The sequence below is a fragment of the Cynocephalus volans genome, chromosome X (genome assembly GCF_027409185.1).
Source record: "Cynocephalus volans isolate mCynVol1 chromosome X, mCynVol1.pri, whole genome shotgun sequence".
Lineage (NCBI taxonomy): Eukaryota > Metazoa > Chordata > Mammalia > Dermoptera > Cynocephalidae > Cynocephalus > Cynocephalus volans.
This window is the reverse complement of record NC_084478.1, coordinates 126,495,445-126,567,533: the sequence shown is the minus strand read 5'-3', so window position 1 is coordinate 126,567,533 and position 72,089 is coordinate 126,495,445. Positions and strand designations below refer to the sequence as shown.

Below are 72,089 nucleotides of genomic sequence, written 5' to 3'. Positions count from 1 at the left end.
CTCTGGCTTCCTGAAGCCCATGCCTTCCTGCCTCCTCAGGCAAAAGGGATGGTCCTTCAGGGCACACAATACATAGAATGGATTGTCATCCCAATACCGGACCACAAACATTTGGGGGCTTATCTCTACCCTGGAGGCCAGGAGAAGAAGAGGGGACATGAGAGGTGGTGGCTGCCCAGAATAATGGGACACTACCAACATCATCCTAGCTCCACAGCAGGATGGACAAGCCATGAAGAGTAGAGGCTTCGGTGTCCATTCTTAGAACAAAACGTTATTTCATGGAAAGTGGCTCATTGTCCCTAGTCAGGTGCAGTGGCACAGGGGATTTTCCAAGAGAAAGATAGGCCATAAGGACTAAGAGCTCTGCTGCTAGGCCTGAAGGGATTAACTTTATTTAGAAGAGAGTGGAGAAATCTATGATCACTGGGGGTCTTGGAGGAGAACAGTACAGAAAAGGCTGGTAGCTCTAATACAGGCAAAATAGAATGTTAGCCATTTAAGAGAGAAAATCAGGTAAAGAAACAGCCAAGAAGAGCCCTCTGGATCACAGTCAACTCTGGGTTTGGGGAAGTCTGCACATAAGCATGGCTGTAACCAACCAGAAGTAAACATTAAGCAAGACATTGGGTAGATAAGCAAGCATTCTCCAAGCCACACACAGATCAACACAGGACACAAACTTCACTGGCACAAGGGGTTTAAACACAAACTCTGACAAAACATTGACTGAACAACAAAGCTGCTCTGACTCAGGGGTGACCCCTACGAAGCCAGAATCAGCAACAATATCATAGATACCAAAAGCACAAGCAAAAAAAGATAAAATAGATGTACTGGACAACATCAAAAGAAAACCGTCTATGCTTCAAAGGACACTGTCAAAAAAGTAAAAAGACAACTCATAATGGGAGTAAATTTTTGCAAATCATATACCTAATTAGGAACTTATAACTAAAATAGATAAACAATCACAACTCATAACTCACAATTAATGAAAAGACAAATATCTCAATTTAAAACGGGCAAAAAACGGGAGACACTTCAGGAAGTAGAATTGGTCGTAGACTTTATGAATTCGATCCCCAAAGCACAAGCAACCAAAGGAAAAATAAACAAATGGGATTATATCAAACTAAAAAGCTTCTGCACAGCAAAATAAACAGTTAACAGAGTGAAAAGACAACCAACAGAGTGGGAGAAAATATTTGCAAAATATACCTCTGACAAAGGACTAATATCCAGAATACACGAGCAACTCAAACAACTTAACAGCAAAAAAACCAAGTAACCCAATTAAAAAATGGGCAAAGGAGCTGAACAGGCATTTCTGAAAGGAAGATATATGAATGTCCAACAGACACATGAAAAATGCTCAACATCACTCTGCATTCAGGAAATGCAAATCAAAACCACTTTAAGATACCATCTCACTCCAGTTAGGATGGCTAATATCCAAAAGACTGAGAATGATAAACGGGGCCTTGGAGAGTACTAACATTAATAAAACAAATGTATTTCACAGCAACTCACTTTGTAAAATTACACACAGAAATGTTAAGCTTGCAAAAGACAAGAAACTTTCCCCGACTAAAGTCTCTGTTGTAAATAAAGAATTGTAACACAGCAAAATTACTGGCTCAAAGGGCAGATGCCCTTGGTGCAGGTTAACCTACTGATCACTATGTTGAGAAAGTTACTTGATTGTTACGTAAACATAATGAGGAAATTGCTGTAGGAAAAGAAAGTGTTTGCTAAGAATAAGCTTTTCTTGGTGGATTGACTTAACCTTTTGCTAATTGCGTTATAGAATGTCACTTTGTTTACTTCACTGATGTTGCTAGTTTCCATTGTTAAAACTATACTTAGCCAAAACTCTGTCCATGTCCTTGTGTTCTTTGTAATGATTAAATCAACTGAATTTTCTTGCAAAACTTCCTTGTCTTTACAATAAAAGGGAGAAGCTAACTTTGAATTGGGGCTGTAACATTCAGCTTTCTCCTCCTAATGGGGAAATTACTGAAGTGCAGTCATTCCAGGCTTCTCAATGCATTCATAGTGCCTTGAGTAATTGAGGCGATAAGGAAAATGTGCTGTATCTACACAAAGGAATACTACTCTGCTGTAAAAAAAGAATTAAATACTGCCATTCACAGCAACATAGATGGACTTGGAGAAAATTATATTAAGTGAAATAAGCCAGGCAAAGAAAGAGAAATACTGCATGTTCTCACTTATTTATGGGAGCTAATAGAAATAAACAAATAAACAAGTATACAAACAGATAAGTGGGGGTGGAGAAGAGACGACAATCACAACAATTCCTTGAACTTGTTAAGACAAGAGAACAGATATGATGTTGATGGGGGGAGGGAGAGAAGGAGGGGGTAAAGAGGAATTGGTAAAGGGACAGGAAAATCAACTGCATTGTATATCGATAAATAAAAATAAAAATAATAAATAAAAATAAAAGACACCATCTAATTAAAGTCTGAAAAAACATAAAAAAAACAAATAAAATTTTAAAAAATAAAATGGGCAAAAAATAATGAAATTCTGCCATTTGCAACAACATGGATGAGCTTGAAGAAAATTATGTTAAGTGAAATATGCCAGACACAGAAAGAGAAATACCATGTCCTCACTCATAAATGGATGCTAAAAAAGATAGAAAAACCATAATAATATGCTGAACTTCCAGAAGGAGCGAAAAAAACTATGGTTTCTAGAGGTGGAAACCATGGAAGAAGAGGGGTTTAGGGAGAAAATGGGTAAGAGGCATAAAGATTAATTACAATTTGTAATAATGAATATGCTAATAATATTGATTTGATCATTATATATTGTACACAAATAATGATAGTCAACATTGTACCCCCAAAATATGTATAATCAATTATGCTTCAACAAAATAAATAAAAAAATAAAATTAGCAAAACATTCGAATAGACATTCTACAAAGAGGATATACAATGGCTAATAAACACTTACAAATATGCTTGCCATCATTAGCCATCAGGCAATATAAATCAAAATCACAAAGAGATGCAACTTTAAACCCACTAGGATGATCATAATCAAAAATCAGATAAAAAAAGCTTTTGATGAGCATTTGGAGAAATCAGAACCCTCATACACTTCTGGTAGGAATGTAAAATGTTACAGCCACCTTGGAAATAAGTCTGGCAGATCTTCACACAGGTAAACATAGAATTACCATATGGGCCGACCCCGTGGCTCACTCGGGAGAGTGCAGCACTGGGAGTGCAGCAGCGCTGGGAAGCGCCAAGGCCGCGGGTTAGGATCCTATATAGGGATGGCCAGTGCGCTCAGTGGCTGAGCACAGTGTGGGCGACACCAAGCCAAGGGTCACGATCCCCTTACCGGTCAGAAAAAAAAAAAAAAATTGAATTATCATATAACCCAGCAATTCCTCTTTTATATCCAAATTCCCATATCCACATGCTCTGCGGAGCCGCCGTCACACGATCCAGCAGATAGGCTTCACCTCCACCACCTGGCTCCATTCCCAGCCCAGCACAGTGCCCACAGAGTGGGGAGACGTCCGGCAGTGGAGGGGGAGTCTCCGCAGAAACCACACACACTGTGGGGCCACCACTGCATGATCCAGCAGGTAGGCTTCACTGCAGGAACCTGGCTCCATTCCCAGCCTGGCCTAGTGCGCTAAGAGCAGAGAGACGTCCGGCAGGGGAGACGAGAACTCCACAGGGACCATACCACTGCCGTGTGATCCAGCAGACCGGCCCAATGCATAGGGAGCACAGAGACATCCAGCAGGGCAGATAGAAGCTGCATAGAGTCTACACACCCTGTGGGGGGCTGCCACCGCCGTGTGATCCAGCAGCAGCACCGCTGCCACCCAGCTCCATCCCAAGCCCGGCCTAGTGCACATAGAGCAGGGAGACATCAGGCAGGGGAAGGGGAAAGTCCCCAGAGACCACACACTCTGCAGTGCGTCCACACAACCCAGCATCCCAACCCAGAGCGCACGGAAGAGGGAGAAGTCCAGCACGGGAGGTGGAAGCTTGGCAGAGAACACACACCCTGCGGTACCACCCCGTGATCCAGTAGCCCAGCCAAGTCCAAACTGAAAAGAGAAGTGGCTCCCTGGAGAGGCCCAAGACCTGATGCAACCACACACACAAGGCACTAGTGGCCAACTGAGCAGTCACTGAGGTAGCCATACTAAATTGGCAACCACAGCAACATCTTAGTCAGTCAATAGTGTCAAACCTGTACACTGTGAAGCCCCCTGCCACAACGATTAAACATCAAAGAAAAGATACCAGAAATACGAAAAATCAAGTAAGTACACCACCAAAGGATAATAACTCTGAAGCCCTAGATCCTACAGAACAAGAAGCCCTTGAAATGACTGACAAGGAATTTTGAGTGATAATTCTAAGGAAAGTGAATGAGATACAAGAAAACTCAGGTACACATCATGATGAAAGGAGGAAAAGTATACAGGACCTGAAAGAAGAAATGTACAAGGAAATCAATGCCCTGAAAAAAAATGTAGCAGAACTTGCCGAACTGAAGAAGTTATTCGGCAAAATAAAAAAAAGAACAGAGAGTTTAACCAGCAGGCTTGTGGAAATTGAAGAGAGAACCTCTGGCCTTGAAGATGGGCTGTTTGAAATAACACAAGAAGACAAAAAAAAAGAGAAAAGAATCAAAGGCATTGAAGAAAATCTGAGAGAGATATCATACAACCGTAAGCGCTCAAATATCTGAGTCATGGGAATTCCAGAAGGGGATGGAAAAGGAGATTGCATTGAAAACTTATTCAACAAAATAGTGGCAGAAAACTTCCCAGGTATAGGAAAAATCACAGATCTTTAGATCCAGGAAGCTCAATGATCTCCAAACGTATTCACCCAAAAAGATCTTCTCCAAGACATATTATAGTCAAATTGGCAAAACTCAAAGACAAAGAGAGAATCTTAAAAGCTGCAAGAGAGAAGGGTCAAATCACCTATATGGGAGCCCCAATCAGGCTAACATCAGACTTTTCATCACAAACCCTAAAAGCCAGAAAGGAATGGGATGATATATTCAAAATACTAAAAGACAGAGATTGCCAGCCAAGAATACTCTACCTTGCAAGGCTGTCCTTCCAAAATGAAGGGCAAATAGTATATTTCTCAGACAAACAAAAACTGTGGGAGTTCACCACCACATGACCACCCTTACAAAAAATTCTCAAGGGACTACAGGGTTTGGTTCCTGAAAAATAACTACGACCACCATATAAACCAAAGAAAAATCATAACCCACTAGTATAATGAAAATGGCATTCATGAAGAGAAAACAAACAAACGAAAAGGCTATCTATAACCCAGGGAACCAACAAACACAGAAAACCAACCCTAAATCAGAAAGTAAGGAACAAAAGACACCAAAAGACAACCAAAGAATAATCAATAAAATGCTAGGAATAAATCAACACTTTTCAATAACAACTCTTAATGTAAAAGGCTTAAATTCCCCCAATCAAAAGACACAGACTGGCTGACTGGATTAAAAAGGAGGACCCAACTATATGCTGCCTTCAAGAGACCCACCTCACCCATAAAGACTCACATAGACTAAGAGTGAAAGGATGGAAAAACATTTACCATGCAAACAGAAAAGAAAAACGAGCTGGAGTAGCTATTCTTATATCTGATAAAATAGACTTTAAACTAAAAACCATAAAAAGAGACAATGAGGGACACTACATAATGATAAAAGGATTGATCCATCAAGAAGACATAACAATCATAAATATATACACACCCAATGTTGGAGCAGCCAGATTTATAAAACAAACTCTATTAGACCTAAAGAAGGAAATAGATATTAATACCACAATAGCACGGGACCTGAACACCCCACTGCCAATATTGGACAGATCATCTAGGCAAAGAATCAGCAGAGAAACAGAAGATCTAAACAATATTCTAGACCAATTGAACTTGGCAGATATCGACAGAACATTCCATCCAACGACCTCAGAATATTAATTCTTCTTATCAGCACATAGATAATTCTCCAGGATAGATCACATATTAGGTCACAAATCAACTCTCAACAAATTCAAAGTAATTGGAATTACACCATGTATTTTTTCAGAACACAATGGATTAAAATTAGAAATCAGTGACAAACAAAATTATGGAAAGTATACAAACACATGGAAATTAAACAGAATTCTACTTAATGACATGTGGGTCCAAGAAGAAATAAAACAGGAAATTCAAAAATTTATGGAAACTAATGAAAATAATGATACATCATACCAATACCTGTGGGATACTGCAAAAGCAGTACTAAGGGGGAAATTTATTGCATTAAATGCACACCTCAGAAGAATGGAAAGATGGCAAGTGAACAACCTAACACTTCACCTTAAAGAACTAGAAAACAAAAACAATCCAAACCTAACGTTAGCAGACAGAAAGAAATCATTAAGATCAGAGCAGAACTGAATGAAACTGAATGAAATTGAAAACCAAAAATCAATACAAAAGATCAATGAATCAAAAAGATTGTTTTTTGAAAAGATAAATAAAATTGACAAACCATTAGCATGGCTAACTAAAAAAAGAACAGAGAAGATTCAAGTAACAAAAATGAGAAATGAAAAAGGTGATATTACAACTGATTCATCTGAAATACAAGGAATCATTCGAGCCTACTATAAACAACTATATGCCAACAAATTTGAAAATCTGGAGGAAATGAATAAATTTCTGGACACACACAAGCTCCCAAAACTGAGCCATGAAGATGTAGAAAATCTGAACAGACCAATAACAATAAAGGAGATTGAAGCTATTATCAGAAGGCTCCCAACAATGAAAAGCCCAGGACTAGATGGATTCACAGCAGAATTTTACCAAACTTTCAAAGAGGAATTAACACCGATTCTTTACAAACTATTCCAAAACACTGAAACAGACGCAAATCTCCCAAACTCATTCTATGAAGCAAACATCATCCTGATACCAAAACCAGGTAAAGGTACAACCAAAAAAGAAAACTACACGCCAATATCCTTGATTAATACAGATGCAAAAATCCTCACTAAAATACGAGCAAACAGAATACAGAAACACATACATAAAATTATTCACCACGATCAAGTGGGATTCATCCCAGGGATGTAAGGTTGGTTCAACATATGCAAATCAATAAATGTGATACACCGTATTAATAAAATCATACACAAGGACCATATGATCATCTTTATAGATGCTGAAAAAGCATTTGATACACTGCCAATATCATCCTGAATGGGGAAAAGTTGAAAGCTTTTCCTTTAAGAACAGGAACTAGACAAGGATGCCCACTCTCATCACTCCTATTCAACATAGTATTGGGAGTACTAGCCAGAGCAATCAGAGAAGAGAATGAAATAAAGGGCATCCAGATTGTAAAAGATGAAGTCAAACTGTCCCTGTTTGCAGATGACATGATCCTATATATCGAACAGCCTAATGCCTCTACAAAAAAACTCTTGGAGTTGATAAATGATTTCAGCAAAGTAGCAGGATACAAAATCAACACACAAAAATCAGTAGCATTTCTATTCTCCAATAGTGAACATGAAGAAAGAGAAATCAAGAAAGCTTTCCCATTTACAATATATAGCCACCAAAAAAATAAAATACTTAGGAATTGAGTTAACTAAGGATGTGAAAAATCTCTGTAATGAGAACTACAAACCACTGCTGAGAGAAATTAGAGAGGATATAAGAAGATGGAAGATATCCCATGTTCTTGGATTGGAAGAATCAACATTGTGAAAATGTACATACAACCCAAAATGAAATACAAATTCAATGTAATCCCCATCAAAATTCCAATGACATTTTTCTCAGAAATGGAATTATCCAGACATTTATATCGAATATCAAAAGACCACACATAACCACAGCAATGCTGAGCTAAAAAAAATAAAGCTGGAGGCATAACACTACCTGACTTTTAACTATACTACAAAACTATAAAAACCAAAACATATGGTACTGGCATAAAAACAGACACACCGATCAATGGAATAGAATAGAGAATCCAGAAATCAACCCACACACCTACAGCCATCTGATCTTTGACAAAGGCACCAAGCTTATACACTGGGCAAGAGAATGCCTCTTCAGCAAATGGTGCTGGGTGAACTTGATATCAATATGCAGGAGAATGAAACTAGACTCATACCTTTCACCATACACTAAAATCAACTCAAAATGGATTAAAGAATTAAATATACACCCTGAAACAATAAAGCTTCTTAAAGAAAACATAGGAGAAAAGCTTCAGGAATTAGGGCTGGACACAGACTTCGTGAATACGACCCCAAAAGCACGGGCAACCAAAGGAAAAATAAAGAAATGGGATTATATCAAACTAAAAAGCTTCTCCACAGCAAAAAAAAAAACCCAATTAATATAGTAAGAAGAAAAGCAACAGTGTGGGAGAAAATATGTGCAAAATAAACATCTGACAAAGGGTTAATATCCAGAATATACAAGGAACTCAAACAACTTTACAAGAAAAAATCCAGCAACACAATTAAAAAATGGGCAAAATAGCTAAGTAGACATTTCTCTAAGGAAGATATACAAATGGCCAACCGAGATATGAAAAAATGCTCAACATCACTCAGCATTCAGGAAATGCAAATCAAAACCACACTGAGATACCATCTCACCCCAGTTAGGATGGCTAAAATCCAAATGACTGTGAATGATAAATGCTGGTGAGGTTGCAGAGAAAAAGGAACTCTCATACATTGTTGGTGGGACTGCAAAATGGTGCAGCCTCTATGGAAAATGGTATGGAGGTTTCTCAAACAATTTCAGATAGATCTACCATATGACCCAGCTATCGCACTGTTGGGCATATACCCAGAGGAATGGAAATCGTCAAGTCGAAGGTATACCCGTTCTGCAATATTCATCACAGCACTCTTTACAATAGCTTAAAGTTGGAACCAGCCCAAATGTCCATTATCAGATGAGTGAATGTGTAAAATGTGGTATATCTACACAATGGAATATTACTCAGCTATAAAAAAGAATGAAATACTGCCATTTGCAACAACATGGATGGACCTTGAGAGAATTATATTAAGTGAAACAAGTCAGGCACCGAAAGAGAAATACCACATGTTCTCACTTATTGGTGTGAGATAAAAATAAATAAATAAATTCACACACACACACACACACACACACACAAAAGTGGGGACCCAAACTGATACCAGCACATCAATGTTCACAGCACCATTACTCACAATAGACAAAAGGTGAAAGCAACAGATGTGTCAAATCAACAAATTCATGGATAAACGAAATGTGATCTATACCTACAAGGCAATATTATTCAGCCATAACAGGAATGAGACTCTCAGCGCTGGCGCAGGTCACTGTGAGATCGGGAGGCTGGTGCAAAGCCCCTGACCAGCAGGCAGCACATGAACAGACTGCAGGGAGCTGGCCTGGAAGCCCGAGGGGCGGGGCCTCCTCTCTGGCCCCGGCCTTGTGCTCCGAGACCCAGGGAGGACTTCCGGGAGCCTTGGAGACGCCCCACTGTGCGTCCCCATATGTTGCGCCATAGGTAAAGCTTCCTCCTACCTGACTTCCGGCCGCCACCACCGCCATTTTGCTCACGCTGAAGACCCACAGCCGGGAGGGCATCCTGGAGCTGAGCGGAGCTGACAGAGCTGCTGTCGCCATGCAGTCGTCACCAGTGAGGGTGGCTGTGGTGTGCTCAAGCAACCAGAATCGGAGCATGGAGGCACACAACGTCCTCAGCAAACGAGGATTCAATGTCCGGTCCTTTGGAACAGCAACTCGCGTGAAGCTTCCAGGATCAACACCCCACAAGCCGAATGTTTATGATTTCAGTACCACATATGATCAGATGTACAATGATCTTAGGAAAGACAAAGAATTCTATACAAGCAATGGCATTTTGTATATGTTGGACAGAAATAGGAGAATCAAGCCCCGGCCAGAAAGGTTCCAGAGCTGCAACGATGTGTTTGATCTGATCCTCACGTGTGAAGAGAGAGTCTACGACAAGGTGGTAGAACATCTGACTTCCAGAGAACAGGAGACCTGCCAGCCAGTGCACGTGGTCAACGTGGACATCCAGGACAACCAAGAAGAGGCCACCCTTGGAGCGTTCCTCATCTGTGAGATCTGCCAGTGTCTTCAGCTCCTGGAGGACATGGACAACAAGATGGAGGAGATGCTGAAGGAGTTGGAGAAGAAGAGGGGCAAGACCTTTCTGCACACCGTGTGCTTCTACTGATGCTGCTGGCCACTCGTGGCTCAGCCTCCTGAAGGTATCTTCTTGAACTTCCAATTGTTAGGACTTTTCCTTCCTAGTATTTCTTTTGGCTTTTAGGTATTGCCTCGGTAGACAGCACTGTTACTTGAATAACCTGTACATGTGAAATGGGAAGACACATATAAATACCAGATTAAAAACAAGTTTTTTCTATCCCCCTTTTACTTATGAATAAGACATAGAAAACGAGGTTTTTTTCTGTAACTAAAAAAAGAAGAAAAAATGGTTTATAGTACATTTCCCCCAACATATGTGTGTCTGTGGTTGTACGTGCCTTTCTGTTTTCTTCTCCCCTAACTGGCTGGACTGTAGAAATACCTGAATAAAGCCACGAGCTGCCTCTTTTTAGGAAAGAGCCTGGAATTGTCCAGTAAGTGGATGCTACTGGTCAAAAAGGGGGGGGGGAGGAGATTCTGATATATGCTACATATTTATGGGGTACCATCTGATGTTTTGACACATATATAATGTATAATAAACAGACTATGGTACTTAATGTATCAATCACCTCGTGCATTTATCATTTCTTTGTGGCAAAAATATTCAAAAGCCTCCCTAGCTATTATGCAATATGCTATCAAGTACAGAGTTTTGTGTTTGAGAATGATTTTTTAAAGTTGTGGGTATAGATAGTGTTACAGTCCAAATGTTTGTGTTCCTCTAAAATTCATGTTTAACACCAAGGTCTGGGGTTCCATCCCCGTACTGGCCAGAAAAAATAAAAAAATGTAAAGTTTATGTGTTGAAACCTGACTTACAAGGTGACGATATTAAGAGGTGAAACATTTGGGAGGTGATGATGTCATGAGGGCTCATCCCTCATGAATGGGATTTGTACCTTTATAAAAGGGCTTGAGGGAGCCGGTTTGCGCCTCCCACCATGTGAGAATACACTGTTTGTCCCTTCTGTCACGTGAAAATACATAGAAGGTGCCATCAGGAGGAACAGCCCTTACCAGACACCAAATCTGCTGGCACCTTCATCTGGGACTTCCAGCTTCCAGAACTGTGAGCAATAAATTTCTGTTGCTATAAATGACCTGGGCTAAAGTATTTTGTTACAGCAATCCAAACAGACTAAAATGGTGATGAGGTTTACACAATAATATGAAGGTATTTAATGCCACTGAATTGCACACTTGTATATGGTTAAAATGCTAAAGATTCTATGTATATTTTACCACAGTTCAAAAAAAAACTGAGATATCAGACTCTTTCCCGTCAGACTGGGTGTGTACACACACACACACACACACACACACACACACACACACACACACAAGCAAATCTGATAATACCCAATGTGAGTAAGGTCTGTATTTATGAATAGTCCCATAATCTTCTAAGAAATGCCAAGATATTTTGGATGTAGGAGGCAAAGGAGCTGAAGTGAAAAGAAGGAAATGTCAAAGGAGGGTGAAATGGGACCCAGTGTGTAATGTTAGTAGGTCAGCACTTGAATTGTAGACGGAACCAGTGAACACTTCCCAGTGGCAGGTCTAGGAACAAACATGACTAACGTTCAACTTTTAAATTAAGGTGTTTTTTTTTTTTTTTTTTTTTTTTGCTGTTCATCTCTGAGTTATATGGAAAAACCGATTTTTTCCTTTTATTAGTGAAGAAAAACAGCATCTGTAAACAGCATTTATTTTATTTAAACAACACACAAGAAGAAAAATAACTCAGATTATAAGTCTATACATTTTTCTAACTGGCAAGAAAATTTATGTTGAGGCAAATGGTAATAAGGCCAGTGAGGTAATAAAAAATGGGTTTGTTATCACGACGTCGTTTAGCAAATGTAATTTTCAGTGACAAATTTGAAGTTCTATCATTTTTAACTTTAGAAATACAAACACATTTCTATAATACACATTTAAAATGTAATTCCTGTAGTAAATTTAAACACTATCTTACAGACTACAGCCTTTGTAGTTAAAAATGTCATATTACAGGCTCTCTCAACCATTGAAGACCAAACATACAATGGAAACTGTCGTTATATTTACAAGAGACAGATCATGTATTCATTCAAAGTTAAAGGAAAGTCTTTATTCCCCTTGGCTTAAGGTTCTTCTTCCACTGTGTTCTCCAACACTACCAAACGTAGCCACTCCATTTAGTCTTCCTTATCCCTTTGAAAAATAAATAAACGAGGACTTTAAAGAAATTGTGACCTACGCTTTAGTTTTAATTTTAAAGAAGGTGGAACAAAATTATTCTTTAATTTATGGATATACATACATATAACTTACACAACACGTCCTTTAATGCCTTTTTGAAAACATTTAAGTTTTTAATGTATTTTAGGATGTTTTTTATTTGTTTTGATAGGTATAGTTAGTCGCTTTTAATCATCATTTTTTAGATGTAAAGCGAAAATCGTTTTTAGTATAATTTTGTTACCTGGAACAATTTTAGTTCTTAGCCTTTTAACATATTGCCCCAGACTAATTATACCAATACTAGGCTCATACAATATGAAGGCTTCTATATTACTATGAGTGGTTATACAAGAGTACTTCAAAAAGTTCATTGAAAAATGCAATTAAATGATAATACAAACTTTCCCATGATCTTTTTGAAGACCACTTGTATTATGGATAACTTCTGAATTATTTTTAATGTATATGTGCCATGATTCATTAATAATGTCACATACTCCTTTTTGCTGGATAAAATAATATTGAGATCCATATGACTTTACATTTTTTTCTTGTCATTTGGTCTGAGGAGTTGTCTGTGTTTTTAGTCATCTGTAGTATACATAAGCCCTGTCTTTCCTCACTCAGAAAACTTTGTTAGCTCCCAAGCTTACTACAGTTAAGGTAGCTTTTATTCAAAATTTTTCAAATGACATATTATCACACCAAGTGAAAGTTACTGCATCATGGGAATATTTCTTTAGAACTATGGGGAATATTGGCACAGACACACATTTAGATATTTAAATCTCTCACATACTGATCCGCCATAAAGATGGTAGCACTGCTTTTAAGTCCTTGAACTTGTGAAACAAAAAGACATTAGCAGGAAGCAGATGAAAGCTGATCAATTTCATGAAGATTAACCTATTCACTCAGTTGTAGCGAGCCCCTTTCTCTCTGCATTGCCAAAGTCTCTTATCCTTCCCTTTGGAATGGCATTTTTTAATTCTGAGATTCACTGACACAAACCAGCAACCTCTAGGGTGATTGTTATACACAGGTAAATTCATAGTGGTTGTGCCCTAGAACATTGTTTTTACCTGTCATGAGAGCAATTACGAGTACATTCTTTTCTAAAAATGCTAGTTTTATTTGATTATGAGGAGAATGAAAGTGAAGTTGGGGCTGAAGAAGGTTTTAGTTGCGTCCTGTGCTAACAGTTGCTCTGTCAGAAATACTCACAAATCTCTCCCTGAGGTGTTATGCTGTACAATGCACTATGATATGAGAACTTGGGATCTTACTTCCAGTAAAGCACGTTCTTTATTTCAGTTTAGGTTCTGTACAGGACTAGGTATGGCCTTAGGCAGGGATATATGACACCATTTTTGATGTGGCTCTCATCTTCACACTGTAGAACATGGCACGGTTCATATAGGTCAATTGGTTAGTTTTTCATACCTGTATACGGAATGCCTCAACAAACTGTGATATCAGTCTGTCATCTTCTCCTCATAAAATCACCTGAGTATAGTACTAGTCATTTGAAAAGGAAGAAATAATAATTTTCCCCTTTGAGTACATTATAGACTCTTGGCATTTCATAGACTTGTCTGGTTTTAATTAAATGTAATAATTCTCTCTTCGATGATCATATGTCACAGTTTGGCAGTTGGTCTCGTACTCCTAGACTATTTAAAAACAACAAGACATATAGGTCCAGCTTGCACATTCCCGTTTGCATCACAAAAATCAACTACTCCCCAAGGGACCCTAGTTTACTAGAGGATAGCACTAGAACAATTCAATAGATCTACACAATTTTATAATAGTTTTTGAAAGTAATTTAATATTATTTAGATTTAAATGCATCCCAGTTGTGAACCTTTATTTGCTTGGACATTACAATCAACTTAAGTAACGTTACTTGAGATTTATAAAGAAAGGTAAGTGTAATAGTTGTAACAGAACAATTTTAGCTTTGATTCAGACATCTGAATTTTTGCATCAACATGTATTTGAAACCTCTATCCCAATTTTTGGATAAATGGGTTATCATCACAAAGACAAAAGACAATTATATTTAAAGTAAAAACACAAATTATTTTTATCTAGTTGAAACATTACTTGGGATTATATTACACATATTGTCACACTGTAATTCTAGTCTTAATAGATTTTAATGTTTAAAAGGTTCTTGAACGGAAGGCATTTCAAAATTATAAATATTTTAAATTATCTTATATTATAAAAAGCATGGGGTACACCATCCCCATTACAATCATACATGGTAAAGACAGAAAAAAAATATTAACCTCCTTTTTAAAGTATGAGGTTTCAAGACATAATAATCTTCAAAAAGTTTTTCCCATGTGTGGTTGGTATTATTCATCTTGTAACAAAAGGTCATAATATCTGCTTTTCAAGTAAATATATTTTATATGCATGTAATCTATCTGGCCAAATCTCAACATACATTCTATTTTGAAAGTTTTATGGTGTCTATTACACATATTAAAATTGTTTTTCCACTTAAAAGTTACCTTTCTGTATTAGTCCATTTCTGTTGCTTATAACAAAAATACCTGGAACGGGATAATTTGCAAAGAACCAATATGTATCGCTTATAGTTTCTGAGGCGAGGGAGTCCGAAGTCCAGGGAACACATCTGGCGTAGGCCTTCTTTGGTGGCGGCTTTACAGCAATGCAGGGTGTCACGCAGCGGGAATGGCAGAGCAGAGCTAACTCCTCACCGCTGCTTTTAAAGCCCTCAGAACCAGGGTGCCCATGACCACCATTAAACAATCAACTTATTAATCCATTTACCAGGGCATGGTCCTTACAATCTAATCATCTCTTCAAGGTCCCAACTTTCAATTACCATAATAGGATTTCTCACCCTCTTAACACTGTCACATTGGGGTTAAGTGTCTAATACATGGACCTTGGGTGACACAATTCACTCCACAGCACGTTCTAAGTAGAAAATTATTTTTAAGAAGTTTGTCCGTTGAACACTAATTTTTAAGGTTCATTCATTTGTACAAACACAGTGTTTAAATTTTTCAGTTCCATTTCTAAGCGCATATCTTTGTCTTTAAAAATATAAACATTAGTAAACATAACTTTCAAGAGAGGATGTGAAGATAAGAAAAATAGAGAAAAATGGAACCAGCTTTTCCCCTGTCTACACCACAGTTTTACAATGTGTCTGTGTGTGTGAGAGAGAGACAAAGAGAGAGGCACAATCACATTCAAACTTTTAGTCCTAGGTTCATGTATGTATTTTCTTTAACTATTTCAATTTGATCATTTAATTTTCCTAAAATCTGTGTGATTTTATGCAGAAATGTTACTTATCCAGATTACCTCTGGAATACGGTAGGTACTAATGGTAGGCCAAGCTGCTAAAACAAATAAATAAATAAACAAACCCCGGATATTCAGTGGCTTCAAAACAAGAAAGCTCCTTACCACTTTGGTTGAGGGCCAGAGTTCCAGTCAGCAGCCACCATATTCATTTTAATCATTCCCCTGAATTATTACAAGGATTGATGGATGATTACCAGAGGGATGGGGGCCTTGCCAACTTCAACAATTGGTTTTTCCCACCACTCTAGTTCTCTGTGTTCCAGACACTTGGAAGGGATAAAGAGAATGGAGAATATCACATGGTAGACTTTTATATGCACCGGGTACATCCCTTCTGTTCACAATCTACTAACTAGAAAACGATCACTTGCAACATCTTGAGTTGGCACAGATTTGACCGGAAAGGATAGTGTTATCAAAGAAAGTAACACAATTCAACTGGCATACCTCTGGTTTTGTCTCCATTTTCTGATGATTCAGCTTAAAATAAGTATGGATTTGATGCTGGATATCTTCTGTTTGCCATATATAACAAGCTCACAGCTATCATCATACTCAACAGTGAAAAATTGAAAGCTTTTTTCGTAAGGTTAGGAACAACATATGTTTCATACATAGTAAACACTAAAGACTCCAATAGAAAACTGTTAGAACGTTTTCCAACATGTATTCAACATTTTGCAGGATACAAATCATACAAAAATCAGTAGTGATTCTGTACACTAAAAATGAACTCTCCAATAAAAATTTTTCAAAAATCCCTTTTGCAATTCTCCCCCGGTCCATCCATGTCATTGCAAATGGCAGTATTTCATTCTTTTTTATAACTGAGTAGTATTCCATTGTGTAGATATGCCACATTTTCCTATATCCACTCATCTGATGATGGACATTTGGGCTGGTTCCAACTTTCAGCTATTGTAAAGAGTACTGCGATGAATACTGCGGAACGGGTATACCTTCGATTTGACGATTTCCATTCCTCTGGGTATATGCCCAGCAGTGGGATAGCTGGGTCATATGGTAGATCTATCTGCAATTGTTTGAGGAACCTCCATACCATTTTCCATAGAGGCTGTACCATTTTGCAGTCCCACCAGCAATGTATGAGTGTTCCTTTTTCTCTGCAACCTCGCCAGCATTTATCGTTCAGAGTCTTTTGGATTTTAGCCATCCTAACTGGGGTTAGATGGTATCTCACTGTGGTTTTGATTTGCATTTCCCGGATGCTGAGTGATGTTGAGCATTTTTTCATATGTCTGTTGGCCATTTGTATATCTTCCTTAGAGAAATGCCTACTTAGCTCTTTTGCCCATCTTTTAATTGGGTTCCTTGTTTTTTTCTTGTAAAGTTGTTTGAGTTCCTTATATATTGTGGACATTAATCCTTTGTCAGATGTATATTTTGCAAATATTTTCTCCCCCTCTGTTGGTTGTCTTTTAACTCTGTTAATTATTTCTTTTGCTGTGCAGAAGCTTTTCAGTTTGATATAATCCCATTTGTTTATTTTTCCTTTGGTTGCCCATGCTTTTGGGGTCATATTCATGAAGTCTGTGTCCTGTCCTACTTCCTGAAGTGTTTCTCCTATGTTTTCTTTAAGAAGTTTTATTGTTTCAGGGTGTATATTTAAATCCTTAATCCATTTTGAGTTGACTTGAGTATATGGTGAGAGGTATGGGTCTAGTTTCACTCTCCTGCATGTGGATATCCAGTTATCCCAGCACCTTTTGCTGAAGAGGCATTCTCTTCCCCAGTGTATAGGCTTGGTGCCTTTGTCAAAGATCAGATGGCTGTAGGTGTGTGGGTTGATTTCTGGATTCTCTATTCTATTCCATTGATCAGTGTGTCTGTTTAGATGCCAGTACCATGCTGTTTTGGTTATTATAGCTTTGTAGTATAGTTAAAAGTCAGGTAGTGTTATGCCTCCAGCTTTATTTATTTATTTATTTTTTGCTCAGCATCTACCAATGCCATCTTGAGGGAAAAGAACGTAGAGGCATCACACTATCTGACTTCACAATATGAGTATACTACAAAGTTATAGTAATCAAAACAGCATGGTACTCACATAAAGACATAGACCACTGAAACTTTATAGAGAACCTGAGAATAAATTCACATACATACAGCCAACTGATGTATGTGCCAAGACACACAACTGCAGAAAAGACAGTTTCTTCAATAAATGATGCTGGGAAAATTGGATATCCATATTCAGGTGAAAGATAATAGACCCCTACCTCAGATCATATACAAAAATCAACACAAAATGGGTTTATGACTTCAATGTAAATTGCAAAACGATAAAACTGCTAGAAGAAAACATAGGGGAAATGCTTCACAACATTGGGCCAGGCAAGGAATTTTGAAAAAAGACATCAAAAGAACAGGAAAGAAAGCAAAAATAGACAAATGGGATTACATTCAACTAAAAAGTTTTGCAGAACAAAGGAAATGTTAGAGTGAAAAGACAACTTACAGAGTCAGAGAAAATATTTGCAAACTATACATAAAAGTGTTAATATCCAGACTATATAAGGAACTTAACTTAAAAGCAAAATAAATAAATAAATAAATAAATCTGATTTTAAAAATGGTCAACAAACTTTAATAGATGTTTCTGAAATGAAGACATTCAAATGGCCAGGAAGTACACGAGAAATAGCTCAGGTAAATGTGAAATAAAAACATAATGAGATACCATCTCACTCCTGTTAGAAATGCTATTATCGACTTCACCCCTGGCAGGAGAGGCTGCCTCATTTACAGGCAACAGCTTTGAAGTGTGGAGCAGGAAAAGAACTGTTTCTTAGCTGCAAAAGCAAGTCTCGAAACAGGGAACACGGCGCCAGGGCTGCTGTGGATGCAGCCAGGATCCCGGAGGCCGGGGCCGCGCAGAAGGCGGCCAGCTGCTCTATTCAGGATTCGAGGTTTCAGGCCGGCATTAAAGAAGATTCCTGGGAGCCCCTGAGCCGCGCCGCGACTGAACAGCCCGAGGCGGCAGCGCCGAGAACACGGAAGGCGACAAACCAGAGACAGAGAGCGAGCACCCGACCTGGCACAGCACTGTGAGTGATCCCTGGCACAGCTCTGTTCGGGGGGTGGATGCCCACGCGGCTCCCCTGCATCACCAGGCCACTCACCTCCCGGTGCTGCCTCCATTTTCCCAGGTGCGGGCAGCTCCGCCCTGCTCTGCCATCACTGAGCGCATTTGCTTGGCCTGGCGCGGGGCTTTCCGGAGCCTGCGGGCCGGCCTCCTCTCCCACTCCCTCCATGGTTCTCTGGCGGGGCTGGGGGCGTGGGGCGTCCCCCACCAGTGCTGGAAGGGCAAGGAAGTACGGGCGGGCCGACTGTCACTCCACCACACCCTGGACTCCGGCCCTGGTAAACTTCCTGTTACTGGGAGGCAGATACCATCTCTGCGACCACCAGTTTGGAAAAAAGCCTAACGAATTTCTGGTTGGGCATAGTGTGGTAGGAGAGTTCCCAGGTCCTCTTGAACCTGCCGGAGAGCAGGCTGCAGGCGGGCACTAGACTCGGTTTATACTGGGGGGATACAAAGGTGAACAAGACCCGAGAAAGATCTACACAGTGCTACAAAGGCACCCAGAGAGACCGGTCGTCTGTGCCTAGCAGAAACCTGGTAGACCTCCTGGGCGAGGCGGTGCCAAGCAGGGTATTGAAGGCCCAGCTGATAGACGAGGGGTGCAGAAGACACACCCCACCCAGCACAGTGCGCACAGAGGGGGGAGACGTGCGGCCAGGGAGGCGGAGACTTGACAGAAACCACACACTGCACGATCTAACAGCCTGGGCCAGAGCACACTGAACGGGGAGAAGTCCTGTACAGAAAGTGAAAGTTCAACAGAGATCACACACCCTGTGGTACGTGATCCACCAGCCCAGCAGAGTCCAAGCTGACCAGAAAGGTGGATCCCGGGAGAAGCCCAAGACCCGAGGCAACCACACACACAAGACACTAGAGGCCAACTGAGCAGTCACGGCGGGAGCCATACCAAATTGGAAACCACAGCAACATCCTAGTTAGTCATTAGTCTCAAACCGGTGGACTGTGAAAACCCCTGCCACAATGAATAAACACCAAAAAAAAGACACCAGAAATACAAAAAATCAAGAAAGTACACCACCAAAAGTTAATAAATCTCATACTCTAGATCCTGTAGAACAAGAAGCCCTTGAAATAACTGACAAGGAATTTCGAGTGATAATTCTAAGGAAACTGAATGAGATACAAGAAAACTCAGCTAGACATCATGATGAAATGAGGAAAAGTATTCAGGATCTGAAAGAGGAAATATACAAGGAAATCAATGTCCTGAAAAAAAATGTAGCAGAACTTGCTGAACTGAAGAAGTTATTCAGCGAAATAAAAAACACAATGGAGAGTTTAACCAGCAGGCTTGTCAAAGTTGAAGGGAGAACCTCTGAACTTGAAGATGGGCTGTTTGAAATAACACAAGCAGACAAAAAGAAAGAAAAAAGAATCAAGGACATGGAAGAAAATCTGAGAGAGATATCAGACAACCTCAAGCGCTCAAATATCCGAGTCATGGGTATTCCAGAAGGGGAGGAAAATGGAGATTCCATTGAAAACATATTCAATAAAATAGTGGCAGAAAACTTCCCAGGTATAGGAAAAATCACAGATCTTCAGATCCAGGAAGCTCAACGATCTCCAAACGTATTCAACCCAAAAAGGCTTTCTCCAAGACATGTCATAGTCAAATTGGCAAAACTCAGAGACAAAGAGAGAATCTTAAAAGCTGCAAGAGAGAAGCGTCAAATCACCTATAAGGGAGCCCCAATCAGGTTAACATCAGACTTTTCATCACAAACCCTAAAAGCTAGAAAGGAATGGGATGATATTTTCAAAATACTAAAAGACAAAGATTGCCAGCCAAGAATACTCTACCCTGCAAGGCTATCCTTCCGAAATGAGGGACAAATAGTATATTTCTCAGACAAACAAAAACTGCGGGAGTTCACTACCACACGACCACCCTTACAAGAAATCCTCAAGGGAGTACTGGGTTTGGTTCCTGAAAAATAACTACCACTGCCATAAAAACCCAAGAAAAATCTAAACCCGCTAGTACAATAAAAATGGCATTCATGAAGAGAAAACAAGCTAACAAACACTAACTACAACCTAAGGAACCAACAAACAAAGAAACCAAACAGTAAATCAGAAAGCAAGGAACAAAAGACACCTAAGACAACCAAACAACCAATAAAATGCTAGGAATTAATCAACACCTTTCAATAACAACTCTTAATGTTAAAGGCTTAAATTCTCCAATTAAAAGACACAGACTGGCTGACTGGATCAAAAAGCAGGACCCAACTATATGCTGCCTACAAGAGACCCACCTCACCCATAAAGATTCACACAGACTAAGAGTGAAAGGATGGAAAAAGATTTACCATGCAAACAGAAAAGAAAAACGAGCTGGAGTAGCTATTCTTATATCTGACAAAATAGACTTTAAACTAAAAACCATAAAAAGAGACAATGAGGGACACTACTTAATGATAAAAGGACTGTTCCATCAAGAAGACATAACAATCATAAACATGTACGCACCCAATGTTGGAGCAGCCAGATTTATAAAACAAACTCTATTAGACCTAAAGAAGGAAATAGACACTAATACCATAATAGCAGGGGACCTGAACACCCCACTGTCAATATTAGAAAGATCATCTAGGCAAAGAATCAGTAGAGAAACACAAGATCTAAACAAGACTCTAGATCAATTGGAATTGGCAGATATCTACAGAACATTCCACCCAACAACCTCAGAATATTCATTCTTCTCAGCAGCACATGGATCATTCTCCAGGATAGATCACATATTAGGTCACAAATCAAGTCTCAATAAATTCAAAAAAATTGGAATTATCCCATGTATCTTCTCAGACCACAATGGATTAAAACTAGAAATTAATAACAAACGAAACTCTGGAAACTGTACAAACACTTGGAAATTAAACAGCATTCTACTTAATGACATATGGGTCCAAGAAGAAATCAAGCAGGAAATCAAAAAGTTTATTGAAACTAATGAAAACAATGATACATCATACCAAAACCTGTGGGATACTACAAAAGCAGTATTGAGGGGAAAATTTATTGCATTAAATGCTCACTTCAGAAGAATAGAAAGATGGCAAGTGAACAACCTAACACTTCACCTTAAAGAACTAGAAAAACAAGAACAATCCAAACCTAAAGTTAGCAGACGGAAAGAAATCATTAAGATCAGAGCAGAACTGAATGAAATTGAAAACCAAAAAACAATTCAAAAGATCAACGAATCAAAAAGTTGGTTTTTTGAAAAGATAAATAAAATTGACAAACCATTAGCATGGCTAACAAAAAAAAGGAAGAGAGAAGACTCAAATAACAAAAATAAGAAATGAAAAAGGCGATATTACAACTGATTCATCTGAAATACAAGGAATCATTCGAGACTACTATAAACAACTATACGCCAACAAATTTGAAAATCTGGGGGAAATGGATAAATTTCTGGACACACACAAGCTCCCAAAACTGAACCGTGAAGACGTAGAAAACTTGAACTGACCAATAACAATAAAGGAGATTGAAGCTATTATCAGAAGGCTCCCAACAAAGAAAAGCCCAGGAGCAGATGGATTCACAGCAGAATTTTACCAAACATTCAAAGAGGAATTGACACCGATTCTTTACAAACTATTCCAAAAGATGGAAATGGACGGAAATCTCCCAAACTCATTCTATGAAGCAAACATCATCCTGATACCAAAACCAGGTAAAGATATAACCAAAAAAGAAAACTACAGGCCGATATTCTTGATGAATATAGATGCAAAATTCCTCACTAAAATACTAGCAAACAGAATACAGCAATATATACGAAAAATTATTCATCACGATCAAGTGGGATTCATCCCAGGGATGCAAGGTTGGTTCAACATACGCAAATCAATAAATGTGATACACCATATTAATAAACTCAAACACAAGGACCAAATGATCATCTCTATAGATGCTGAAAAAGCATTTGATAAAGTTCAGCACTCATTCATGACAAAGACCCTCTATAAGTTAGGTATAGAGGGAAAGTATCTCAACATAATTAAAGCCATATATGCCAAACCCACTGCCAATATCATCCTGAATGGGGAAAAGCTGAAAGCTTTTCCTTTAAGAACAGGAACTAGACAAGGATGCCCACTCTCACCACTCCTATTCAACATAGTGTTGGAAGTACTAGCCAGAGAAATCAGAGAAGAGAAGGAAATAAAGGGCATCCAGATTGGAAAAGATGAAGTCAAACTGTCCCTGTTTGCAGATGACATGATCCTATATATCGAACAGCCTAAAACCTCTACAAAAAAACTGTTGGAATTGATAAATGATTTCAGCACAGTAGCAGGATACAAAATCAACACACAAAAATCAGTAGCATTTCTTTTCTCCAGTAGTGAACATGCAGAAGGAGAAATCAAGAAAGCCTGCCCATTTACAATAGCCACCAAAAAAATAAAATACTTAGGAATTGAGTTAACCAAGGATGTGAAAAATCTCTATAATGAGAACTACAAACCACTGCTGAGAGAAATTAGAGAGGATACAAGAAGATGGAAAGATATTCCATGCTCTTGGATTGGAAGAATCAACATAGTGAAAATGTCCATACTACCCAAAGTGATATACAAATTCAAAGCAATCTCCATCGAAATTCCAAAGACATTTTTCTCAGAACTTGAAAAAACTATTCAGACATTTATATGGAACAATAAAAGACCACGAATAGCCAAAGCAATGCTGAGCAAAAAAAATAAAGCTGGAGGCATAACACTACCTGACTTTAAGCTATACTACAAAGCTATAATAACAAAAACAGTATGGTACTGGCATAAAAACAGACACACTGACCAATGGAATAGAATAGAGAATCCAGAAATCAACCCACACACTTACTGCCATCTCATCTTTGACAAAGGCACCAAGCCTATTCACTGGGGAAGGGACTGCCTCTTCAGCAAGTGGTGCTGGGATAACTGGATATCGATATGCAGGAGAATGAAACTAGATCCATACCTCTCACCGTATACTAAAATCAACTCAAAATGGATTAAGGATTTAAAAATACACCCTGAGACAATAAAACTTCTTAAAGAAAACATAGGAGAAACACTTCAGGAAATAGGACTGGGCACAGACTTCATGAACACGACCCCAAAAGCACGGGCAACCAAAGGAAAAATAAACAAATGGGATTATATCAAACTAAAAAGCTTCTGCACAGCAAAAGAAACAATTAAAAGAGTTAAAAGACAACCAACAGAGTGGGAGAAAATATTTGCAAAATATACATCTGACAAAGGATTAATATCCAGAATATATAAGGAACTCAAACAACTTTACAAGAAGAAAACAAGCAACCCAATTAAAAAATGGGCAAAAGAGCTAAGTAGGCATTTCTCTAAGGAAGATATACAAATGGCCAACAGACATATGAAAAAATGCTCAACATCACTCAGCATCCGGGAAATGCAAATCAAAACCACATTGAGGTACCATCTAACCCCAGTTAGGATGGCTAAAATCCAAAAGACTATGAACGATAAATGCTGGCGAGGCTGCGGAGAAAAAGGAACTCTCATACATTGTTGGTGGGACTGCAAAATGGTGCAGCCTCTATGGAAAATGGTATGGAGGTTCCTTAAACAATTGCAAATAGATCTACCGTACGACCCAGCCATCCCGCTGTTGGGAATATACCCAGAGGAATGGAAATCATCAAGTCGAAGGTATACCTGTTCCCCAATGTTCATCGCAGCACTCTTTACAATAGCCAAGAGTTGGAACCAGCCCAAATGCCCATCATCAGATGAGTGGATACGGAAAATGTGGTACATCTACACAATGGAATACTACTCAGCTATAAAAACGAATGAAATACTGCCATTTGCAACAACATGGATGGATCTTGAGAGAATTATATTAAGTGAAACAAGTCAGGCACAGAAAGAGAAATACCACATGTTCTCACTTATTGGAGGGAGCTAAAAATTAATATATAAATTCACACACACACACACACACACACAAACCAGGAGGGGGGGGAGATATAACAACCATAATTATTTGAAGTTGATACGACAAGGAAACAGAACGGACATTGTTGGGGCGGGGAGGGAGAAGGGAGGGAGGTTTTGGTGATGCGGAGCAATAATCAGCTACAATGTATATCGACAAAATAAAATTTAAAAAAAAAACAAAAAAAAAAGAAATGCTATTATCGAAGGACAAAAGACAAGTATTGGCGAGGATGTGGAGAAGAGGAAACACATACTGTTGGCAGGATTGTAAATTAGTGTAATCACTATTTAAAAAAAACAGTATTAAGCTTCCTTAAAAAATTAAAAATTGAACGTATATCAAAGAGATATCTGCTGTCCCATGTTTATTGCAGCACTATTCACAATAGCCAAGATATGGAATCAACACAAGTGTCCAATGATGGATGAATGGATAAAGAAAATTTGCTATACATGCACAATAGAATACTATTAAGCCATTTTTTAAAATGTCATTTTAAAAAAAAATGTCATCTGCAGCAATATGGATGAACCTGAAGGACATGATATTAAGTAAAATAAGCCAGACACAGAAAGACAAATACTACATGATCCCACTCATGTGTGGAATCTAAAGAACAGAAGAAGAGAAAGAAAAAGAGGAGTTGATATCTTAGAAGCAGAGAGCAGAACAGTTGTTACCAGAGACTGGCGAGGGGAGGAGAGAGAGGAGGATGGAGAGAAGTTGTCCAATGGGTACGAAGTTACAATTAGATAGGAGGAATAAGTTCTGTTTTTGTATTGCACAGTAGGGTGACCATGGTTAATAGTAAGATATTGTATATTACAAAATAGCTAGAAGAAAGGTATTTGAATGTTTTCATTTTAAAGAAATAATAAATGCCTGAATTGGTGTATACATTATATACCGTGATTTGATCATTATACAACATACATATGTATCCCATAAATATGTACAATTACAATATTTCAATTTTAAAAAGCATTAAAAAATGAACACAGTAAGAGATTAACAACATTAACTCATAATAAAATGGAAATGTTATAACAATAAAATGAAAAATGATGGTGGAGGCATTACACTACCTGGTTTAATAGTATACTACAAAGCTATAGTAATCAAAACAGCATGGTACTGGCATAAAAACAGATACATAGATCAATGGAACAGAACAGAAAGCCCAGAAATAAATCTACACGTTTATAATCAATTGATTTTTCAACAAAGATGCCAAGAACACATAATGGGGAAAGACAGTCTCTTCAATAACTGATGTTAGAAAAATCTGATATCCACATACAGAAGAATACAATTAGACCGTTATCTCACACCATATACAAAAATCAACTCAAAATGGATTGAAGAGTTTTTACCCGAAACGGTAAAAACTACTAGAACAAAACATAGGGGGAAACCGCTATTGGTCTGGGCAATGACTTTTTGGATATGACCCCAAAAGCAGAAGTAATAAATGCAAAAACAGACAAATGGAATGACATCAAATCAAAAAGCTTTTGCAAGGAAAAGGAAACAATTAACAGAGTGAAGAGACAACTGACAGAAAGGACAGAATGTACAAGAGTACTTCAAAAAGTTCATAGAAAGATTCTTATTATCTTGCAGTAACTTTATCTCTTTTTGGTATCAGAGTAATACTGGCTTTATAAAATGAATTGAGAAGTGTTTCCTCCTCTTCTGTTTTCTTAAGAAAATTGGATAGAATTGGCATTAGTATTTTTTTAAATGTTTGGAATAATTTACAAGTATAGCCATTTGATTCTGGTCTTTGCTTTATAGAAAGATTTTGATTACTAATTCAATTCCTTTACTTGTTACAGAACTATTGAATAGGACACAAAATCTTTGCTTCATACCCCCTTCCTTTATGTGGTTATTAACACAAACACTACATCTTTATGCATTGTATGCCCATCAACACAGATTTATAATTATTGAATTACAAAGTTTTCTTTTAAATCAAATAGGAGAAAAGGAGGTAAACAAAAATGTGTGTGTGTGTGTGTGTGTGTGTGTGTATAAAATGTTTATCTGTACAGTTATCTTTACTGATGACCTTTACTTCTTCATGTGGATTAGAGTAATACTGACTGTCCTTTCATTTCAGCCTGGAAAACTTCCTTTACTATTTCTTATAGGACAGGTCTGATAGTAATAATTCTTCTCAGTTTCTATTTTTATGGGAATGTTTTAATTTCTTCTCTATAATTTTGTTCTAAAATTTTATGGTTTATAAAATGTTTTAGTATTAACTATAACTGAATATGCCTCATTTTTATGAAGATAAACATAACATAAATGTCACCATGTAAAAGTATGCAATTTAGTGGTTTTTAGTATATACCAAAGTTGTGAAATCATCATCAGTATGCAGTTTGAGGACAGATTTATGAACATAAAAACAAACTCACTGCCCATTAGAACCCAATCCACACTCCCGCCATCCCCAGCCACTGGTAACCATTCATTGACTTCATTTCTCTATGAATTTTTTATTCTGAACAATCATGTAAATGGGAACATACAATATGTGGCCTTTATATCTGGCTTCTTTCACTTAGCATAATGTTTTAAAGGTTAACACATGTTGTAGCATTTATCAGTACTTCATATTTTATAGCCAAATCATATTTCCTTGAATGGATACAATACCTTTTATTTATTCATTCAGTTGATGGGCATTTAGGTTTTTTGCCCTTTTTGGTTTTTGGCTGTTATGAATAACGTTGCTATAAACATTCTTGTACAAATCTGTGTGTGGACATTTGTTTTCAATTCTCTTGGGAATATACAGAGGAGTCAAGTTGGTAGGCCGTAAGGAAACACTATGTTAAATTTGAGGAACTGCCAGACTCTTTCTCCAAACTTGATGCACTACTTACCTTCTTACCAGCTACATATGAGGGCTCCAATTTCTCCCACTTCCTTGCCAACGCTTGTTATTGCCTGTCTTTCTTTATTATTATAGTCATACAGGTGAGTGTGAAGTGGTATCTCATTTTGGATTGGATTTGTATTTCACTGATAATTAGTGATATTGATTGTCTTTTCATGTGCCTATTGGCCATTTTTCTGGGAATAATGTCTATTTAAATATTTTGCTTAATTCAGGATATTTACCTTTTAATTATTGAGTTATAGATGTTCGTATATATTCTAGATACAATTCCCTTATCAGATATAAGATTAGCAAAATTTTTCTCACAGTTTGTGGGATGTCTTCCTACTTTATAGATTATAAGCTCGAAAGCACAGAAGTATTTAATAACTGATGAAGTCGTATTTCTCTATTTTTTTGTTGCTTGTGCGGTTGCAGTTACATCTAAGAAGCCATTGCCTACTACAACATCATGATGACTCAGAACTATGTTTTCTTCTAAGAATTTTAGAATTTTCACTTTTACATTAAGACCTCTAATCTATTTAGAGTTAATCTTTTGACTTTATAATAACAATTATATGTATTTAAGGTGAACAATGTGAAGTTTTGATATATATATATATATATATATAATGAAATGATTACTAGAGTCAAACAAATTAACATATCGTCCTCCTTGCATAGTTACCGTGTGTGCATGCATGTGTGTGCATGTGTGTATTGAGAACACCTGAAAACTATACTCGTAGCAAATTTCCAGTACACAATACAGTATTACTAGCTATAGTTATTATATCCTACATTAATTCTCCAGACTTACTCATCCTACATAACTATGACATTGCACACTTTGGCCAACATCTCCTCATTGCCCCCACATTCCTGCCCCTGGTAACCACTATTTTATTCTCTGCTTCCATGTATATGAATTTTTTAGATTCCACACATAAGTGCGATTTCGCAGTATTTGTCTTTCTGTGTATGGCTTATGTCACTTAACCTAATGTTCGTCCATGTTGTTGCAAATGGAAAGATTATCTTCTCCTTTAAAGCTAGATGATATCCCCGTGTGTACATGTCACACTTTGTTTACTACATACCCATCTATGGACCTTTATGTTGTTTACATACCTTGGCTATTGTGAATAATACTGCAGTGAACATGGGAGTACAGATACCTCTTCAAGCCACTGAATTCATTTCCCTTGGGTAAACACCTAGAGAAGGAATTTCTGGATCATATGGCAGTTCTATTTTAAATGTTTTGAGGAACCTTCATAATGTTGCCTACAATGGCTGTACTAATTTACATTCCTACCAAAAGCGTGCAAGGGTTCCCTTTACTCCACACCCTAATGCTTATCTCTTGTCATTTGGATAATAGCCGTTTTAACAGTTATGAGGTGATCTCATTTTGGTTTTGATTTGAATTTCCATGATAATTAGTGATGTTGAGCATTTTATCATATACCTATTGGCCATCTGTATGCCTTCTTTAGAAATATGTCTATTCAGATGCATTGAACATTTTTAAAACAGAGTTGTTTTGTTTCTTTGTTTTGGTGTTGCTAACAAGTTATATGAGCTCTATATATATTTTGCATATTAACCCCTAATCAGATATATGATTCACAAATAATTTCTCCCAATCTTTCGGCTGCCTATTCACGTTGTTGAGTGTTTCCTCTGCTGTACAGAAGATTTTAGTTTGATATAATCCCATTTGTCTATTTTTGCTTCTGTAACTTGAGCTTTTGGTGTCATAGCCAAAAAATCATTGCTAAGGCCATTGTCATGGAGATTTTTCCTTGTGTTTTCTTCAAAAAGTTTCATGGTTTCTGGTGTTACATTTAAGTCTTTAATCCATTTTAACTTAATTTTTGTGAATGGTGTAAGATAACGGTTCAATTTCATTCCCTTCCATGTGCATATCCAATTTTCCCAGAACCGTTTATTGAAGAGACTATCCTTTCCCATTGTATGTTCTTGGCAACCTTCTCAAAAATTAGTTCACCATATCATGCTTGGGTTTATTTCTGAGTTCTCTATCCTGTTCCATCGGTCTGTGTGTCTAATTGGATGCCACTACCATACTGTTTTGATTATTATAACTTTGTAATATACTTTGAAATCATGAAGTGTGATGCTCTAACTTTTTTATTCCTCCTCAAGATTAGGAAGGCTATTTGAGATCTTTTGTGATTTCATACACACTTGAGAGTTTTTTCTATTTCTGCAAAAAATGCCACTGGACTTTTGATAGAGTTTGCATTTGGATAGAGATTACCTTTAAATACTATGGATATTTGAATAATATTTATTCTCCAGTCCACGAAAATTTCTTTGTGTCTTCTTCAATTTCTTTCATCATTGTTTTATAGTTTTTAGTGTACAGATCTTCCGCCACTTTGGTTAAATTTATTCCTAAGTATTTTATGCTTCGATGCTATCATAAATGGGGTTGTTCTCCTTCCATATAGATCATTGTTAGTACAGAGAAATGCAACTAATTTTTGTATATTGATTCTTTATTTTTCTAAGCATATATCTTTCATTATTTACATGCACTGGGGTTCAAAACAATATCTTGTTAGAATTCAAGGGTAGATTGAGGGGCTTATTTACCTTTTTAATGAAGGAAAAAGGGTTTGGATTTAATTAAGCAAAGTTTATGGGAGTCCATTATTTGGACTCAGTAAACAAGAATGGAGATACTTTAGCTAAATGCCATGAAACCAAATTAGCAGTGGGCCAGTTCCCCCCAAAATCAGAAGATTCACAGGAACAACACCTGAGCCACCATAAGGAAGTCCTGGGTATGTTAACTGTGTAAGTAAGTTAACTTTGAAATGATTCTAGAAATGCCAATTAAATCTTTAAAGTGTTTGTCAAGTTGTTTTTTAATAGGCTTCACGTGACTAGGATGGATGGAAATACATGGGTGAAGTAATGAAAGATATGGGCTACTTTATTGACATCTGTTTATGCTTACTCACCTTGGTGTTGGCTCTCGGTCTTCAGTGAGAATAGTATCTCTTCTTTCTCTGGTATAAAGGGGGCACCTTCCTTAAAGGGCAACTCATGTCTTGCCTTTAAGGCAGAAAAAGCCTAAAAGAGGACAGAACTCTTCCTGCATCTGTTGAGTCTTAAATGCCTTTAGCTCAAATTAATCCTTATGGCATATGTTACAATAGCATGTTCCGATCCCCTCTGGAGCAAGCTCAGGTAGGTAATAGAAATAGTAAACCTAAAGCAAACAGCCAACAATTTTACTAATACACAAATTTGAATATTGTAAATATAGTCAGTGGAAATTTATTGTCAATATCAGCAGGGACTTAAAGATTGTATGTTGATTTTGTATCCTGCAACATAACTGAATTTGTTAGCTCTAACATTTTTTTCATGGACTATTTCGGGTTTTGTACTTATGAAATCATGTCATCTGGAAATGGACCATTTAACTTTTTCTTGTCCAATTTGGATGCCTTTTTGTTGTTGTCAGATTGCTCTTGCTAGTACTTCTGGTACTATGTTGAATAGAAGTGGTGAGAATGGGAATCAATGCCTTGTACCAATTCTTAGAGGAAAAGCTCACAGTTTTTCCCCATTGATTGTGATATTAGCTGTGGGCTTTTCATAAATGACCTTTATGTGGAAGAAATTTCCTTCTATAACTATTTTGTTGAGCGTTGTTATCATGAATGGAAGTTGAACTTACTCAAATATATTTTCTGCATTAATTGAGATAATCATGTGGTTTTTATCTTTCATTCTGTTAATGTGGTGTATCACATTGATTGAATTCGGTATGTTAAAACAGCATTGCATACCAGGGATAAATCCCATTGCGTCATGTTCATTGCATCTATGTTCATCAGAGAGAGTGACCTGTAGTTTTTTTGCCTGTGGTGTCTTTCTCTGGCTTTGGTATCAGGATAATGCTAGCCATCTAAAATGAGTTTGCAAATATTCCTTCTACCTCTATTTTTTAGTAGTTTAAAAAGGATTAGTATTAATTTTTCTTTAAATGTGTCATAGAATTCAGCCATCAAGCCATCTGTCCCTGGCCTTTTCTTTGCTGGGAAGCTTTTGGCTACTGTTTCAATCTTTTTCTTTGTTATTGGTTTGTTCACGCTTTGTATTTCTTCTTGATTCAGTCTTGGTTAGTTTTATGTTCCCAGGAATTTGGTCATTTCTTCTAAGTTATCCAATTATTTGTTCCATAATTGCTAATAATAGTCCCTTGTGAACCTTTTTATTTCTGAGACATCCATTGAAAAGTTTTCTCTTTCATTTCTGACTTTGAGGGTTCTTTTCCTTGGTTAGTCTAGCTAAGCTTTTCTTGATTTTGGCTATTTAAAAAAAACTTCTTACTTCAGTTGATTTATTTTTATATAGTTTTTCTGTTTTCTATTTGATTCATTTCTATTCTGATCTTTACGACTTTCTTCCTTTTGCTAACTTTGGGTTTAGTTTGTTCTTTCTGTAGTTCTTTGAGGTATAGAGTTAGTTTATGTGAGATTTTTCTTCTGTTTTAACGTAGGCTTTTATTGCTAAAAGCTTTCCTCTTAGGACTGCTTTTTTGCATACTGTAAGTTTTAGTAAATTGTGTATTCATTTTCTTATGTTTCCAAGATATTTTTAAACTTCCTTTGATTTTATGTTTGACACAGTTGTTGTTCAAGAGTGTGTTTTTTAGTTTCCACATATTTATAAATGTTCCCATTTTCTTGCTGTTATTGATGTGTAGTTTTATTCCATTATAGTCATAAAAGATATGTGCTATAAATTGAATTCTAAAGTTTGTTAAGGCTTGTTTTCTTGTTCTAATATGTGATATATCCTGGAGAATGTTCAAGTGTGCTTAAGAAGAATTAATTTACTATGCCGCTTTTGGGTGAAAAGTTCTATACATGTCTGTTAGGTACATTTGTTTTATAGTGTTGTTCAAGTTTGCTGTTTCTTTATTAATTTTTCTGACTGGACATTTTATCCATGATTGTAAATATGGTATTGAAGAGTCCTACAATTATTGTATTGTTTAATTTCTCCTTTCAGATTTGTCAATCTTTTTACATATTTAGATTCTCTGATGGTGAGTGCATATGGATTTACAATTTTGATGTATTCCTGTTGAATTGACCCTTTCTATCATTACATAATAATCTTCTTTTTTATCTAGAAAAAGTGTTTGACTTAAAGTCTACTCTGTCTAATACTAGTATAGCCACTCCTGCTCTCTTCTGAATACTATTTGCATGAAATATTTTTTTCCTTCACTTCACTTTTAGCCTCTGTATGTATGTGAATCTAAAGGGAGTTCTTGAGAACAACACACAGATGAATCTTCGACTTTTGTTTTTTATTCGTTCAACCATTCTTTATCTTTTAATTGGAGAGTTTAGTCCATTTACATTTAAAGTAATTACTGATAGGCTAGGATTTACTATTGCCATTTTGTTATCTGTTTTCTGTTTCTCTTATAGTTCTCTTGCTCCTCTGTTTCACTCTTCCAGTCCTCCTTTGTGTGTGGGGGGAGGAGTTGTATTTTTTTTCTTTTATGTAACTTCTATAAATATTTTATTTGTGATTACCAAGTGTCTTGTGTGAAATATATTATAGTAATAACAGTCTATTTTAACCTGATAACAAAGCTGATACAAAGTAGCAGATATGTAGGATGAGAAGTCTAGAGATCTAATGTCCAACATGAGAGCTATACTTAATATTCTACCGTACTTGGTAATTTTGCTAAAAGAGTAGATTTTAGGTGCTCTAGTCACACACACACACACTCACACACACACATACACACACACGCAAAAAATGGGGATGTGAGATATGTTCATTTGCTTTACTATAGTAATCTTTTCACTATTTCTAGGCATATCAAAGCATCATGTTGTAGACCTTCAATAAATATAATAAGTTATATTTAAGTCTTACAGCAAGGGCGCTGATGAGCTAGTGTGGACAGGCGACCTTGCCTTTCAGAGCCCTCTAGTGTTTTGGGGGCCTCAGGCCAGGCTCATCGACCTGCTGTGCATGTCTCAGGTTGTAACACCAATGCTGGTCTCCAGTTGTGCAGCCGAAGGTTGCATTATGTGGCTAGTGGCACTGGCCTTGATGGAAACAAGCAATGAGGCCCTCATCAAAAGTAGTCCTGAAGAATGAGAAAGGATGATCAAGCAACTGATAGAAGAATTAAGATCAGAGGAAGCAAAACTCATCTTGTTGAAAAACTTGCCACAGTGTCAAATGCAGAAGGAAGCCACTGCCCAGAAGCCCACAGGCTCCACTGGGAGCACCATGACCACCAGTCCTCTTCTTGTGCAGGGCACCCAAAACATTCCTGCTAGCAAGCCGTCACTTCTGACCTCTTCAACTTAAATGCCGGGCAGCATGATCCCACTTCTGCTGGTCCGGGAAGGGCAGCAGGCATCCTCAGTGCTGGTGCTGCAGGTGACCTCACAGGTGGTCATTGCCCCACTCGTCAGGGGATCCCAGCAAATCCACAACATCAGACAACATTCTAGCATGGGGCACTGCCCCTCCTCCTGGACCCCAGGGTGTCCGTGCCCAGAGTTCAAATTCAGGGATAGAGAGTCATACAGCAAGGACTTATCCGTGTCGCCAACGTCCCCAACACCATTCTGCTCATCAACATCCTGTAGCCCTCCTCAGCGTCATTAAAGGGTTCACGACCAACTCTGCTTAGACCAACTCCACCTCCACCAGCGTGGCCTCCATGATCACCTCCACTGAGTCTCCAGGCAGCCAAGAGGTGGCCGCCGAGCTCGGGCTGTGCAAACAGCTAGAGAAGATGCTGCTTGAGATTCCCCCTCCCCAAAACCTCACCCCGGAGATAAATTTCCTGCCCAGTGCTGCCAAGAAGTTCGTCTACCTAGTTGGCCTGGAGGAAGTGGTGCAGAACCTACTGGAGACGCAAACAAGCCGGATGTTGGCCGCCCTTGTGCTGTCCCAGGAACCTTCCATGTGCGTGCACTGCAAGATGGCCTTCGCAAGCCGCAAGGGCGGGGCCATCATGGGCGAGAACAGGCGCTCAAGGTGGAGGGCACTAGCTGGCTCAAGGCCACCTTTGTGAAGGCGCTACAGCGGGAGCGTGCGATCAAGCAGCGCCTCCTGCAGCAGGACGCCGCGCCTGCCACCGCGCTGCACCCACACTGAAGCAGCTCATAAAACCCCACTGTAAGTTGGTGCTCGGCTCAGGAGAGGCTCGCGACTGGAGTAACAGAGCTGTGCTACTGGCCTCCAGCCAGCTGTCCTGGGGCTCAGGCACGATGACCCATGGTGTCCTGTACAGGTTTAGCCAGCCCCCAAACTGCAAAACACGGCCTCGGGCACGGCCCTGGTCAGGAGGACTGGCAGACATTCCAAGAGAGCCTTGAGCACCGGAAGGGGCAGCACGGCCTCGACCTGGAAGAAGACGTCCCTGAACACCCAGTACCCTTGCGTTTGTCCCAAAAGTTTGGCAGTACCCAAGACGTCCTCGGCCATGGACTTCCAGCGAGATTACCTCTTTGACGTGATCCCGCCACGCTCCACCATCCAGTCAGCCACGTGGGATACTGCCAGCCAGGACCGGTGGAGGACAGGCTCCCTCCTCACTGTTACCTGGCCCCGGTCTAGAAGGACACACTGTGCCGCCCTCCACTGTGCTCACCCTACAGAGTGAGTGACGGCCGTTCTGCACAAGCGACACCTCGATTCTTGGCTGCAAAGTCTCTTCGCGGCTGGGAGATGCTGCTTCACAGGCGGACGAGGATTACAACTGGGGGACCTTTCCACGGGGCTTTCTTCCTCGATCTCTTTCCCTTTACTTTGCCTAACACCAGCAGTCAAGTGGACCTCCGGTGCTGGTTCTGCCCCAGGCCGCCTCCTTTTGCCCACAGGAGGGCGCAAGGGAGGCTCACCGTGGACACTGTGACAGGTCTGAGCAAGGCTGGTTCCTCGGGGCTCCTGACTCCAGCAGGGCGTTTCCTTTTGTTTTTCTTTTCCCCTGTCTTCGGCCCCCAATCTGTGGCTGCGTCTCTTCATGGCAAACTGTAGGTTGAAAGATTTTTGGTTTCTTTAAGCACCTCATGATGATGGAGTTAAAAGTAAACCGAGCAGACCCGGGGTCTCTGTTGTGCACACGTAGTCCCGGCCGCCCCCGTGCGCTGGAGGGTGGGCGGCCGCGGCTACATGAACCTTACGAGTGGCAGAGGCAGGAAGCGCCAGCGCAGCCTCGCTCCTGCCAGAAAGCCTCCCTTGCTGCGCCTTCCTGAGACCCCCCAACCCCCCAGGCTGAACTGAAGAACAAACTGAAATCCAGACCCGGCCAGAGAGTAGGGATCCCAGAAGCTGCGCGCTGCCCACAACGGAGGGAGGAGAGAATCCGCAGCGACGCCCTGAAGCCTGGCCAGGAAGTCGGAGGGGAGGGTTGCTGTGTGGTTTTTTCTTGTGCGGCTACTGGTGGTGGTTTACTGTATTTTTTTTTTTTCCTTTTCTTTTCCTATTCATTTTGATGGACACAGTCTTAGGCCACCCTGGCCTGCGTTGCTCTCTGGTGACCTCGCACAGTTGCGTCTGGGCTGGGAGGCGCCGTCCAGGTGTGCGGTGAGCTGCTCCCCCAGACTGAGGATTTCTGTTTGGGTCTAGCTAGCTAGAGCCTTTCCTTAAAGCTGAGGTTGCTGGCAGGGCTCGCTTTCACACTTCCTTCCCCTACCCCACCCCCTTTAGTGTCTACAGAAATGTTTTGTAAAGGATCAGGTCCTCTTTTAGTTTGGGTTTTGTTTTTTTTTTTTTTTTTTCTTTCTTTCCCCTCCCACTCTCTAAAAAGCAGTTCCACATCGCTTCTCGGCCTTTTGGCCAAGATCATGTGTAGTATCTATTCTCATCAGTTTAATATCTGATACGTCCTGTATCGGAGGACAGTATATTAAATGGATTTTGGGAGCAGGGACATGGAACGGGAGCTTGCTCCGTCCAGTCCACGCATCGGCCTGGTATGGCAGTGTCGCCAGGCACAGGTGCACCCCCTTGGGGACATGAGCACTGGTCACGCAAGATCAGAGACGGTGGGGAGAGGGGGGTTGCAGTCCCTCCGCCTGGCGAGGGCTAGACTCGCGGGAAGCTGCTTCGCGTGTGGCCTGATCCTCTTCTGTGCACCGTGAGAGGGAGGCTGACGGGGTCCCGCCGAGCGCTGCGTGCCCGCCTAGAACCGGGGGGCCCTTTGACCAGCTGCCATCGCCGTCGTCAGGCTCTCCACAGCCCTTTTTCCCATCTTTTCTTTCACTTCGGAGGCCCCGTCTGTCCCCGTCTGTCCCCTCTCTGCGTCTTCTACAAATGTTCTCTTAATATTCTTGCGCATACCTGGCTCCCTCCCAAGGACGTGGCTTTCCCTTCCGCTTTCTCAGGGGCTGTCTCTTCTCTGCCACATGCCTCATCCTCTACTACCTGGGTGGGGAGCACGTGTACTTGCTGCTTCTTTCTGCTTCCCATAGCCTTCATAAAAAATAATAAATAAATAAATAAAAACCAGTTCCACGATGAAAGGCAGAAGTCGTTCTGTGTCTACCGCCAACTGGTCCAGCTCCATGCATAGTGGGGGCGTCTGTTGTCCATGCACAGGTGTACGTCCATGTGAGAACTGGGTCCCTCTGTCCCCCAGTGCAGCTCCAGTCCTGTTTTTCTGTTGATGAAGTTAGGGACTTTAATTTAAAATCCTTAATTTGTAGGCCTGCCTTCTTCAAACACAACTGCTACAACATTCTAATAAAGGCTCACTTAACCCACTTGAAAAAAATAAATAAAAAGTAAAAAAAAAAAAAAAAAGTCTTACAGCTGATTAAAACGGAAATACAACATACCAAAGCTTACGGAGTTCTGCAAAAGTAGTTCAAAGATGAAAGTTTACACCGATAAAGTCCTACATTAAAAAAATTAAAAGGAGGATCTTAAATAAAGACCTAACTTTGCACCTGAAGGAACTACAAAAAGAGAAAACTAAGCCCAAAGTTAGCAGGAAGAAGGGAATAATAAAGATTAGAGTAAAAATACAGAGAAAAAAAAAAAAAAAACGATCTAAAAGCTCGACAAAACTAAAAATCGGACTTTTGAAAATACAGAGAATAGACAAATTTTTAGCTAACCAACAAAAAAGAGAGAGGACTCAACCAAAATTATAAATGAAAAAGAAGACATTACAACTGCTACAACAGAAATACAAAGTACTATGCGATTATTCTGAATAAGTGTATGCCAACACAGTGCATAACCTAGAATATAATGGATAAATTCCTAGGAGAATGCAACCTACTCAGACTAGGTCATGAAGAAATTTAAAATGTTAACAGATCAATGAGAAAGGAGATTAAATCATTCATTAAGAAATTTCCAACAAAGGAAAGCCCAAGACCTGATGGCTTCACTGCTGAATTCTATGAAACATTTAAAGAATTAATGCCAGTTTTCCTCAAACTCTTCCAAAAAATGGAAGAGGAGAAAACACTTTCTAGCTTATCTATGAGGCCAGAATCACTCTGACATCAAATCCAGACAAGGACACTACACGAAAAGAAAATTACAGTCCAATCGTTGTGATGAAAATAGACAGAAAAATCCACAAATATCAGCAAGCCGAATGGAACTGCACAGTGAAATGTTCACACACCATGGTGAAGTAGGACTTATCCCTGGGATGCAGGAGTGGTTCGACATATGCAAATCAGTAAGAGGCATATACCACATCAACAGAGTGTAGGACTACAATCATATGACCATCTCCGTGGATGCAGGAAAATCATTTGAACATCATCAAAATCATTTGAAATCGTGTGAACGGCCTTTCACAATAAAATCTTTCAACAAAATAAGTATAGACGAACAGTACCTCAGAATAATAAAGGCCCGATAGGAAAAGTCAAACTCATAGAATCCAAGTGCAGAATGGTAGTTGCCAGGCGCTCAGGTGTGGGGGAAATGGGGAGATGTTGGTTAAAGGCTACAACCTTTCAGTGACAAGACGCGTAAGTTTTGGGGATCTAATGAACAGTATGGTAACAATAGTTAATACAGTTTTGTATACTTGAAATTTCCTAAGAGTAGATCTTACGTGTTCTCAGCACACACACAAAATTAACTGTGTGCGGTGATGGATGTGCTAACTTCATTGTGGTAATCATTTCATAGTGCATATGTATATCAAATCACCACGTTCCATACCTTCAATATAGACCACTTTATTTGTCAATTACACCTCAATAAAGCTAGAAAAAATGAAATATAAGAGGTTACACACAAAAAACCAAATGACCTGTTAAAAGAAGACATAAGAATGTCATGATGACGTTAGGTTAGACAAAAATTAATAAAGCAGGACAGAAAATTTTTTAATTACAGCAATGTTTCCGTTTTACTTCTGACTGAAATCTATTCCCAATTACTAATTGCTGCCCATTTCCATTTAAATATCTCAGTCACTTATCTGCAGTGGAGATCTAACCCAGAAAAAAAAAATGTAAACTTGCTTTTTAGACAGGGAATCTCTTCTCCATTTACTTCAGTTAACTACAGCACAGAAAGAACTTTATAAAATATAAATTAAGATCTTATATTATTTTAAAACGGAACTAAATTTATAATCAGGATCCGTGCACCGCAGGGACCATGCACGACCCTGCCCCAACGCCCCAGGTGACATGGAGGAGGGGGCCAGGGCCACGCACGGCCGCCAACATGTGACCGTGTGGGGCCGGGTAGTGATGCCTGTTTGTCGGGGAAGGGCCCCCAGGTTCATGCTACCGCCGCCCCGATACCCCACCCCCTTTCACTGTGTGCCAGGCAGTGCTGTGCGGGGCTGTCTCTAGGCCTCTGTGCCCACCATCACTGCTGGAGAATGAGTCAGCCACAGAGGATGGCACCTGCGGGCACAGACAAGGAAGTCAGCGACCTCGTGGATGTTAGCGTGATGTTTCTGCTGCCTGTGGCCAGTGGGAACGGCCTGCCCACCTCCTTGAAGGTGAGCAGTTTGGAGGTTCGGGTCTCCAGGACTCACCCAGCTCGGGTTCCTGGGGCACCAGCAACCAGAACAGTTCCCCCGTTGACCCTAGCCCCACCTACAGTGAAGGGCCCACTTGGGTGAGTCCCACGACATTCTTGGGACCTGAACTTGGAGGAGAGGGTGGTGAGCAGAATGCCTGTGCCACTTTCAGGAGAGACACGGGTGTTGGCGAATTGACTCAGGCTGGCTTCCTGCCGGGCAAGCTGGCACTCAGCAGCCCCGGGCCACTGTCCCCTTTGGGCATCAAGGGTGACCCCCAGTACCTATCCCGGCAACCCTCAGTGGAGAGCCGCCGACAGCAGCCTGGAGTCCGCCAGGCCAGGCGGGCTTCAGGCCATGCTGGGCAGAAGCTGGTCTCCCCTGCCCGTCCCGCCAGGCCCGTAGCTCAGTGAGCTGTGGCAGTGTGTTTGGTCGCTTGCACCAGCACCAGCGCGTGGGCTACCAGCTGCAGGGAGCAGAGGTGAACGGCGGGCTTCGGGTTGTGTCCACCTTCTCCTTGGCCCTCAGGGCAGCCTACAGCAGCATCTCCAACCACGGGCCATCAGCGGACCAACAGCCTCGTGGGCTCCTGCAGGACCACAGCCTGCAGCTGCACGACGCCCTTGGGAAGGCTCTGGCCTCCACCTACTCCCCGGATCATTCAAGCAATAACTTCTCCTCTAGCCCCTTGACTCCCGTGGGCTCCCCACAGGGCTGGCAGGAACATCGCAGTGGCCCGAAGCAGGAGCTCCCTGTGCCTTAAAGCCCAGCTGCGATGGGGTCCCCACAGCCTGAACAGGATGTTGGACCACCGGGACGAAACCATCCACGTGGTCCATGGCAGGGCGTGCAAAGTGCACGGGCTGCTGTGTGGCCACAGGACGCTGGCCGCGGGCTCTGCAGGCCCCCTGCTGCAGGGCGGGCGGCACGCTGGCCTGGTGGGAGGCGCCCATTCTGAGCAGGGCCTCGCAGGCAGTGTGGGCCGCCTGCCATCGCAGCCTCCCCAGCTAGCCCAGCGCCCTCCCTGAGTGCTTCCGCCTCCTACAACGGACTGGGCGAGGGGTGCCGCGGCGGGTGCCAGCGCAATCAAGCGGGAGGAGACGGAGGACGAGGAGAACACGTCGGTGGCTGACAGCTCGGAGGAAGAGAAGGAGTCGATGGCCCCCGGACACGGAGGAGCCCAGATGAGGACAACATTCTGACCCCAGAGCAGAAGGCCGAGTTGGAGAAGGAACGCCGGTTGACCAGTAACCCCCATGAGCCGCTTGGGATCAGAGACACCGAAGAAGCTTTTAAGGAGCTGGGGCGCATGTGCCAGCTGCACCTCAACGGTGAGAAGCCCCAGACCAACCTGCTCCTCCTGCATCAGGCCTTGTCGTTCATCCTCAACCTGGAGCAGCCAGTGCCAGGGAGGAATTGGAACCCCAAAGTGGCCTGCTTGAAGCGGTGAGAAGAGGAGAAAATGTCAGGCGTGGTGAGGCAGCAGGGCAGGAATGTTCTGGTCCTCCAAGGTTTGCTTACAAAACCAGTCAAACGTGAGGTTCTATCTGAACCCGAGCACAAGGTAGGGAGACAGGACTAGCATAGGCGGTGGAGCCAGATAGAGTTGAATGTGCAGCCTGGTCACTAAGCGGAGATGCAGACACAGGAGGGCGCTGAGCTGCCTGCTGACGCATGGAAGGTACTGGGGCCTGATTATGAGGCTGGGCTGCAGCTGCAAGGGGGACCAAAGTTCAGGCACGTCCTCATAGGTTCAATTGCCACAATCCAGGGCAGATAACTTCGAGGTTTCTGGTCTCACTCTTAATTTAGCGGCTGTCCAGTTCATCACTGGTACTGAGGATCTCCTCTTCACCCGAGGTGCAAGGACAAATCTTGTTGTCCTTTTGGACCTGCTATGGCTCTTTTTACTGCAGTTCCTCATTCAGCTGTTGATAGTGGCTGAATAGTGTTGGCCTTTTCCCTTTTCGGGGTTTAATTCAGGGGGCAATAATTATTGCTGTGGCTTTGGTCCTTAGACTCTCTCTCTCTTTTTTTTTTAATTTCCTCAATTTATTTTTATTTTTATTTTTATTTATTTATTTTTATTTAAGTTTTATTTTGTCGATATACATTGTGGCTGATTATTGCTCCCCATCACCAAAACCTCCCTCCCTTCTCCCTCCCCCCTCCCCCACAACAATGTCCTTTCTGTTTGACTTGCTTGAAGGGGTCTTTTATGTTTCACAGATGTCTTGGGCCCCTGTAAGGACAACAGGGTGATCACAGAAGGGCAAGGTTTGGGGAAGACGGTGGAGAAGGAATGGGAACAGGGGCTTCTTGAGAATGCGTATGGGCTGAGGGGGTTGTATGAGGCGAGGACAGGGTAGGAGTCTTGGGAGAAAGGAGTCAAGGGGAAGACGAGAAGGAGCTTGGGTGGTCATCTCACCTTGCCCCATCCTCTGGAATTGGGTGGAGAGGGGTTCTTCCTCTTCTTCCCCGCTTGGCTGTTTCCGGTGAGCTGTGCTTTCCTGGTCTCCTTTGCCATGTCAGCACTGCCCAGTGGTCTGTCCCAGGGCCCTTGGCCTCCCTATATACGCCCTGCACAGGACAATGTGCAGCCACACCCTCCGCTTTGTTTGGTCAGCAAGCCAGTCCCCCAGCCTGTCTAGCCCTGTCCTGGCAGGGGTGGCTCAGACATCACAGTGGCCCATCCTGACTCCTCTGGTAGTGGGGGCAGGCCAAGGTGCTCTGGTTGGAAAATGGGGTGTTTTCTTAGCAACCTTCAGTGCCTTCCGAACAGACCTGCCACACTCATTCTTCTGTTCTGGTGGGTCACATGGCAAGGAGAAGGTTTCTTTTCCAAGCTCTTCCTATGGCCACCTGATTCAGTGGCTCATTCTGTTCTCTCCCAACCTTCACCATTACCTGGTTTTTGTATATGCTACCTCCAATCCACTCACAGTTATGTGGCCACACTTAAATCTAGGTGGAGATATGAATCGTCCTACCGCATTCCTAACAATTTCTCTTACGCACCTTGAAGACCATGCACTTACTTCCTGGCTGCCACCAGGAAATTTTTCCATCCCACTCGCTTTTCCCAGTGTCCACAGAGGTCCCCCCAGTTTTGTTTTCCAGTCTGAAATCACTGCCTACAGGCTGGCAGACTCTGTAAATAAACTTGCTCTTCTGAGTATCCTAGTCTTGTTTCAAATCTGGGGGATCTACTTATCTCAACAGGTGTAATAGCAAGACTTGGATTTTTAACCGTGTGTGTGCACGGGTGAGGCAGATATTTACATGCCAGAAGTCGTGCTGGATGTTCCCGTATAATAGGGAACTATTATCCAAAAATAAGAAATTCATTAGAGGAGAAGGGGATTCCTCAGTATTTTACTTGGGATTCTTTTCAGTACCACAAGGAAAAAAAACAGGCCTCCAGATTGGAAAGGGATAAGTAAAACCTTCTTTATTCACAAACAATGGATACTGTATGCAGAAAATCCTATCAATCTAACAAAATGCTTGTAGAACTAATAACTACGTTTAGCAAGGTCGCAGAATGCAAAATCAATATAAAAATCAATTATATTTTTATATTCTAGCAATGAATATTGGAAAATTGAAATAAAGCACATTACAATTTAAAATAGCTTTAGAAAATTTGCACGCTTAGGAATGTATTTACAGAAATATAAATCTAACATAATCTGTTGAAGATCTGTACACTGAAAACTAGAAAGCAATGAAGAGAAATTAATAAGGATGCAAATATGTGGAGATAGATATTTTGTTCTAAAGTTGGAAGACTCATTATTGTGAAGATGTCAATAATTTCCAGATTTATTGATAGACTTAATGCAATTCTAACCAAAATCCATGAGGCTTTTACTAGAATTTGGCAGGCTGATCATAACATTCATAACGAAACGGATAGGACATGTATAGCTGAAATAACTGTAATGAAAAAGAGGACAAAGATGGAAAGTTTACACTACTTGATTTTAAGGCTTCTTACAAAGTAAGAATAGTCAATATAGTGTAGTATTGGCAAAATGACAGTAATACGTAAATAGAACAGTGCAGAAATAGATTCTCTTATATACACATATATAGGCAACTGAATATAAATAAAGATGCAAAGAGAGATTAGAGAAAAAGGAGAAACTGTCTTTTCAGCAATTGGGTGAGGATAAATCAGATATCCATTTACAAAAATATAAATTTCAATCCATACCTCAAAGCATATTTTAAAAAGTAACTCAAAATGAATGATAGACCTCACTGTAAAACTAAATCTATAAATCACCCAGAAGAAAACAAGTGTTGCTTTTGATTAGTCAACAATTTCTTAGATACAGCAAAAAGCCCAATCCATTAATTAACAAAAAATTATAAATTGGAGTTTCTGCAAATTAAGATCTTCTGCTCTTGAAAATCATTGTTAAGAGAGTGAAAAGACAACCTACACGCTGGGATAAAATATTCTGAAATCACGTATCTGATAAAGGTCTTACATACCAAATACAAAATAGCACTTTTAAAACTCACTAGGAAGGAACCAAACAACCCAATTTAAAATTGGCAGAAGACATGAGCACTTCTACGAAAAGACATACAGGTAGACATATTCTCATGGGTAAAAGCCCAGCAACATTAGTGATCGAGGAAATGCAAATCAAACACACAATGAAATACCACTATCGACCTATTAGAATGGCTAATATTGAAAAGACTGGCTATGCCAAGCATTGGTAAGGATTTGAAGTACCGGAACGGAACTCTTATATACACCTGCGAGAATGTAAAATGTCATGATCATTATTCAAAACAGTTTGGCAATTTGTTAAAATGTTGCAGATGCACGTACTATGTGATGCAGGCATCCGACTCCTAGGTAATTAGATAAAACTTTTTCAAGTGCAAAAGGATCTATTGTGATAGAAGACAGGTCAGTGGGTTCTTGTGGATGGAGCTGCAGGAAAATTCATATGGGAGGATTTACAAAAGGCTAAAGAAGAAATTTTTGGGTGTGATGGATCTGTTCACTATCTTTATTGTGGTGATGGCTTCCAGGGTGTATTCATGTGTCAAAACTTATCAAATTTACACATTATGTAGTTTTTTGTATGTCAAATATACTTCAATAAAGCTGTTTTTAAAAATAGTATTTTCTGCAAAAGACAACTTTTGAAAAAATAAAAATAAAAGGATTTGTAAGGGAAAGTATTTAGTCATTGAAATTATTTAGTATTGCTACAGTATGGTGTTGATATAAATCAAGACTTTTAAAATTTGTTTCATTACCATTTAACAATTCTCTGTAAGGATTCAACTTCTGCCTCCAAGAACGTGGAGTAGATATACTTTTCCCTATTTTTTTCTGCTAAGTACAACTAAACAGCCTCGACATTGTATATAAAACAAACATAAGATGACTCTGAAACGTAGAAAGAAAATAGACTGTCTAGTGACCTTGGAACACAAGGAATGACATGGTAGTGAGTTCCCTGGGTTTTCTTTTTGCTTCATATATTCCAGACTTGGAGATGTAGAAGTAGCAATTCGGAAACGCCAATGGGCACAGACAAAAACAAACAACAAAAGCCTGCTTTCTCTAGTCAAAGGACCAGGAAAGGTGCAACCCAGTAGGATAGAAAACTTTTAGACAAGAAATGCTCTGCTTTAGCCAAACACCACAGAAAACTGTGGCTCTATCCCAACCAGCCAGCAAAGACCAAGTAGTGAGACTAGATTTCTAACCTTACCAGGCTATACCAAGGCATCTGAACTCCCATTCCACTGTACCCCACCAGGGATGGTGACAGAGAAGACTCAGCAGGGACCTGGGAGTTTGATTCTCCACTAGTTGGTAATGAGGCCTCCCAGTCACTACTTCCGCCTGCCCCCAGACTGTCCATGGACGCTCACTATTGAGGTGGTGGTATTCAAGGAGGCCTAGTAGAGAATCAGGACTTCAATTTGGCCCAGCAATTGTGAGGCCACCCCTAAGCCCCATGACATCAGAGCTTCACATGGGGAGCAGTAATGAGGCAGCCCTACCCTCCCCAGCCAAAAAAATATTCAGGGGAGGTGTAGTAGGAAGTTGGAACTGCCACAACTGCCCAGCAGTAACACAGAGAACCCACTTGGGTATCAGTGGAGGCCAAGTGGAGAACCTGGTCTTCCATCCACATCCGGCAGTGATGAAGAAGTGGTCCCCTTCTCCTGCTGAAGCAGTGTCAGAAGAAGTCAGTTAAAACAGAAGGTTGGAATAAGATCCATTGCCTCATGGCCCAATACTTAAATATCCAGGATACAAGAAAAAATAACTCATCACACCAAGAGCCAGGAAAATCTCAACTTGAATTTGAGTAGACAATCAAGAGAGAGCAACACCAAGAGGACACAGGTGTTGGAATTATCTGAAAGTACTAGAAAGAAACCATCATAAGATGCTTCAATGAGCAATCATAAGCACACTTGAAACAATAAAAACATAGAAAGTCTCAACAAAGAAACAGGATATATAAAAAAGGACTAAATGAAAAGTTCAAAACTGAAAAATAAAATAACTGCAATAAAAACCTTAGTGGATGCTTTCAACAGCATAATGGAGAGAACAGAGGAATCAGTGAACTGAAAATAGAGCAATAAATTTATCCGATCTGAACAACAGAGAAAAAAAAAAGGAAAAAATAAATAAGTCTTTGAGGACCAATGGCACTATAATAAGAGATCTGACATTTTTGACATCAGAGTCTCAGAAGGAGAGGGGAAAAAGATTAAGGCTCAAAAAAGTATTAAAATGAATAAATTCCTGAAAACCTCCCAAATTTGGCGAAAGGCATAAATTGATAGCATACATATTCAAGAAACTGAGTGAATCTCAAACAGGATAAACCTAAAGAAATTGACTCCAAGACATGTCATAATCAGCATTTCAGAAAACTAAAGACAAAGACAGATATCTGAAAACAGTGACAGAGAAATGACAACTTACCTGTATCTGCCAGCAGCAGAGACCTACACTGAGCCCCCAATATGGCACCATTACCCGGGGTGATCAGCCAGCTACCTGCTGGCAGGTTGAGTACATTGGACTGCTTCCGTCATGGAAAGGGCAGTGTTTTGTCCTTATTGGAATAGACACTTACTCTAGGTATGGATTTGCCTTCCCAGCACGAATACTTCTGGCAAAACTATCATCTGTGGATTCACGGAATGCCTTATTCACTGTCATGGTATGCCACACAGCATTGCTTCCGAACAAGGAACTCACTTCATAGCCAAAGAAGTGCGGCCATGGGCTTGTCCTCTTTGAATTCACTGGTCTTACCATGTTCCCCACCATCCTAAAGCAGCTGTTCCGATAGAATGGTGGAATGGCCTTATGAAGTCACAGTTACAGTGCCAGCTAGGTGACAATACTCTAGAGGGCTGGGGCAAGGTTCTCCAGAAGGCTGTATATGCTCTAAATCAGTGCCCAATATATGGTACTGTTTCTGCCATAACCAGGATTCACAGGTCCAAGAATCAAGGGGTGGAAATAGAAGTGGCACCATACGCCATTATCCCTAATGACCCACTAGCAAAATTTTTGCTTCCCGTCCCAAGAACTTTATGCCCTGCTGGTCTAGAGGTCTTGGTTCGAGAGGGAGAAATGCTTCCATCAAGAGGCACAAAGTGATCCCATCGAACTGGAAGTTAAGGCTGCCACCTGACCACTTTGGGCTCCTAATGCCTCTAAGTCAACAGGCTAAGAAAGGAGTTACAGTGTTGGCTGGAGTGACTCACCCAGACTACCAAGGGGAAGTTGTACGACTATGTCACAATGGAGGTAAGGAAGATTATGTCTGGAATACAGGAGATCCCTTAGTACTAAGGGTATCTCTTTGTACTACCATCCTCTGTGATTAAGGTTAATGGAAAATTACAACAACTCAATCCAGGCAAGATGACGAATGTCCCAGACTCTTCAGGGATACAGGTTTGAGTCACCCCCTCCTCCCCCAGGTAAAGAATCATGACAACCTGAGGTGCTCAGTGAGGGCAAATAGAGTACAGAATGGGTAGTAGGAGAAGGTAGTTATAAATACCAATTTGACCACGTGACCAGTCACAGAAAGGGGGATTGTAATTGTCCTCAGTATTGTGCTAAGAATATGTCTCAAAGATGGCAGACTGGATGGTCCCCAGTGTCACTCTCTCCCACAAATCAACCAATTTACAGCTATTAAAAAGCATTGACAGGGCTGGCCCGTGGCTCACTCGGGAGAGTGTGGTGCTGATAACACCAAGGCCACGGGTTCGGATCCCATATAGGGATGGCCGGTTAGCTCACTAGGTGAGCGTGGTGCTGACAACACCAAGTCAAGGGTTAAGATCCCCTTACCGGTCATCTTTAAAAAAAAAAAAAAAGCATTGACAGACAAGCTGGGGCCACTAGAGCTCAGGGGAAGAGGAAGACAGACCTACAGAGTTCATGAAGGCAGGAGAAGCCATTGTGTGAGAAAGAAAGGATTGCTCTGACCATTTTGAATCCCAGCTGCTTCAAGCCTGGAGCTGGTGAACACATGGAGCAAGAGCTGGCAAAAGTCGCTGCCATGCTCTTCGTATGAAATTGCTTTGAGGCAGCAGGGGAAAAGAGGGCCTTGGTGGCCCAAATGCGAGTAAGACCACGAAAAGGTTAATGAGGACACACACAGGAGCGAGGAGACACAACAAATGGAAAAAAAGCCACTCAGAAGCCAGTGAGTCATGTCAAGGGATCAGTGCACAGCCAATCCCATGGGAAGTGTTTGGAGCCTAGGTGGTGGGGGAGACAGGCCACCAGGGGAACACTGGGGCACAGCATGGACAGCAGATCGCCCCTCCAATCAGCACAGGACCACTTAGTAGAGACTGGTCAGGAATATAGAACTGCAGGAGGGTGTAGTTTGCTGAAAAGTCTCAGGCCCAAGACCAGAGTTTCCACACAACCCAGGTGTACAAGAAATCACAAGACCCAGAAGTACATATAAAGTCAATAATTAAAACCCGAGCTGCACAAAAAGCCTTCCCCAGCGAATCAGCAACAGAGCAGCAATTTAGCTCAACCACAGGGCTCAAGTGCTGGTCCCCACAGGAAGTTCCCCTATTTTAGAAGTGAACAAAGGACAACAAATTAGTTCCAGTGCAGAATTTAAATGGTGGGAATAGCAAACAATCCAACACAGAACTGAAAGGAAAAATAAAATACCCAAAGACCAGAGAAAAAATTTGATATTAGGTAGTAAAGGTCCCACATCACCACAGAGCACCTATAAAACCTAAAAGGACTGGAAGCCTCCAGGATGCCAAGCCAGGGTGTTGGGAGTGCCAGGGACCTGAGCCTGTCCCCTACAACTGCAACCAGCTCAGCAAGGACCACTAAGCTGCAGTAGGAAGTACCCTGGGCTCCTGAGCCAAGGCAGTGGTGGGCTGAGGGCATCAGCCATGCCCCCATGAAACCCACAACCAGCCCAGCAACGACCACCAAGCCACCATAGGAAATACCCCAGGCTCGCACGGCAGGGTGGTGAGAAGCCGAGGGCTTCAGCCACACCTCCCAACAACTGCATCCAGCCCAGCAACCACCAAGTCACTGCTGAAAGGCCCGAGGCCTTCCGTGCAGAAATGAGGGTATGCCATGAGCCTCACCATGTCCCCACCTTCCTCCTTCTCCAACCCTTTTTCCTTTCCCCTTTCCCTCTCCCCCTCCCCATAACTGCTCCGCAACAACATCTTAGAATGTAAAAAAGTAATAATATAAATAAATAAATAAACTAAAAAAAAGATATATCTCTATGCCTATATACTGTACATGCATTAGGCAATTATCTTTTTTTTTCCCTTTTATTCTTTATTATGAACCGTAAGACTTATTGGCTTTATATCAACATTTTAATATTGTTAACTTTACATCACAGTATTTGCACTTAAGTCATGGGATATTTGAAGAAGTGTAAATATCTAAGGACTTGACCTCTTCTCCTGGGAAAGGGATTAACACGTTTTCAGTTGTATGCAGGATAGGTGCATCATGTTAGGCAGAACTATTACATTATTGTACCACTCGAGGAGGATCTTGAATGGTATAACCACAAACAAATAATAGATATGCTAACTATTCTTATTAGATCATTATATAATATATGCATGTATTAAAACAACAACTTGTATCCCATAAACAGGTACAATGACAAAATTAAAACAAAATTTTTTATAAAAGTTTATGGAAGAGCAAAGGAACTAGACGAGATAAAACAATTAAGAGATCCTGATGAACACAGATGCAAAAATCTTCAATAAAATGCTAGCAAACTGAATTCAACAGCGCATTAAAAGTATTATACATGATGATCAAGCAGAATTTATCCTTAGGATCCAAGAATGGTTCAACATATGCAAATCAATAAATGTGATACACTACATTTAACAAAATGAAAGACAAAAATCATATGATCATCTTAATAGGTGCAGAAAAATCATTTGACACAATTCAACATTCTTTCATGAGAAAAACTCTCAACAAATTAGGTATAGAAGGAATGCACTTTAACACAGTAAAAGTCATGTATGACACGCCCATAGCTAACATTATACTCATTGGTGAAAAGCTGAAAGCTTTAATTCTAAGATGAAGAACAAGACAAGGATGCCCACTCTTGCCACTTCTATCCAACATAGCACTGAAAGTCCTAGCAAGACACATTAGGCAAGAAAAAGTATTAAAAGGTATCTAAATTGAAAAGGAAGAAGTAAAATCATCTCTGTTTGCTGATGACATGGCTGTGGATATAGAAAACCCTAATTGCTTCCCCAAACAACTGTTAGAACCAATGAACAAATTCCGTAAATTTGCAGGATGCAAAATCAACATGCAAAAATCAGTTGCATTTCTATTAACTACAGACTATCAAGAAAGTAACTAAGAAAAAATTTCATTTATGATAGCATCAAAAACTAATAAAATAATTTTATTTGTTTTTCATGTTTTCCCCATTTAAAAAACATTTTTCTTTTAATTTTTATAAAAAATAATTTTAAACAAAGAAATGAATTGTCTGAACACTGAAAATTATACACCATTGGTGAAATTGAAGAAGACACAAAGAAATGGAAAGACATGGAATGTTCATGAGTTGGAGGAATCAATATTGTTACAATGTTCATACTACTCAATGTGATCTACAGATTCAATGGAATTACTATGAGGATTCCAATGACATTTTTCACAGAAGTAGAAAAAGCAATCGTAAAACTAGTATGAAACCAGAAAGGATCCCAAGTAGCCAGATCAACCTTGAGCTAGAAGAGCAATGTTGCAGGCATCACACACCCTGATGTCAAAGTTTATTACAAAACTGTTGTAATCAAGATAGCATGGTACAGGCATAAAAACAGACTCACAGACCAACGGAACAGACTAGAAGTCCCAGAAATAATCCCACACATTACAGTTAACTAATATTTGAGAAGGGCTGTAGGAATACACAATGGAGAAAAAAGAATCTCTTGATCATTTTTTTTAAATTTTTTAAATTTTTATTGAATCAAAATTGATTATACATTGATTATACATACTTTTGGGGTTTGACATTGAGAAATGTTGATCAAATCAATATTACCAGCATATATATTGTTACAAATCATAATAATTCTTTATGTCCTCTGTCCAATCTCTCCCCATCCCCCTCTCCCTCCCCCTCCCCCCTCTAATTACCCTAGATTTCTTCTCTCCTTCTGAAAGAATAATGGTTACTGTGTTGATTTGTTGCCTAGATGATCTGTCCAATGCTGAGAGGTGTGATGAGGTCCCCCAATATTATCATAGAGCAGATGCTTCTTCTGTCACTCTGAAATGGGCTTCATGGAGAGAGACATCCTCTTCTTTTCTTTGGACTCTGCTGGTGACTCTCCTTGTGGCAATGCACTCCAGTGGATGGCGGACCATCTCCATGCTGGTTGTGGTGTCTAGCCGCTTTCGTGGCAGCCATGGTTATGGTGAAGGGTATGGAGGGCCACCCACACGGAGGTGATGTTTTTGCCATGTTTCTCAGTGCTGGAGATGTGCCTGGTTGTGGGGAGTGTCTGGTCCCCGGGTCCATGCCTCGGGTACCTGGGTGGGCACCGAGGTGCAGGCATGGTTTGCCTGGTTGTGGGATGGGCATCTGGTCCATTTCTCCATGCCTCAGGTGAAAGGAGAGTCTCTTTTATAAATGGTGTTAGGAAAAGTGGATTTCCAAATGCAAAAGAATAAAATTGTATTCTTCTTTTAAATGATAAACAAAAACCAGCTCAAAATGGATTCAACATTTAAAAGTAAGGCCCCAAAATCTAGAAATTCTAGAAGAAAATAGGAGAGAAAAATCTAGAGATGGGTCTTGGCAATGCCTATCTGACTATGACTTCAAAAGTACAGGCAACGAAAGCAAAAATAAACAATTGGAACTACATCAAACTAAAAAGTTTCTGCACAGGAAAGAAAATCAATAAAATAAAAAAGCAAGTTACAGAATGAGAGAAAATACTTGTAAATCATATATCTTATAGGCGGCTAACATGCAAAAAATATAAGGAACTCATAACATTCAGCAGGAAAACAAAGAAACAAACCAAAAACCTCAGTCACCCAATTTAAAAAATGGACAAAGTAACCCCCGTTAGGATGGCTAAAATCCAAAAGACTCTGAACGATAAATGCTGGCGAGGTTGCAGAGAAAAAGGAACTCTAACACATTGTTGTTGTGACTGCAAAAAGGTGCAGCCTCTATGGAAAATGGTATGGAGGTTCCTCAAACAATTGCAGATAGATCTACCATACGACCCAGCTATCCCACTGTTGGGAATATACCCAGAGGAATGGAAATCATCAAGTCGAAGGTATACCTGTTCCCCAATGTTCATCACAGCACTCTTTACAATAGCCAAGAGTTGGAACCAGCCCAAATGCCCATCATTAGATGAGTGGATACGGAAAATGTGGTATATCTACACAATGGAATACTACTCAGCTATAAAAACGAATGAAATACTGCCATTTGCAACAACATGGATGGACCTTGAGAGAATTATATTAAGTGAAACAAGTCAGGCACAGAAAGAGAAATACCACATGTTCTCACTTATTGGTGGGAGCTAAAAATTAATATATAAATTCACACACAGACACACACACACACATACACACACACAAAAGAAAACCGGGGGGGGGGGAAGAAGATATAACAACCACAATTACTTGAAGTTGATACCAGGAGCAAACAGAAAGGACATTGTTGGGGGGGGGTAAGGAGGAGGGACGGAGGTTTTGGTGATGGGGAACAATAACCAGCCGAAATATATATCGACAAAATAAAAAAAAAAAAATGGACAAAGGACCTGAATAGGCATATCTCTGAAGAAGATATTCCAAAATGGCCAACAGATACACGAAAAAGTGCTCAAGGCAACTAAGCACCAGTGAAGTGCGAATGAAAACCACAATTAGATATCACCACACACCTGTTAGGATGGCTATTATCAAAAAGTCAAATGATAAGAAGTACTTTTGAGGATGTGGAGAAAAGGGAACCCTTGTACATCGTTGGTAGAATTGTAAATTGGTGTAGCCATTATGTAATAAAGTATGGAGACTCCTCAAAAACTAAAAATAGAATAACTTATGATCCAGCAGCCACAGTTCTGGGTGCATATCCAATGAAATTGAAATAGGGATCTCAAAGAGATATCTGCACTCCCATGTTCATTGCAGCATTATTCACAATAGCCGAAACATGAAAGCAACCTAAGAGTCCATCAATGGCTAAATAGATAAGGAAAATGTGACAAATACGTATAATGGAATATTATTCAGCCCTAGCAAAGAAGGAAGTCCTGCCCTTTGGGAAAATATAGATAAACCTGGAGGACATTATGCTAAGCAAATTAAGCCAGGCACAGAGGGACAAATGCCACGTGATCTCATTTACATGTGAAATCTAAAGCAGTCAAACGCATAGAAGCAGAGAGTAGAAAGGTTGCCAGGGGTTGGGGGTTGGGGGGAACGAAAGGATTTTCTCTAGCTTTACAAAATCTCAGTTATAAAATGAGTAAGTTCTGGAGACCTAATGTATATCATGGTAACTATCGCTAATACCAATGTATTATATACTTAAAATTTGCTAAGAGGGTAGATCTTAAGTGTTCTCACCACACACAAACAGTAACTATAGGAGGTGATGAATATGTTAATTGTGGTAACCACTTCACAATGTATATGTATATCAAAACATCACTTGTACACCTTAAATATACACAATTTTCATTTGTCAAAAAGAAAAAAAAAACATTATGAAAAAGTAGAATAAAGTTTGAAGAATCACACTGCCTGATTTTAAGATAAGGCTATAGTAAGCAAGAAACTGTGCTACTGGCTAAGGGACAGACACAGGATCAAAGGAACTGGTTAGAGACTCGGGAAATAGACACAGACCAGTATGGCTTTTAAAGTTTTACAAATGTAATTCAATTGAGAAATGCTGGTCTTTTCAGTAAATGGTATTGGGACAATTGGATACCCATGTGTAAAAAATGTATCATAGATCTAAATGTTAAATGAAAATCAGTAACACTTTTTTAAAAAGCACAGGAGAAAATCTCATGACCTAAACTGAGGCAAGGAGCTCTTGAACATGACACCAAGAGCACAATTCATAAAGGGGAAAAAATAATTGAGACTTCCTCAAAATTAAAAACATTTGCTGTGAGAAAGACAATAAAAAGTCGAGAAGTCAAACTGCAGACTGAAAGAAAATATTTGCAAACTATATACCCAACAAGGGAATTGTATCTAGGGTGCGTAAAGGGCTCTCAAAACTTGAAAATTAGAAAACAAATGACCCAGTTTTAATAATGGGCAAGAGACGTTCGTGAGCACCTCACCAAAGCGGGCATATGATGGCAGATGAGCACATGCAAAATTGTTTTACATCATTAGCCATTAGAGAAATGTCAGTCAAAATCAAGATGAGATAACACTATACACATTTGAAAGCGATTAAAATTTTTAAAATTCTGACAAGACTAATTGCTGGCAAGGATAAAGAACAACTTGAAATCTCTTACATTGCTGGTGGGAGTTTTGAAATGGTACAGCCATGTGGAAGACCATTTGGTGATTTCTCATAAACAGGCACTAACAATATGACTCAGAAATGCCACTCCTGAGAGAAGTAAGAAAGTATGTTCGGACGAAAACCCACTCATGAAGGTTTGTAGAAGTTCTATGCATATTTTCCAAAATCTGAAGATAGCCTGAATATCCTTCCATGGGTGAAAGATAAACAAACGATGGTGCATCCATACAATGGTATACTACTGAGCAATAGGAAGGAAAGTCTTGAAACACACGACCTGTATCAATTCAAAGGCATTCTTGCTGACAAACATATTGATAACAAAACAGGGACAAAACACTCATCGTGTGGGTGTAGCTGGTATTGATAACTATATTCTTCTATTACCCTTTTTGTATTCCCTTTGCCTTCAGCAAGCACCTCAGCTGGTCATAGTTCTTTGCCTGGTGAGGTGACTCAGGCCTCTATTCTTCATATGTCTGGGCCATTAACAGTCCTGCCTGGAGTGGTTTGTTGTAGTTTCTTACTGACCTTAATCTCAGGGCATGGTAATACTAAGGGACACCCTAATGATCATCTGTATTCCAGACATACTCTTCCTGACTTCCTTTGTGGAGTCGTAGCCCAACTTCGCCTTGGTAGTCAGGATCATTAACCCCAGCAAACGCTGTAACTCCTTTCTTTGGCCTATTCACTGAAAGCCATGAGAAGACCAAAAGAGCAGGATCTGCAGGACACCTTGCATCCTTCTTTTTAAGCGGCAAAGGCATGTGACAGATCAGCATGTACATCATTACTCATGTGTGTTAAAAAATACTATATATTTTCATAGCACATCTATGTATGAAACATTGTAGAATAAGCTTTAAAACAGTATACGCCAGATTATTAACTGTGGTGGCCTCTAAGGAGGTGGCTAAATTGTGAAAGATCTTTCTAAAGATAGAAAATGTGATTTGTCTGTATTTAAACATTTTTTGCAACAAGAATATAGGCACTATTACATTTGCAATTAAAATATCGAAATAAGGTTAACAACGTAAATAGTAGCTGTGTATTATTTAAAGTAACTGCAAACTGATGCAACAGACAAACCCCAAAATTTGAATGGCTTGAAACAGGACAAAAGTTTGTTTTTGTGCACAGAAACTCTGATGTGGCTTGGCAGAGGCTCTCCAGTCTCAGGTGACCCAGAGATCCAGGCTGCTTCTATTCCTGGGGTCCTACCGTCTCAGTGTGGGATCGCCGGGTCTGCTGATGAACGGAGCGAGAGAGGATGGAAATGGCCCACTGGCTCTCAAATGCCTAGATGTGACAAACAACGCTCCTGCTCATGTTTCAGTGGTAAGGAAACGTCACATGACTCTTGCTAACTACAAGTGGACTGGCAACGTACTGTCGCTGTGTCCAGGAAAGACAGGAAGGCAAGATGTCTAAGAGCACTTGAAGCCTTCCCCATAAACTGTTACATAATAGGTGCTCAACGAAAAGCAACTATTTTAATTTGTTAAGAAAACAGCCGTATCCATTGCTAGAAGGTTCTGAGAAGGCCAGATGTCCCTTAAGTTTTTCAATTCTTTCCTTTTTTCTTATTTTTCGGTTTCTTTTATTGGTTATGAATATTCATGGGGTAAAAAGCTAATTGTCACCACTCGTGCCCAAGATGTGATGGCCAGAACCATACTGGCAGGATGCCCATTACCACAAGTGGTGATTATACCCCAAGTCCACCACCCAATCATCCCCGACCTCCCTCCCCATCCCCCTTTTCCCACTCCGCTTTGCATCCCTAGGCATATTCTCTCCCTCTGCAAGCCCAGCACACCACTGTGGTCTTTCTTCCCTTCCTTCTTTCTCTCCTAGCTCCCACTTGTGAACGATACATGCGGTATTTATCCCTCTGTGCTTTGCTTATTTAACTCAATGTAAATTTCTCCAAGCTCATCTGGGTTGCTGCAAATGGGAGAATATCGTTCTTTCTTATGGCATAGTTGTATTCCATGGTGTATATATACCACATTTTCCTTATCCAATTGTCCACTGGTGGACATTTAGGTTGACTCCATATCTTGGCTATTAAGTGCCTACTATATGACAGATACTTTCAAATACATCACCCCATGTAGTTTGCCAAGGATCCCATAAATCTCAGTGGGGAGCCTTTTTTATTCAGTAGCACTTTTCTGCACTATCCTTTGCAGTAACCTCAAATGTCAGTAGGCCGAAAATTTTTTCCTGCTTTTGATGCATGGGCAAAATCTTAACCTGCCCGTCTCTGCTACACTCCACACAGCAAAACATCTACCTGTACAGGTGCCATTAGACACACTGAAAGCCAGGACTTGCCTGTGGGACAGATACATAGGTCACAGGCACTGAAACGATGGTCATTTTTTTCATTTGTAATCAGAGCTATCATGTACACCAACGAACTTCTCCTCTGAGGATTTCAGGGCTTTAGAAGTTTAGCTTTAGTAGATTTTTGCTCCACAGTGATTTCCATTGTCTTTCCTCATCTACCATTTATGAGGGAGATGACATAAGCTGAACTGTTCCCCCCTATGCCCAAATATAATGTTGAAATATGAATTTACATGTTGTAGTCTTAACTCCTAATGTGATGTATTTGCAAATGGGGCCTTCAGTCATTAGGTAATTAGGTTCTGATGAGGTTGTAAGTGCGGGGCCTTCACGATGGAATTACTGCCCTTATAAGTAGAGACACCAGAGACCTTGCTTGCTCTCTCTTTCTGCCATGTGAGGACACACGGTGAAGGTGTTCATCCCCAAGCCAGCAAGAGAGCCTTCACCGGGCATTGAATCTGCCAGTACCCTGATCTTCGACTTCCCAGCTTCCGGAAATATGAGAAATAGATTCGATTGTTTAGGCCACCCAGTCTATGGTATATTGTTATGGTAGTCTGAGCTCACTAATGTAAGAAGCTTTGGTTTTTGACCATGTGGGAAAGCTCATTCATCTATGTATGTGTTAAGTGTCTAGTTTCAAATGAGACATCCCATTAACTTCCTACTGTAATATCAGGGTGGTTTCAAAAACTCTCACTTCAGGGTGATATCCTAGGAACTGGTACCTTATGGGCCAAATCAGAATCCAACCACCAGCTTATCTGGAAAACATTTGGAGAATGTGCTGAAGACATCCAAAGGGATGATTAGATGTATAAAGGACAGTATTTAAAGTCAAATGGATTTTGCTGTCAGAGGGGATCCAGAGTGAGGGACACGAACAGTAAGGGGACTTCTGCAAAGAGCAAAAATGCTGTATGTTAGGGGTAGGGCAGGTGATTCTTGGCTGTCCCACTGGGAGCAGGGTGCAGCTTTCAGTGGATGCAGCCATGAAGAGCTGGGAAACAGGCCAGATTCCAGAGTTGGATAGGAGGACAGATGGGCGAAGACTAGGAGAAGGCCACAGCATTGCAGAAAAGTGCTGGGACTGTGCAAAAATGTTGGCACCTGGGCAGAATTGGCTCTCAAGGGACCACAGCCAATCCCCAATTTGTGTTTGTTGTGCATTGTCACCTTCCTTCTTGTGTTAGTCAGCTCGTTCTGCTATATATGATAAAATGCCATCGACTGGGTAGCTTAAACAACAGACATTTATTTTCTCACAGTTCTGGAGGTTGGGAAATCCAAGATCAAGATGCCAGCGTAGGGGGTGTCTGGCGAGGGCTGTATTCCTGGCTTGTAGACAGCCACGTTCTCCATGTGTCTGGGAGGGAGGGGCGTCTGGTGTCTCTTCTTATAAGGGCTGCAATACCATCATGAGGGGCTCCACTTTCAAGACTTTATCTTAACCTAATTACCTCCCAAAGGCCCCATCTCCAAATACCATCACATGGGCATGATGACTTCAGTATGTAAATTTTGGAGGGACACAATTCAATCCCTAGCACTTCTTTATGCCTGCTTTTAGTACCACCAGCCTGGGGCCCATCGTTTGGTTGTCTGAGAGACATTACAGAGTCATGGGAAGAGAAATGAATTGCGACAGAAGGCCTGCTTTAGGTTGGGGGGAGTGATAACCGTGTGAGCTCTACAGGAATTCAGACCATGTGTATTAGTTTGCTTGGGCTGCCCTAACAAAGTAAAGTAGACTGGGCAGCTTAAACAACAAGAAACTCATTTCCTCACAGTTCTGGAGGCTGGAAGTCCAAGATCAGGGTGTGGGCAGGGATGGTTTCTCCTGAGGCCTCTCTTTTGGGCTTGTAGATGGCCATCTTCTCCCTGTGTCTTCACGTGGTCTTTCCTCTGTGCATATCTGTGTTCCAATCTTCTCTTCTTATAAAGACAGCAGTCATACTGGAGTACGGCCTGCACTAATGATCTGATTTTAACCTAATAACCTTTGTAAAGATTCCATTTCCACATACAGTCACATTCTGAGGCACTGGGGGTTAGGAGTTTTGTGGCAGACACAATTTTGCCCATAACACCAGGGATCCAGCCCCAGCCCTGTTGCTTACTAGCCATGTGGTTACAGGAAATTACCAAAGCCCTCCGAGCCTCAGGTTCATCATCTGTGAAATGGGTGTCCTAATGAGTCTGTCTTGTAGGACTGTTGAAATGTATGTAATGCATGCAAAGCACTTGGCACACTGTCTGACATGTATTAGACTTTTAATGCTTGGCAGTTATCTGTATCACTATTCGGACCTCAGATCCTACTAGCCTCTCCTCTGGGAAAGTTATTGTTTTTGTTGTCATCTAGGAGACCTCACAGAGTATGCAGCACAATAGTACAAGGAATACCAATTCAGCCATAAATGTTGCTTGAAAGATAAAACTAGGTAAGATTTCCATCCTAGATGATCTATTATCTCATGTGGGTGTGTGGAAGTCTTCCCCAGCTGGATGCAACTCAAAGCTTGTAGAATCTGAGTCAAGGACAAAACTCTTCCCATTCTCCCAGCTGCTCTTCCATTCATACCCCTATTTTCGTTAATCCCCCTCCCCACCAAAAATCCAGCCCTTGCTTACAATTGCCCTAACTGCCTTCCAGATAACCTAATTAAAATGGCATTTTAATGGGGCTGGCTCTGCTTGTCCCAGTCAGGCGGAAGAGTACCTGGCCAGTGGCTTCTAGGCCTCACCTCCTGGGAGATTCACTCTTATTTCTCAGGAAACCCTTGCACGTGGTGGGTATAAATCACCTAGTTCCTGCACTGTGTTCAACTGCAACTAGGACAGGAGTGCAGGACACTTTCCATACCTGCCCCAGGTGGAGATTTCTCTCTGCTCCATCCACCATCCAAAAGGAACTGCTCAGAGAAGATTTCCAATCCAGGCTCTGCTCGCAGCCCTAAGACAAAGCGTCTGAGAGCCTGGCCCCTGCCACCACCCAGCTTCAGTGCAGGCAACTCCCACAGAGGGAAGTGCAGCTTCCAAAGCCACAGGCTGGCTTGGCTCAGGACATTTACAGTCGACTGCTCTCATCTGGAGCCCCACCTTCTGCCTAACCCTTTTCTACTTGTTCTGTAGGATTTAGAGGACATCTCACCACCTTCCCGATATGGCGGCTGCTCCTAGGCTCAACCATCCTATGGGTTGGGCTTATCCTAATATCTACGCGACTAACACAGGGCCTTCTAGAGAGCGATGCTCAATGAATGTTTGCAGAATAAACGAGTTGTGAGCAGTGGTTTCATTTATGGAGATGTAATTTCTCCTACATCATGGAAGAACACAAGCAAATCCAGGTATACATATATATTTTAATTTCACAGAACAACAGAGTTAAAGGGAAAAGGAAGCCAAAAATTACTTATTTCTTACTTTTTTCTCTATTTTTTGACCTCATATTATTTTGTTAAGTTTTTTCATATTTCCAAGTAAATTCCTATTCCGATGCCATGCTCTCTTGTTACAGACCACAAAATAAGATTTCAATTTGTTTTATGAAATAGCAAAACTTTTACTACTGAACTGGATAAAGAGTAATAAATGTGTGATCAATGTCATTCGTAAACTTAGTTTCTTAAGCTAATTAAACCTTCCATTTAAAGGAATAACATTTGAAAAATTCCAAACTGAAAACAAGAGAAAGCTCCAAGTTACCCTTATAGAACAGGAAACCAAAGCTGTTTGTTATTCACTCTATTTCCCTAGCCCCACACTATCTTTCTACTAAAAACAGTGACTGCTATTTTCAAACACAGTGGAGAATCTACCTTAGACTTCATCTGGGCTTAGAGAAGCTTCAAGGTGTGCCACTAGAACTGGTACTGGCTGTGGCAGAAGTGCCATTTGTGGTGGCAATTCCGGCCTGGGCGCTTTCTTCCTCATCTCTCAGAGCCATCTGATACAAGTGTGGGAATAAACTGGGGAAAGTAATATTGAACTGGGCCAAATGCTCCAGAACTACCATCTTGCTGGTTTCAGCGTGGGCACGTGGGCCCCACAGGAACCGATAGCACGCAGGATCACTGTTGGGCACCTGCCGGTACTCCAGGTAGTTTTCCTGCACCCAATCTTCGGTGATGAGCTTCCTGGGCTCTCCATAGATGGGGTGCTCCCTCCCAGGACACAACCCCAGCACACCCAGCACATACCACATGCTCTTCTCAGAGGTGCAGTCGCCCTCCATGAAGACCAAGCCCAGGGTGATAATCAGGAGGCCGGTCTTGGGCACGCTCTGGTCATCGCTCTGCATCCCATCGTAGGTGAGGCCCAGGGAGGTGCTGAGGATGTAGGAGTGGCTGGCAGGGTCCACTTCCTTCACTGCAATGCCATAGACAATCTCCATGTACTTAGAGACTTTGCTGAAGATGGCAGGGAATTGGTCCTCGTAATTTTTGAGGACTCCATTCAGCATTTCTTCCTTTGTGATCAGCTCCTTCTTTCGATACTTGAGGAGCAGGAGATTAAGCAAATCATACATCATCTCCTGTGGTGCACCCTGGAGCAAGTACTCAGGGAATCCCACATCCTGTGAGCTGCTCGGGCCCTCCTCTTCTTGGATGCTGGGGCTCTCGCTTGCCTGGCTCCATGGAGGGGAGACAGTGGCAGTGGGGGATGAGCAGACACTCTGAGGACTCTGGGGAGGACTTGGTGTTCCAGCAGTAGGCACGTCCTCCGGGGTGCCTGGGATCAGAGGAGAGGTGGAGGCAGAGGAGTTGGAGGAAGAAGAAGAGGGGGTGAACACCTCCATGTCGTCCTCATCACCAGGAACCTGCGCACCCACCAGGGCTGGTGCCTCTCTTTGGGCCCGAAGGTCTTCCTCAAGCTCGCAGAGCTGACTCTTGTCACAATAAGGCATCGCGACTTACCCTGGGGGCAGAAAACAGGAGTGTGGGCTGGAGTTGGGTGACGGGGATGGGGATGCATAGGCCTGGAGGAGAGAGAGAGCGGTTGAGTGGCCTCAGCCTAGAACCACACCCTAGGGGGCTCTGACAAAGGCCTACTTACAGGTCTTCTCTTTCACTGGTGCTCTAGGGCCTCACAGGGCTCCTGTCCTCCTGGTCGGCCTGTCTCCTGTGGACATGAAGGGGGAATGAGATGGCTCCGCAGGGTGCAGCCAGCAGAGAATGAGGCTCCAGCACTGACAGTTGTGTGGGTGGGGCCGGGAACTGTGGGGTCCCCTCTGTTCTGGGGCCGGTGGGGCTCTTGTAACTCATTCAGGGCATGCACCTCACCTTGACGCCTGGCTCTCCTGGGCCTCCTCTGCTGTCACCTGAGGACACTGCCTCAGACCAAGGTCTCACCTCTCAGTTCCTGGAGCTCCTGTAAGAGGAATAGAGGAAGTCCTCAAGCTGCAGACTGGAAGGACACCTTGGACTCCCAGTACTGACAGGAGGGGTGGGCCGGACTCTGTGAGGTCCCCACTGTTCTGTGGTGAATGAATAGTCCCCTTCATACTCACTCAGAGCACTCACCTTTACGTCGTCAGGACCCGGACCCAACCCATCTGCTGGCCTGAGAAACTCTCAGAACAAGAACTCACACCCCTGATATGGAAAAAAAGCCAGAGAGGGGCCCACATCTGGCCACACCTGCCCAGGGCATCCCAGGGAGGACCGCAGGAGGTGCCCAAGTTTAGTGGGATCCATGTGTCCTGGAGTGAGCGGTCTGCGTGATATCACCTTTATGTCTGGCAGGTCCTGGGACTCTCCCTCTGCTGACCTGAGGCCACCTTCCTTATGCCAAAGCCCTGTCTCCATGAGACACTGGAAAAGGAAGTGAGAGCCCAACCACCCGCTGTTCCCTGGGTCTTCCCATGGCTCACAGAAGGAACAGGGAGGGGCTGGAGTCCTGTGTGTACTGGTCTGGGTGGTCCCCTCAGCCCTCACCTTGACTCCTGGTAGGGCCTGGGACAAATCTCTCTGTCAATCTGAGCATGGCCCTCTCAGATCAAGGTCCTCTGCCCTCTGAGACTCCTGAGCCAGAAGTGAGGCTCAGTCTGAAGGCCTCCCCACAGTCTCCTGGGCTTACATCAGGGCCACGGTGGATATTTGTGGGGCCCTCTTTATGTTCTGGGCTGGGGATACCTTCAGTCCTCACCAAAATCTCTTCCCTTGACATATCCTGGGATTCCTCCCTCAGCTGATCGGATGTCTCTCTCCCTTCTGGTCCAATCTCACCCCTAAAACCAAGGCCCTCAGCTCCCTGAAAACCCCAAGCCAGAAGTGACAAGGTGTCATGTCCTGGGTGGGTCACCCCTGCCTGGGGTCTCAGAGAGTAGAGAACAAGGGACCACTGCATTCTGTGGGGTCCTTTCTTTTGGGAGTTAGGGGTTACCTTCAACTAGATCTATCACCTTGACTCCTGGCTAAGCCTCAGATGAATCCTTCTGTGACCAGATGTGGCTCTCTCTGCTGACCTGACGTTGCCCCTCAGACCAAGACCTTCACCTCCCTGAGAGGCCCAAGATAAAAGTGAGGGTGCATCGTATCTGGGCACTTTGGCCCAGGATGTCCCAGGGCAGAGAGCAAGGCCTCGGTCCAGACTGTTTTGGGTTGGGGCATCCCTCAGTCCACCCTCAGAGTATTCACCTGTAATCCTGACAGGGTCTACACCAAGCCTATGCTGAGCTGGCATCACCTCCCTTATCTCAGGCCAAGCTCTCACCTGCTTGAGGACCCCCTTTCCCCACCATGGTGGAATCGACAGCATGTCACAGCCGGCTACCCTTACCTGGATCCCCTAGGGGTTGAGAACAGGGAAGCTGGACTCTGTAGTGTCTTTTCTGATATGGGTAGGTATATTTAGTCTTCACGAGGGGTACTTACCTCAACTTCTGAAATACCTGGCACTTGTCCCTCAGCTGATGTAAGGCTACTTCCCTCAGAACAAAGTCATTTCCTCCCTGACATCCTCCCAGGCTGAAGTCAGAGGCCGCCACATCCAGACAGCCCTGTCTGGGTCCTCCCAGGGCCAACAACAGGGGTGGGGAGTTGTTGGGTCCTCGCTTTCTGTGGTGGGAGGTCCCTACTATTCCTCCCTCTGTGTCCTTACCTGTATGTTTGGCAGGGCCTGGGACTCTTTCCTGTGCCGACCTGAGGCTTCAAACCTCAGACCAAAATCCTCACCACCCTCAGAGCCCCCGAGGCAGCAGCGAAGGAGCATCATATCTGGTCACCCTGCCTGGAGCTTCTAGGGCCGACAGTAGTGACAGAGTGTGTTCCTGGGAGGTCTCTGCTGTTCTGGGGTGGCAGTATCCCCAGTCGTCCCTCAGGCAAAGGTGTTCACCTCCCTGACTCCCCAAAAGGAGAAGCAAGGATGCCACACTTTTGGCAATCCTGCCCACGTTCTCCCAGGGCGGGGTTGGGCCCCATTTTACCTGGGCTCCTGGGTCCCCTGAATCCTTACCTTGACTCCAGGTAGATCCTGGGCCATCCCTCTGCTTTTCTGAGCTCATGCTCCTAATACCAGGCCCCTGCTCTCTCCCACACCTGGATGTGGAAGTCAGGACACATGCCCAAGGCCTCCCAGGGCTGACAACAGGCTCAGGCTTCTGTGGCGTTCCCTCGTTCTGGATTCTAATGCCCATTCCCTCTTCTCTCTGTGTTTTCACCTGTCTACCCGGAAGAGCCTCGGCCCCCTATCCTCCAATCAAGGCCCACGCCTCTTCCCCATCTCAAAGGCAGAAGTCAGCAGATGTCATTTAGGGCGCCATTCCTGGGGCTTCCGAAGCTGACAGCGGGGGTGGAGATGGACTCTGTGGGTCTCCTCAGTTCTTTCACAGGGTCCTGACATTCGCGCCTGACAGGGCCTGGTCCTGTCCTTATTCAAACCCAGTCACCCATATCACAAAAAAGCTCTGACTTCCAGAGTCGACTGAAGTGGCATGGGGGAGGGGTGCCTCAGCCTGACAAGTATGTCCCCGAGTGGCTGTCGGCTGACAACGGGGGCACAGCTGGAAGATTCCGGACCCTCAGTCCAGCCTCATTATCTCACTTCGTCTCTAACCCAGACAGAGCTGGGTCCGCTCCGCCGACTGGAAGTGTGCACCTCACACCAAGGCCCTCCATTTTCTCAGACCTCCAAGGCGGAAGTCAGAGGACGTGACTTCCGGCACCATGCTCGGTGTGTCCTGCCTGAAATGGACTCCGTGGTTCCCCTTAGTGAACCCCCTGGAGCCTCAACTTGGTTGCAGGCAAAGGCTAGAGCCCTGTCCCCTGTGACCTGAATCTGCCCCGTCACACCAAGGCCTAACTCCGTGAGTTCCCGAGGTGGGAATGTGGGAGTGGGGCTAAGCCTCACAAGTCTGCCCCGACTGGTCCACGGGTGGCAGCAGGGGCACAGCTGCATGATTCTGAGTCCCTCGCCCCGCTGAGAGTCTCACCTCGACTCTAGCACAGACCGATCTCGGCACCCTCCGCTGACTGGAATCGTGCACCTCACACCAACCTCTCTCGTTTCTCAGACGCCCCAATGCGGAAGTCAGAGGACGTGACTTCCGGCACCGTTTTCGGCGTGTCCTGCCTTAAATGGAATCCGTGGGTCCCTCTAGTGAACCCCCTATTGCCTCAACTTGGCTGCAGGCAGAGGCTAGAGCCCTGTCCCCTGTGACCTGAATCTGCCCCGTCACACCAAGGCCTAACTCCGTGAGTTCCCGAGGTGGGAATGTGGGAGTGGGGCTAAGCCTCACAAGTCTGCCCCGACTGGTCCACGGGTGGCAGCAGGGGCACAGCTGCATGATTCTGAGTCCCTCGCCCCGCTGAGAGTCTCACCTCGACTCTAGCACAGACCGATCTCGGCACCCTCCGCTGACTGGAATCGTGCACCTCACACCAACCTCTCTCGTTTCTCAGACGCCCCAATGCGGAAGTCAGAGGACGTGACTTCCGGCACCGTTTTCGGCGTGTCCTGCCTTAAATGGAATCCGTGGGTCCCTCTAGTGAACCCCCTATTGCCTCAACTTGGCTGCAGGCAGAGGCTAGAGCCCTGTCCCCTGTGACCTGAATCTGCCCCGTCACACCAAGGCCTAACTCCGTGAGTTCCCGAGGTGGGAATGTGGGAGTGGGGCTAAGCCTCACAAGTCTGCCCCGAGTGGTCCACGGGTGGCAGCAGGGGCAGAGCTGGATGATTCTGAGTCCCTCGCCCCCCTGAGAGTCTCACCTCGACTCTAGCACAGACTGATCAAGGTCCCCTCTGCCGACTGGAATCGTGCACCTCACAGCAACCGCTCCGGTTTCTCAGACTCCCCAAGGCGGAAGTCAGAGGACGTGACTTCCGGCAGCATGCCAGGAGTGTCCAGGAAAAGTGGACTGTATGGGTCCCCTTACTTCACCCTCAAGGTCCTCACCTTCATTCCTAGGAGGCCTGTGATACCTCCCTGGGCCTACCTGAATATGCCCCTCTTGGACCGAGGTCCACACTTCCCCGATTCCTTGAGGCAGAAATGGACTTGTGTAAGTGAATCCTTGTATAGGTGAAAATTGGGGAATTGGTCACCCTGACTCCTCTGTCTGGGTCCTTGCAGGGTTTACGGCACGGGTGGAGATGGATTCTTTATATATGTTGGTGGTTGGATGGAGAAGGGATCCAAACCCTTGATCTTGGTGTTATCAAAGCACTCTGTAATCAACTGAGCTAACCAGACAGCACGAGATGGAGTCTTTGAGGTTGCTTTGTTTTGGGGAGTGGACCCCTCCGACGTCACTCATGAGGGCCCTCATCCTGGCAACTGGCTTCATGACCAAATGCTTTCTGGGAGATGTCCTCCCTGTCACATCTGAGAATTTGTCTAACTGCAGCCTTTGTGAAAAATGACTCCAAGTCTGGAGCTGCAGCAGGGAAGACCAGTGGTAGACAGTCATATCTATAGTGTTGCCTTAGAAACACCTCTCCTGCATCTATATCTAACATATATAGTTTAACTTCTATTCTTTGTTTATGCCTTTTTTTCTTAGTAATTGATCATCTTTGCAAAAAAAGTCTATTTTATGAGCATTTTCAAAGAACTGGGTTTTGTTAGTTATCTCGGATATCTGTTTCATTATTAATGCATTTATCTTTATTATTTCCTTCTTTCTTCTAACTTCGACTTGATATTGTATTTATTCCCCAGCTTCTTGATTTGCCTGGATGTTTTAAATGTTTTTTTTAAGTTTCTAATACATTTAAGGATATACTTTTCCCTCTGAGTATCACTTGAGCCTTATCACACATTCAGTGTTAAATACTTTATGTGTATTGCTTGAACCCTTCAAAAGTTGAGTATATTACGCTATTACTTATCCTATTATTTTTTCCATATATATCCTCATATAAGGGGGTGTAAAATTATTTTTCAGAAGATTGTGAAAAGTTTGAGAGGGATAGAATGTCATTTGGAGGAGATCTCAGGCTCCAGGGGCATTTTGTTTTGTTTTGTTTTATTTTTGTCATTAGTTATAGAAGGGACTTAACCATATTCAAATGCTGTTGACAGAGTTGGTTTTGTTGCAGCAGTGCAAAGAAGTTTAACACTATAAGATCAATCAATATAATTGCCAAGTTGTAACAGTTAAGAAAATAGAAACCCTTCTGAACATTTAATACAGAAGGAATATAATGCAGGGGACTGGTTACATAAGTGTAGGAGAAGCCAAAGATGGCAGAGGTGGAGAATCCAATAATTAGCAACATGAAGTAGTAAATCCCACCTCTAGGCTGAGAGGAGAGGATGTTACTGGAGCCTATGTGTTGAGTTTGACAGGATCTGAAGTCATGGTGGGACAACGTGATGGTGGCTCATGGAAATATGTGATGGAGCCAAGGAAAATATCTAGTCATTAAGGAGAAGCCACCTGGTGCAGAGGAAGAATGAGAAAAACTCTGGCTGCTCGGTCCTGGTTTTATCTCCTGTGGGTCCCTCCAGTTGATTAAACCAAAATGGCAGCCAAATGTTGGTGAGCTTAGAAATTGTAGCCTGCACGGGTCAATCCCTGTATAGCAGAGAGCAGAGCAGAAGAATGAGTGATGGGTCTGTGGGCAAATAGTACTAAGACTGGCTAACTACATTAATATATTGAGTGAGAAAAATCATATCTCAATTCATCTTAAATGTATTCAATAAAAATAACATACTTTAGTAGTGAAAGAAATGTTATCTCAAAGTATAAAATATAGTGCTATGAATACATAAGGATATAATCAAATGACCGAATAAATAAAGAAATGGAGAAGAGTAGACAAATCTCCTGTGCAGAAGAATTGCTGACCATTTATGCAGGTATTCTCTACTCCTCAAGTGTGGGCTGTGTATTAGTGATGTTCTTCCAGTGTGGATGGGGGGAAAAGGGTAACTTTACAGTAGGGAAGCCTGAAAAACACCACCTGGGGGAGGTGGTCAAGATTAACATCAACAGTGGTAAGGCACTGTTGGTAGTATATGTCCTTAATACCATGCCATGAGAATAGCACTTTACCTCTGTGGTCTTCCCCTTCCCAAATTCGTAATCCCAGTGTAATCACGACAGAATCATCAGAAAAATTCCAAAACAGGGTCATCCTACAATATGCCTGACTAGTATGGCACTCTTCAAAACTGTCAAGATCATCACAAACAAGGAATGCCTGAGAAACTCTCACAGCCAAGAGAGGAGCCTAAGGAGGCATAATGGGTAAATGTGGTGTGAAATGCTGGGCAGAATCCTGCAACAGAAAAAGGATATTAGAGAAAAATGAATGGAAATCTGAATAAAGTGTGGATTTTTGATAATAACATTTTATTAGTATTGGTTTATTAGTTGTGACAATCGTGCCGTACTAAGATGATAGTAACAGGGGAGATTCAGTGAGACATATGCACCCTCTCTGTACTATCTTTGTAACTTTTCTGTAAATCTAAAATTATTCTAAAAGAAGTTTATTAAAAATTGAAAAAAAGAAAATTGAGCCAACTAGATGAAGAATAGGTATGAAAAACCTATGGCCAACATTGTACTTATATGGGGAAAAGTTGAAAACTTTTGCTCTGAAATTGGGTCATGAATGGACCCTTGATTTATGGAAATGGTGGACTGTGAAGTAATGTGGAGAGGACAGTCATTTTAATAAATCACAGTGAAACAACTGGGTCTCTAAATAGAATAGAAAATGCAACTGGAACCCTCCTGATGCTATACAAAAGCTAATTGCAGAGGAATTAAAGACCTAATTTTCAAATTGTTGTAAAAATGTCAGCCATACATGAAATTATGTAAAATGAACCTTCATATATTTCTGTCATCTAGAGAGCTAGCAGCATGGGCCAAGTAGGGCATTGATAATGCCGGACGGGAAAGGAATGAAGGAGGCTGGGGAAGCTGGTCAGGTCAGTATCAAAAAGGATGCAGATGATACGAGTGGGGGAACGAGAGGAAGTGGCAGCTCCTTCTGCCTTTTGTCTCCAACGTAGATTGCCTTGCCACCTTCATGGGCCTTTCTTTTCAAAGAGCACAATCGGGAATGTAGAGGTGACTTGGGAGAAAGCTACCTGGATCGATGATCTGTTCATTCCACCTCCCACAGCATCCCCTGCTGAAATCTGGAGCCCTGGAGCTTCAACAAGAATGGCCTGACAGCACGATTCAGAGACTCGTGACAAGAGATGTTGGGCTGACACTCTGAACAAGCCCAGGAAGACTTTACCCCCCTGGAGGCAGTGCCAGGTTATCCACATGTGACAGGAGCAGGGTCCTACCTCCGTCCTCACCAGGATGTGAGCTCTTGATGGGAGGAAGGGTTTCAGGGTTTTTGCTTCCTTCATTTTATGCTCACTTCAAGGTGTCCTGCAGATCCTGCGCTTTTGTGGGAAACCCTCTCTGGGGATCCCCACTATTGGGACTTGGAGTACTTCACAGAGCAAAGGAAGGGGTCTCTCTTGAGGTCAGAGGTACTCTAAAGGTAGAGAGGATGGGTATCATGGGATGACCCTGAGCTAATTCCACAATGGGAGGGGGCCTCCAGGGACAGCAGTGCATGGGCTTCTTCACCAGCACATCAGCTACCACCAGTCTGGGCAGGATATGTCATGGAAGTCTTAATGAAGACCCTTCACCATTAAAATGGGATTTGGAGTTCCTAGCTGGAAAGGCTTCAGGTTAGCAGTCAGTCTCAGGATGAGAACGGGGTCACCTAAACTGGAGCTCCAGGTGATGGGCTGAGAAGGCACTGCAGGAAGGAAGAACGCCATCTTGATTATCACATCTGCCCATGGATAGTTGCTGGCCCAGATCAATGTGTGCCCCGACCTCTGCTCCACCTACTTCCCCTAAGCTGTCCTCTCTCTCTCTCTCTCTCTCTCTCTCTCTCTCTCTCTCTTTTTTACATTTACAAGTTGGATTATATTTTGCTTTATTTTATTTTAAAATTTTTAATTTATTACTAGCATATTCATTTTTACAAATTGTTATATTTCTTTACGCCCTATTTTGGCTAAGATCAAGTGTAGTGCCCTCACTCTTGACAGTGCCCTCACGGAATTCAGGAAACTCAAGATTCCACAAGTGGTTGAATTGTGGTTTTGTCAGAGATTTCACTGAAGGTTTGGTTCATCTCCACATCTACTCCGCCCAGGAACAACTGAGCTCTTGTGGAGGTTGCTTTCTTCCTCAGCTTTGGCTATCAGTGTCTCGGATGCGGTTAGCCTCTCTTGTAGCCAGAATGTGGTACACAATGTCAGAGGTGAAGGTGGAAAATCTTGGGTGTTTATTTCACAATGGTTCCTCTTTGCCTCCCCCGGCCAGGTCCACAGGGAGATCTTTCTCAGATCTTCATTTTGACAACCTATTGGGGTTTCTGGAGGTAAGGCCCACGAACTTTCCTCTAAAGCCTGCAGCCCCAGGTAGCTTATTACTCTCATAGTACCTCACACTCAACCTTCAGAAATTCATCAGAATTACCACTTAGATATTCTTACCAGTTTATGGCTCCAGCAGCTTTTGCTCCAGGTAAACAAATCTTTCTGTGGCTCTTTGTATGCACCTGTCTCTCCACATTTTGGGTTGGTGGTTTGCCCTAAAGTCTCGGTTCTCGGATGGGTGTAAGAAAACTAGTTAGTTTTTCAGTTTGTTAAGCATTTTCTTGTTGTAAGAATGGGAGTGTGGACAACCGTATAGTTTTTAGGACTGCTTTAGGTATTACATATATGGTATAAGTATACATATAATATATATATATATATATAATATACATATTATGTATGCATTTATGTATATATAAAATATCACAGTCTACTGTTGTTGACATTTTACCAGTTTACCTCCCTTCATGTCTTTTTACCCTTCCCAATTTATGTCTTCATTGTCTTAAATATTTCTTATATATACATTTAAAGCCACATCAATGTGATAACTTTTGCTTAACCTGTCAAACATAACTTAGAAAACTCAACGGGAGAAAGAAAGCCTATTGTATTCACCCACATATTTGCTTACTATGTTCTTTTTACCTTACTGATGATCCAATTCCCCATTAACCTTTTCATAATTTTTATTTTTCTGTTTGGGGAACTTCCTTTTCCTTCATCAGAAAATGTTTTGATTTCCCATTCATCCTGAAGGATATTTTTACTAAATATAGGATTCTGTGTTGA

At 41.8% G+C, this 72,089-nt stretch overlaps 2 protein-coding genes, 1 non-coding gene and 2 pseudogenes across 3 annotated transcripts; 4 read left to right on the top strand and 1 right to left on the bottom strand.

The window, feature by feature from the left end:
• The first annotated feature begins 9,744 nt into the window (after positions 1-9,744).
• Positions 9,745-10,326, top strand: LOC134367562 (RNA polymerase II subunit A C-terminal domain phosphatase SSU72-like). Its single transcript, XM_063084307.1, has one exon. The coding sequence runs from the start codon at positions 9,745-9,747 to the stop codon at positions 10,324-10,326; it is 582 nt and encodes a 193-aa protein (XP_062940377.1).
• A 23,701-nt stretch (positions 10,327-34,027) lies between these two features.
• LOC134368352 (transcriptional repressor p66-alpha-like) lies at positions 34,028-36,220 on the top strand (annotated as a pseudogene).
• A 535-nt stretch (positions 36,221-36,755) lies between these two features.
• On the top strand, positions 36,756-36,947 carry LOC134368863 (U2 spliceosomal RNA). The gene has a single exon (XR_010022551.1). It is a non-coding gene; the product is annotated as a U2 spliceosomal RNA (small nuclear RNA).
• Positions 36,948-39,803: 2,856 nt separating this feature from the next.
• On the top strand, positions 39,804-60,616 carry LOC134368351 (transcription factor E2-alpha-like; annotated as a pseudogene).
• A 649-nt stretch (positions 60,617-61,265) lies between these two features.
• LOC134368350 (melanoma-associated antigen 4-like) lies at positions 61,266-62,345 on the bottom strand. Its single transcript, XM_063084877.1, is given in 1 exon segment — positions 61,266-62,345. A coding segment is annotated over 1 exon segment (1,080 nt).
• Positions 62,346-72,089: the final 9,744 nt, after the last annotated feature.

Excerpts from the sequence above, each read along its gene's own strand:
- LOC134367562 (XM_063084307.1), top strand. The coding sequence starts at position 9,745 with ATGCAGTCGTCACCAGTGAGGGTGGCTGTGGTGTGCTCAAGCAACCAG.